Below are 72,089 nucleotides of genomic sequence, written 5' to 3'. Positions count from 1 at the left end.
AAGTGGAAAGGTTTTAAGCTTTCTTTAGTAACTTCAAATACTCCTTAACCTTCAATTTCTAGTGTCAGCCTTCCTTTTATATGCGGGTTTACTAATTGATTGCTGCTGCATGACATCGTACAGTCTGACACAGGGTAACTGTCTGTCTGTGATCAGTTTAATGAAAATCGACAGAAAAACCTGTAAAAACAGAGAGAACACAGTAGCTACAGTCATGTGAAAAAATTAGGACACCCATGCTAAAGTTGACTAAAAAGAGGAATAAAAAAAATCATCTTTTGGAAATTGATCTTAATGCCTTAATTAAAAAAATTAGGAAAAATCCAATCTTTAAGGACACCAATTTTCTTTGTGAATGAATAATGTATCATAAATAAATAAATGTTCTTCCTTAAAATACAGGGGGCATAAGTAAGTACACCGCTATGTTAAATTCCCATAGAGGCAGGCAGATTTTTGTTTTTAAAGGCCAGTTATTTGATGGATCCAGGATACTATGCATCCTGATAAAGTTCCCTTGGCCTTTGGAATTAAAATAGCCCCCCCCCACATCATCACATACCCTTCACCATACCTAGAGATTGGCATGGGGTACTTTCCATAAAAACATCTCTCAATGCAAATCAAACCAGCTATTAGACTAACTGAAATAAAACCAGCGTTAAATAGCGTTGTTGTTTTCTTATTATAGCTTGATATGTCGCTGGCACATAAGCACTATCACAACTTGTGGAATATTGATAATTTGTTGGTAGATGGCGCGATCCATTTTGTCGAGCAAAACTTTGTTCGCAAATGTTTGCTTGAATGTAAATGAATGGAAACACCTTAAAATGTCTAAAATCAATTCAATATACCAATTTGATCGCAAAACAGCATGTGACGTCATTATGCACAGGTTTTTATTCGCTTTAAAGCCGTTGGATGGATACACACTTTCACCAGCTTTATTCGCATGAGTTTTTTCACTGAACTTTAGATAATTCGATTGACAATTGGATGGAAACTTAGCTAGTGATGCAGACTGTTTTTCTATTATCAGTAGATTACAGTCCTATTAAACTACAGCTGCATCATCTTTTCTACATGCCAAATACACGCACACAATGCAATGTGATTGGGATGGGAGGTCTGTGGTGTGTTTTGGGGCTGTCTTTGGTAGAGCCTCATAGCTTTCAAAATCAATTCTGCATCCCATCCAGCTTCAAACACCACTGATTATGTGTTTTTATTTTGACGTTGGGACCTACATGTGAAGGTAGGAAAGATTATGTTTTAACATAGATTTATAGGACTCTAAAAGCTAAAAACTTCCAACTAAGGCTGTAAATGAACGACCAGATGGAGAATTGCTACTTTTGCCTTGTTGTCCTGAACAGTATATGGCATTACTAACTTTTACCAGACCCAGAGTGTGAATCTGGTCGCCAGCTTTTCCATTGTACTGCAACCTTTGGACATGTGCTTTTCATAACATTGTAAGCTCATATAAAAGCTAACAGAGTGTTAATGGATTGAGCAAGTGGCCATTGACCTGGTATTGTGCATGTGTGTTTGGATGCGTGTGTCTTGTTTGGGGTGAGGGGTGGTGCTCTGGGTCAGGGGAACAGGCATCATGGTCACAGGCTACAAGGCCCACCAGGACCCCTGTGCCCCCCCTAAGAGGGGACACATGGCCCGACACCCCCTGACAGACCCCAACACCATAGGCAGGCAGTTCACCCAGCAGCCAAGCAGCCTGACACCCAGATGGTGGATCCATCTTCTAGCGTGAGGCAGAAGAAATGAAATCACCTCATCTGTCATCAGTGTGTTGTTTGTTTTCTCTGAAGACTGAGTGATCCGCTGACCTCTGGAAATAATAAAAAATATGGCCAATTCTACTCTGCTCTACTCTATACTACTGGCCTCTTTAATCACACCACCCTCTCCCACTTTATACTTTATTACTGTGCTGTACTGTACTGTACTGTACTGTACCCTGCTCTACTTTATACTACTGTCATCTTTACTCACACCCACCCAGCCACAGTTTATTATTTACTACTGTACTGTCCTTATTCTACCCTACTCTACTCTACTCTACTTTACTTTAAAGCAACACTATGTAACTTTTAGCATGAGCTGTAGTTCCAATGAGACAACCTATAGGGGGACCGAAGCGGGAAAAGTTACATAGTGTTGCTTTAATGCCTTCTTGACTCACATCCACCCACCTAGTTTGTTCTTTACTACTGTACTGTACTGTAATTTACTCTATTCTACTCTACTCCACTTTACTGCCCTCTTTACTCACACCCACCCATCCAGTTTATTCTCTACTACTGTACTACTCCACACTACTCCTCTATTCTAGCCTACCTTACTCTACTCTACTTTTTGCACTCTACTGTACTCTTCTGTACTGCTACATGCTATACTGACTTTACTCTATAGCATTTACACTGCTAATTTCTGCCCTTAATCAACTGTGCTGTATTCTACCGTGCTTTACCCTAATCTGTTTTACTCAAATATAGTCTATGCTACTGTATTGTACACTACTCTACTCAGTTTTTGTTTAACTTCCCTTCCATGCAAACTTGTCAGTTTCAACAGAACTGTAACTGTGTAGCATGCAATGCATACTGTACTCTACACTGTCAGTTGTGAAATAGCACAATGTGCAACATACAAACTGGCACACAGACGCTGGTTAAAAAATACATATCCAATTATTCACTTAACAATAACCACAAAGCTAAACATCCTCTCTGTTTGATATCATTGTGGGCGGCTGACACAGTCACTACTGACCCCAGGGATAATATTACAGATGGGACAATTTGCTCACATGCATTTCTGTGCTGTTGCAGTGGAGTAAACAAGTTCCCTGTCTAGACTGACTGGGGGCTGTGATGGTCCAACACAGAGGACATCCAATGAAATACACATGGCACACATGCCACAACCACCACCACACAACGGCTGCAAGAGCATGATGAGGAGGAGGTTTAAAACTTTTAGAGCTATCACTACTAAACACAATTTCTGCACAGTCGCATTGTTGGTGCATGAAAAATGTGTAATTTACAAAAAGACCCAATGAAAAAATGCATAGTGTCTCAAATTTCATCTTAAAAACGTGTTTCTCTTATCTACAGGTTGAGGACTTTCTCCACTCTCTGTTTGCCTGCTTGTCATGCCGTGAATGAGTGAATTCCTTCTTTTTCCCTGAACGAGTTTCCCGAGTTTTCTCTCTGCACCCTGGTTAATGTTTACGCAGTGATTGATTTGGCTCTTCAGAGTAATGGTAGATAAACAACAACTGATCAGTACTATTAGCACATGAAGCCTCAGAACTGACCGCGCTCGGCTGAGAAAAGTTTGGCTCTGCGGTTGGAACGCAAAACAGAGAGCCCAAAGGTGTTGTGTTTTCACGGCATCTTTGATTTATGCCTTGTCTTCGGCTGAACCTAGGGTCATGTTCCCTTTTCTCTTTCTCTCCCTCTTTTCTCCCAGCCTCCCCTCCTGCCTCCTATTTCCATTTCATTCCTATTTCTCTACTTATTGGTATTCTTCCCTTTGCTCCTATTTTCCTCCATTTCCCTCCCTGGCTTTTTTGTCCACTTTTTAAGTACTTAAGGTCTCTCAGGGAAAGAAAATGCTCCTCAGACCTGAACAAAACCTCGAAGTAAGTGCTGCAATTGAGAAAGGGTGTGAAACTTAAACTGCCCCCCTCACACCACCTCTGTCTTTTTTCTATGCTTCGGGGTCAGAGGTCACCAGCCTACTATTCCTCAACCTATCAACCCATCTGACAGGTCCATATTGATTGTCAGCCTCATTGTGGCATTTGTAATAACAACAGCTTTATAGCTAAATATATGTTGTTTTGCTGCAGCAACGCAGCAGGTTATCATAATGTGGAAGGAAATATTAAAATGGCTTTTGAACAAATATGACATATGATGGGTTTATATACTATATATATGATGGGTTTATATACTATATAATATAATAGCCTCCCTTTTGGCCCTTTCCTTCTAGTCTTTCTACCCTATGCCCTCTTTCGCTTCTCTTTGTCCCCTCCTAAATGTCCCCATCTGCACCCTCACTTCTTCTCTCTCCAACTCTCCAACCCCCCCCCTCAGTTTTCTGAGAGAGATCATGGGTAGTGTGTAGCATGGCCAGTTGTTTGTTGTCACTGTGAATTACGGTGACATTCTAAAGGAGTGACAGCTCGTGCTGGGTAGCACAGGCAAGGGAGAGAGAGAGAGAGGCCGGGCCAGGGGTTGAGATGGCTGTTTGTGTGTGTTTGAAGTGGGGGAGCTTTCTCCTGCAGCTTTACCTTTGCTTAGCTGTGCAGCCAGGGGGAGAGACAGGGGAGTGGCGTTCAGTGTGAACTTCAGGATTCTCAGGGATCAGTTTACAAGGTGTGTCTCCGACTTTCACTGTGACAGTAATTACAAGCTGAGGTGTTCCCACACTGCCGAGCTGCACTGGTTGTACATTTAATTACAGCAAACACTCCGATTCCACTGGATGATAGATTATGTGTGTCTTTTCCAGGCTGACAAGGCATATCATCTTGTTACACAAATTCATCCATTCTACTACAGGTTGTTTATATTGACAGTTTACCTTAAAACATGCACTAGGTAATACCAAACAGTACATTGTAAATGTACAATATTATTTTGTTAAAACCCTTTATTTAGCTTTAAATCAACATGGTTAAACATGCTCTATGTGTAATATGTGTGCTATTAAAGGGACTACAACCCAAACTAAATGCTACTTCTTCTTAATGAAAAATACTTATTTACTTATTTATTTATTTACACTATGTTTTCTATATAGAATATTTACAAGTTGTAACTAATGGCGATTCGAATCCGACCTGCGGCCCTTTGCTGCGTGTCATCCCCCATCTCTCTCCCCCTTTCATGTCTATCCACTGTCTCTACACAATAAAGGGAAAAGCCCCAAAAAAATTATCTTTTAAAAAAAAAAAAAAAAAAAAAAAAATCAATAATAAGCCATTGCTAAGGATTTTTGTGTTGTCCTAAGTTGTATAAACTCTATTTGGCTGATGCATATCCTCTTCCTGCACAACTTTCTTTTGATTAGCGATATATACACAACTTTCTTTTGATTAGCGATATATACACAACTTTCTTTTGATTAGCGATATATACACAACTTTCTTTTGATTAGCGATATATACACAACTTTCTTTTTAAAGCTAGCTCTGTAAAGGTGCATTCATCTGCATACTTTCTAGAAAACATCTGCAATTTCATTCATGAACAATATAACTGCAGTACTGATGGCTTATTAGTAGGTGAGGTAGTCATTAATAAAGGGTTATTTTCAAATATATAGTCAACCATGTTAATTATTACTTCAGTTAGAAATTATAAGTATTTTCCAGAGGCCAAGTGGTTAATCGGTGGGATAATCCTCATTAATTAAAGCTAAAACATTATGATGAAAGAGGATATATTTTAGATTTGTTTTTCTTTCTTTGTTTTTTACAATCTGGTAACCCAAAAGTTTTTCCTTAAAATGGCCTATTACTAATCTATAATGCATTAACACATGTTTTATAAAAAGTCATTAGTTACCACTTAAACCTTATACCTCATTTGAAGGTGCATAAACCAAACTAAATCAAATCCTTTACTGAGAAACATTTTTGTTACATCTCAACACGCAGATGTATTTCTCTGCTGCTCTCTGTACTTCTCAACACAAACCACATTTACAATTCAATTCCATTCTTTGCTCAAATTCTGCCCTGTTGGAACAGTTCTGCACGTTGGCCTCGTCCCACTTTTCCAGAGTGATTTGATCATGATTGATGGAATATGCACTAACGGGGCACCCATAGTGCTTTGAAAGGAAGTGTAGCATTCAGCTTGATTAATTTATTTGTACGGTGCAGTTTTCCAACGAGTGAAGTGTACATTAGCTGAGACATGTTCAGGCATACACGTCTGTTTACATGAAGAGAGAATTGTAAAGACTTTTCCCGGCACGTCTCCAAGGTTGGTGTAGGTATAATCCTTTATATAAATGAATTAGTCAATAGGTCTTTTGTCTTGAGGGGCATTCAGTTCTACAGAGGAGTCTATCCAGGTGCCTTCATAAGTACTTGGTTGTTTTATAGGCCTAGTAGGAGTTTTTAATCTGTTATGCTTTGCACAGCTCAGGGTTTCTGCCATCGCCTTGGGCAAGAGGGCGGGAGAAATAGAAACGGGTAGATGCTGAGAGATGGGTTTTTCAAGGGATACCATTGCTCAACAGCATGATTAGGACTTGCAAGTGCAGAACAATGTGGAAGACAACAATGTAAATCTGTCAGTCTGCTGTGGAGGTGGGCATGCTGCAACCTGAAGCCTTGAGTCAAGCAAGCTCGCTCACAGCCCCTCCTCTGTTACTAAGACTGGGAAACTGTGTAAACAGCGGGGAAAAGAGTATGCACAAATGCACGCAGAGAAAAATGAGTGGAAATCTAAGTTTGTACATTTTAAACTTGTATTTTGACAGTTGTGGTGGTTCTGCGATGTGTGCACAAGAGTTGTTTGTCAGGATGCAGGGTGTAGAGATGTTTAATAAGACATAGATCTCTGTCATTTTCCTTCTCTTCCTCTATCTATCTCTCTGGATGTAGTGCAGAAGTAGCTTGAGGGGGTCACAGGTCAGGGCCCTGGTGAGGAGGTGACTCCTCAGGAGACCGCTCAGCTCAAATTAGGCCTCAGATTGGCGTTCACGGTCAAAATAGTTAACCTCAGCTCACCCCATCGTCTCTTAAGAAAACATATGCTTTGCCTCAATGCCGTAGTCTCATTTCAACAAACTCTGTCAACCACACAAGGGCAAACATGCTTTGTCATACAGGACCACCAACACTAATACTAAATACAGCATATTAGCACAGAGTAGAACAAGAATAATTAGGAATTAGGAGTTGTTATATGTTACTAACAGGACCAAATAAAACATGATGGAGCAATAATGTAGACTGGGTAAACCCAGCCCGATCTGCCGGCGATTTGATTTCTCCCTGCAGCTCCGGCTGGAAACCTGTACGTTTATCTATCCTGCTTCCGTTACAAATTTGCGGGAACCACAAACTGGCTTATCCACCTGGCGCGCTATTGGCGGGTTTAACACGATGACGATAGAGAGGCGACCAAGCAGCTTCTTGTTTACGTTCAACATGACGGCCACCGAAGCGCAGCAACCCATTGATGCAGCTGTCGCTGCTACGTCACCAGGATTGTTGGTCTGATTGGTTGAAGGACTATCCAATTGCGTACAGAGTCATTTGAACTATGCCCGTTGATCACGCCTCTTGTGCAGAGAAAATACAGAGCAGACTCCCCAGACTAATGTTCAATCTTAAAAGATTGAGCTTGGTCTGGTGATAGCCAGACAAGCAATATTGTTTACTGCGCTCATAACTTATTATTTCTTGTGCTCCTGCCACTGGACAGAATGGTAAGTAGGGACACAGAGAAACAATAAACAGAGTTAAATGTGGGAGCAGGGAATGGAAAACAGCACCAAGCCAAGGTCAAGTCTATAAGTGCCGCCCTGCAGAGTGATTTAGATGCTGTGACCAGAGGGCTTGTCCAATAGCAGCTCAGCAGTGTGAATTAGGGTGGGATGGTAGAGGTGTTGAGAGCCTTGGTGGTAATGACTTGCTGATGACATTGGGATATAGAGCAGTCTTTTCTCTGCCCCAGGGGTTAAAGGTCAGACAGCCCATTCACTGACCTCGTGATTTATTCCCTGGGCCTCCCTCAATCTATAATCACAATGAAAGCTATGTGTATGCTGGGAATGCATGACTCGCTTTGAGGGGGGCACTCCAGAAAGACCCTAAATACATTCGGTTTGTTTCTTCAGCCCTCTTTAGTCCTCACTTTATCACCGTCTGCGACAACAAACGCTCTCTAAAGATCAGCCAGATGACAGGCTGTGCTCATCTTCAAATGGCGTCAAGACTCTCAATAGAAAACACCTGCTTTCAAAATGCAGTGAAAGTCTTTCAGAAGCCCCACTGCCTTTAGAAGAGTGTCCATGAGGACATGCTCAAAGATAGCATCAGTTCTCTTCATGGCACCGGATAGTGCTGCTGGTAAGAGCAGTAGATTACAGGTTCTACAAATCACTAGTCCTGTCAGTTGTCACTCAGAGCGACTGCTAGTTCTGAAACAGTTCGGCTCTGTACACCATGTAATGTTTAACCTGACTTCCTGCTGCTCCGGGCAGAGGGACTGCAGGGATCACTACAGTCAGCGCTAATGTCTAACTCCCTCTATCAACAGGGAAGCAGGAACAGGTTGCAGATTATATATGCCTACATTTAAACAAGTAATCTAATCCAACACTGAGCATGTAAGTCTTATTTTTGATATACTGTAAAACGAGTAAAATTTCAATGGTGACAGTAAGCCTCATTTCTTTCTAACTTTTTCTAACACGTTCTTTGAGTTAATGAACTGCAGTTATTGTTGAATGTTTAATATGAAGCTAGCTTTAGAGGTGCAGCTAGACATATGTTATTACCCTTGGACAAAGCCAGGCTAGCTGTTTACATTTGTTTCCAGTCTTTATGCTAAGCTAAACTAACCGGCTGCTGGCTGTAGCTTCATACAGATACAAGAGTGGCATCAATCTTGTCATCTAATTCCCCAACAGGAAGCGAATAAGTGTATTTTCCAAAATTACGAACCTTTACTTAAAGCAAGATATGTAATGTTTAAAGAAGAAATAACATTTTCTTGCTTTTACAAATGAAAAGAAGGAATCATAAGCACTAAGACGTACCATTGTGCCAAGGTGTTGTTGCTACAGCTTTACCTGGTCTGGTGTGACCAGTAGCTTATGGTGGCTAATGTTAGCAAACTTCAGGTAGATTCTGTAGTTTCTGTAGAATGGATATTACTGATGTAGTTTACTGGCTTGATGGCTTGTTTTCTGTACTTGTGGAACTCTTATGCTAGGTTTTAGGATGTATCATTATTATGTAATTGCATTTCAACATTTCATGGATATTTTTATTTAAGAAAAGTAAATTCAAACAGCATTAGGAACAAAAAGGTTGCTATTTGTTCACTTTTTGTAATAAAAAACATTCAATATGTTTCACTACTTAAGACTTTCCATAGCGACGCAAGGACTAACTGAATATGTAAGCTCTTTACTACTGGTATCGTTGAGCCGTGAGTCACTGAACTAATGAATCCCTGGCTTTGCAATGATGTAAGCCTTACAACTCATGGTCAGGATGTGTACGCTCACTAAAGAGGAATATTGGGGTGTTGTACAGGACTGTTAGCTTGAGGAGAAAAACAAACCAAACTTCAACCGTGTCAGCATAGGCTGCGGTCCTGACTTGCAAAGTATGACTCATACCCAGAATGACTGAAGTGACCTGTTCTCTGAACCAAATGAGCTGTGTGATGTGTTTGTATGTGTGTGTGTGTGTGTGTGTGTGTGTGTGTGTGTGTGTGTGTGTGTGTGTGTGTGTGTGAGCATAATGCTTATGTGTTGTGTGACCATTGGACTGTGGAAAAAGCAAGAAAGGAATGGTGAAATAAAGCGAGAGAGAAACAGACAAAGAGAGAGTGAAGAAGTGAAAGAGAAATACTTGTCACTTTTAAAATGCCAGGAAAAAGCTCTATTCATTCTTCATTTTATATAGAGGTATAAAGTTGTCAGTTCTACTCAGCATTTCTCTGTGTTCCTCCCTGGAAAAAGTCCTGTGTTATTTTTATTAGGAGTTATGGTGCCAGGCAGGTGGGCGGGAAAGCAGACATTTTGATCAGGAGTTATACTGCAACACTGCAGCGGGCCCCATGTTTCTGCTTCTTGTGCTGCTGTTTGCTGTTTCCCATTGCAGCTTGAGGGAGTTGAAACTACCAAACTCACAGTTTCAAGCTGGAAACATCTTTCAAACACTCTGGAGTACTGAGGTGGAAACATGTGCGGAATCTGGATGATTGACCCTCCACTCCCCCTCCATCCACTCCCTCTGTCCCTGCTCTCCGTTACCTGCTGAGGGGGAGGAGAGGACAGCGGAGGCCTGGCTTTGTGGATGAGGTTATTACGGCGTATCAGTGACAGTGAGGAGGAAGACCCGCTGACTTATGGGTTGATGCCTCCTGAGCTTAAAGCAGAGGGACTTTGCTGTGTGAGATGGCTTATGTCGGGCAGACTGGGGGGTGGTTCAGCAGTAAGTGATGGCCTCCTAAATGGAGGAGATGCCCAGAGAGTCAACATCATTTGAATAAGAGATTTCTCTCAAAATACTTTGCCATTCTCAAACACACTTCTTGTACCGCTACTACTGATCCCCCACCCCCCCCTGCCCCCCCCTCTAACCAAACACCTAAACTTTCCTTCTGCCAGGGTCCTCTTACATTGCCACATGGCTGCAGAGAAGCTACAGTATGTGGTTCAAATTAGACCCTGAGGCGTGTGTCTACTTCTTACTTCTTTCTCCAATCTTCCCCATCCCCCACCACACACAACTCTGCGCATTTGTTTCATATGTTTGTACAGGATATGACTCACCCACGTTTGTTGTTTTAATGATATAGTGTCAGTGATATATCGGGAGAAAAAGGAGGGATCTCACTAAGATTTGGCACAGTGAACTTATAATAACATATCACTGCCATTCATGATTAACAGCAGCACACTAAAGGAAGACGAAAGAAGGATCCTCCAAAGGAGAACAAGTCTGTATTGTACTCAGTGATTCTCAACAGTGGATATCTCCGTTAGGCTTTAATAGCATTCAGGCCGCTCTGGCCCAGCTCTCTGTGAGGGAGTGGATTGTCTATGTGCCACTGCAGAAATAAAAAGCACTGTATAATGGTTGATTGCCTCCAATAGAGGCGTACACCACAACTATTGCTTGTGTTTTTACTAATATAGCACTGTTGAGATTTGAGAAGATGTGTTGTGATGAGTGTGGATGCTTAAAATAGACATGACTGAGACATGACCCTCAATAGAAAAGTAGCTGCTATAGAAAAGTTAGAAACGCCTTCATAACACCAGAATAAGGAACAGGAGTCTACATGCTCATAATGGCCCCTGTTTATTTTGGTCTGGACCAAAGTGGTTGGCATACTGACCAACAGACATTCCCATCCATTGAGCCAAGCCGCTAGTATGGCTGAAAAGGTAGGAGTTACTGGCACCACATAAAATAATATCACTATAAACTGAGTGATGAGGCTTACAAGTAAGGACTGGTTAAAGATTCCATCCAGAAAAGAAAAATAACCTGTTATTGGAATAATAATTTGTGCCTTTTTTCTTTCTTTTTTTAAATTACATTAAAAAATTTACAAAAATATTTTTACATTCAAAAGCTGGATGCATGGTTTCTCCTATATCTCTGAAAAAAAAAATTCTCAGTGTATTTTTTTCAAGTTTCCACATCACACTTGTATAAGTAGCATATTGGAGGACGATTGGCTTCCAAACTAGTTATGATGTCACAAAATCATATTTGTACGTTTGCGTCTTAAAGGTGAGCACAGAGAAACTTTCCCTCCTCAGCAAATGAATGTCAAATCAGCCTTCTGCTGTCAGACTCTGCACATACATCATTCTGCACGGTCAAACATCCATGTGAAGTTACAATGAGCAAAACACATTTTGTAGTGTAGGGGAACTTTAATGTGAACCAACCACGGCTAGTTGTTGATTAGCTCTCTTCAACAGCATCTTGAATTTGCATAGCAGCAGGAGGCATGCTTAATGACTGGTGAGTGGCTTCGCTTCAAACATCCCTCCCAGCTCCAATTGTCACAGCAGTAAGAAGTATTCCCACCATTAACACACGGCTATGGGAGAACCTTTGGCCTCCTGATGAGTTCTATCAACAATGAATCAATATGTTCATCTAAGATGCTGATGACAAGCTATTAGCTTGTCACTTTCTCCTCTCACTCTGCTACCTAATTCCTAACACTGTGGCTGCTGGCGCAGGAAGGATTAAGGAAGAAAGAGGACTGAAGAAAAGATTTGAGATGGAGAGGGACAATGACAGGTTGACGGATACCACAGCGCGAGGGCATTGAGTCCATCCAGTTCTCAGTCAAAAGGTCTGCTTGATGAGGTTTCTTTCAAATGTGGGATGCCCGAGCGGTGGAAAATAAATTAGGCGATTGTAAATAGACTTATGTTGTAGGAGGAAAGAGACACAGAGAGGGAGAAACGATGGGGGGTATTTTGTGCCACTCTTAAAAAATGAGTCAAACTCTCCTTCCTCACCTCTCGCGCCCTCTTTATTACTAGCCAACCTGTCAGCTCCACTGTTATCTGATGGCTTTACTTGTGGAGGCAGAGATGGGAGAGGAGAGAAAAACAGACGTAGAAGTCTCCATTCCCAGTCCAAACCTTTGCCTCAGAAAAAAAGCCTTGTTAGTGCCTCTTTTCAAAGTGAATGGTAGAGTTTCCCCTCCCTTGTTTAAAAAAAAGAGGGTTTCAGCAGTGGAAGTGAGACAAAAATAAAAAGAGTCTGCGGAGATTAGAGTCTTCTACCCCCCCTGTGTCTTTTTCAGAGCACTTGAACGCCTGAACCAATGCAGGAGACAGCTTGAAGCAGTGGGGGACGAGCTCCAGGGGGCCAGCCTTCTCTCTCTGGGTAGCTGTGGACAGATCTGTTCATCCGTAGAAAAGTTATGAACTTCAGTTATCCCTTCTGCAACAATGCACTGTATCATAGAAACCTTACTAACTTTTCCCTCCCCTCTTTGCTTTCATGTGATCACGTAATATATGAAAGTATCCTGCAGAGGACCTGTGACCTGTAAAAGAAAAGTAACGTCAAACGTAAACACTCAAGTAAATTACAAGTAACTTAATTTGGTTTACTTAAGCACAGTACTAAGCTACATTTCACTACTGTGTGTATGTCACTCTTTATCAAACTGTGTATAATTCAAAGGCATTATTCCACATAAATGACAAATAATCAAGATTGTGTTTGTGTTTTATTTCCATCGTGCTCCCAAAACCATGACATTAAACCAGATAGTTGACATCCAGATATGCTTCTGATGCTTTTCCACGTGCAGATGTTGCAGATTTCACTCACCATCTGCCCTTCCTGTAAAAGCGAGAAAGTTGACATTATTGAAGTAGTTAGCAAGCTTGCTGAAGTGTCCTTGAGCAAGACATAAGTCTGAGCTGCTGTAAGTGTGCTACACAACATGTCTGATTCTGATTGTATTGGTTGATGGCTCAACCTTCATGTAGCATCTCAGTTGTGGAAAGTAATAAAGTATTTACTTAAAGTGTGTACCTTAGAACAATTTGGATGGATTTGTACTTTTCTTGAGTATTTTCATTTTCTGCTTTCAGAGGGAAATATTGGATCTACTAATTACATGACTTTCAAACTGTTAGGCTTTATGTTATGTATTGGCTATTTTAATATTGTTGTATTACTACTGACGCCTTTAACTAGGACTTTGTTTTTTGGCTTTGCTAGATTGCTCCATAAATGTATCATATTTAGAAGCTGATGACATGCTTTCCATGCTATATCTTTAAGTTAATTTTGCTGATCATTTTTCAGTACTTTTACAGGATGTTTTCTTGAAATAAGTTATAATATACATCACATGTGTCAAACTCAAGGCCCGCGGGCCAAATCCGGCCCCTCGCAGATTTTGATCCGGCCCGCATGTCAATTAAGGGTCACAATAAATTTTGGCCCACCAAGTTCTTGTCACTTTTTCTATGATGGTTGAGGAACTTTTTTGGGACTTTATGTGGACCAAACTGTAAGTGATAAGACTGTGTGAGACATGCAATAATACATTCAAAGATGTTTGACTTTTTCGATAAATAAATAAAAGCATGTCAATAAACTCCACGTCTGGCCCCTGATGTGATTCTCATTATCCAGTGTGGCCCTTAGTGAAAATGAGTTTGACACCCCTGCTATACATTGTGGTATTTCTACTTTTACTTAAGAACATTATCTGAATACGTCTCCCACCACTGCATCATCTAAATATACTGAACTATACTGTATGGAATGGATGCTGTGTGTGTGTGTGTGTGTGTGTGTGTGTGTGTGTGTGTGGGGTGCTGTGCGTGCGTGCGTGCGTGTGTGTGTGTGTGTGTGTGTGTGTGTGTGTGCGTGCGTGCGTGCGTGCGTGCGTCTCCTCCCGCAGATGTCTTGCGTTGGCCACTGAGGGGCGTTGTTACTGCGGTCTGATAGCTCATGAGCGGAGCAGGGGCCCTCGCATCGGACCCAGTTTGAGCAAGTTGAGCGAAGGCAGGCAGGCAGCGCTGCAGTTTGATGGGCGGAGGAAGGCAGGGCCCAAAAGCATTGCGGCCAGGAAGCGGCTCGAATTACACTGGGGGTGCTTGGGGGGGAATGACACCCACTGGAGTGAAGGAGGAGGGCAGTGTGTGGAGACGTAAGGAGGAGAAAAAACCCTAGTAAACCTGACAAAGCGTCTGAGAAACAGTGCGAAGACTGTCGGCGGAAGAAGAGAAAGAGACGCGAAAGACGCTCTTTTCACCAGGGGGAAACGCACATTGATGGATTTTATGACATTTTGCATCGGACAACTATCATATTGTACCTTTTAAAACCGCGTTCCACCTCCTTAGTGGCTGCAAACTTAATTTTGAGTTGACAAGTGCGCTGCTCGGGAACACTGGGCATGTTTTGCGCCCTAGAAGAAACTTGGTGACGGGGAGGAAAGTTTCGGGGGGACAGCGGTATGGTTTTCCGAGCTGTTTGTGAAGGATAACTCGTGTAAACTCGGGATTTCCTTGCATGGCATTGGACTACGCTGCCAGTCGGGGTTGGAATATATCCTCTGATCTGATTTGATGCCGGCTGATTGTGGAATAGTAAACTGAAAGAAGGCAGCGCCTCGCAGTTTTGGTGCATTGTGGAGTTGGAGACATTCCTCTCTCTCTGGATTCAGCTCATGCTCTCTCCTCCCTTATCTGTGCATGCCAAAACAGAGATCTCCACGATTTTATTCCTCCCTGGTAAGTCTTTTCTGTTTACTTCTAAAGCGTCCTCACAATCTGATCTGTCAAGGTTTCGCCTGACATGACACATAGGCTACGTTGTTGATGCTTTGCGCTTTTGGGTCTGTACTATTTATTTTCTTACTGCTGCATGCGAAACTAGGAACGATTTTACTACTTATAGTTGAATTGAAAGAGTTTTCTAACCAAGAAATCATTTTGAGCCTTTTTTTGGGGGTAAAATATGCAGTTATCCATACAGTTTGTTATTTGAGAGTTTCTTAAATTCCCATCCAACAAAATAATACAATTTGTTTTAATGTATATGATAATTTCTACCATACTTTATTAAATTGAAATTGGTGAAATCTATCATTGTTTATTTTAGAAGGCGAGGACCTACTGCACCTTGCACCATCACTTTAGGGCTCATTAACAAGTGTCCTGGTTATTTATTACTTTGCTTAATTTTCTACATTGCATTTATGGTGCCAGTTATCCCATGACCGCAGTTGTTTTTTCACTGCTTGGTGCCGGAGCCCTAAATCACTGAACAGCTCCAAATGAGCCCCCATTGTGGAAAAAGCCAACTGATTTGAATTTCAATAGGAATTCAATCAGTGCCAAGACATTTCATTCAAAGCCGAGTTTGAATGAAGGCTGTGGTCATGTATGGAGCAAAGTCCCTCATGTGCCCAAATGTCATGTCGTCAGCAACATGCTAAATACGTTTTTCAATGAGGAGCACATATCAACTCTATAAACCTTTTTCGCTGTAGTTTAATGTTTTTTTTTCTTTTTACCCATTCCGTTCTTTAGGTGGGTTTATATCTGATAGCTGCAGAATAACAATCCTTTTTTTTTTTAATTATTGTGCTCTACACTTTTAAACAATTTCAAACAAATGGAAGGTTTTTGGGTAATTCTGGTCTCTATTCGTCCTGCTGAAGTTTTCAGACAGCGGTAAGCTCAATGGTTGATTGGTGCACTGATTGGTTTACAATCCATTAATAATGCATACGTCTGAGCTCTAACTATGCAGAATCATTCGCCTTAATTGCAAAATCAAACTGGTGCATTATAGCTCTAATAAAGTTAGGATGTCGGCTTACATTCATGGATTCACCCCGACACCATGTGCGCGTCCACCGTCCGTGTCGCCTGCAGTCCCCAAGGGGTGAATTAAACCTAAATCAGGTTGCACGTTTTCAGGTTGGCACTCTAAAAGTCAAACTACATGTGTCTTTGCGGGTAAAAACCGATCGATCCAGCTGGAGCAGCAGGAGCGCAGGGGAGCGTGACTTCAGCAAACCTCCAGAGACACACTTGGTTGAACCGCAGATGTCTGGCTAAACAGATTGGTGTGTGTGTCTACAATATTGGAATATTGCATTTCAATTAAAGCCTTACTGGTTCCATAATCAAGTCACGCAAATGCAATAGGAGCCTCTTACGAATACAATTAACACGGATGCAGCAGCGCGGGCTACAGGTTTGTCGCATCTGTTGCGCACGGGAATAAACGATGTCCAGCTAAACCAAATTGGTGCCACATTGGCTGATATGCTGTCCATCCTGCGTCCTCGTCATCAGTTAAGAATACATTCTATTATTAATACAGAAGCAGTGTGAAGGTAAAATAATACAGGAGAATAAACATTAGATTTGTGCGAAATCTCATTTTAATTAACTTAAAAAAAAGTCTTATCTTTGAGCTGTATTGCAGTAGTATGATTCAGGGAGACATTAAACTGGTTAGACTGTGGACACCGACCGAGCTCTTGGTTTTTCTAATACATATTTCAATGCATATAATTATAGATGAGACGTAGAAGTAGATGCAGGTTGGTTGTGTGTTGACTGCTGGTGCCTCACAGCTTCGGTATGTCTGGGGCATGGCTAGTTTGACAGCATTTTGAAACCCTCTCTGTCTTGGTCTCTCCTTTCCTTTTTCTGTTTCAATTTGTCAAAAATAATGTAAAGAAGGAAAAGGTTCAGAAACAAGTGCAACATGCAATTATTTTACACTAACAATTTTCTTTCTCCCCCCCTTCTCGCTGCCTTTCTGTTCATTCCTCTGTCTACCTCTTCAATCATCACTCTGCCACCACCTTCCCTTCCTCCTTCTCTCTCTCTCTCTCTCTCTCTCTCTCTCTCTCTCTCTCTCTCTCTCTCTCTCTCTTTCTCTCTCTCTCTCTCTCTCTCTCTCATTCACCTCTCAGCCCAGGTGATTGGGTGAATTCCAGTGAGTGACAGGCCGACCCTGCAGCAGTTGATGGTTGGGCGGACCCCCTCAGATGGGATCAGTGTCCAGGGGGAGGTGGAGAAGGGGGATATGGGGAGCACTTGCCCCCACTAACGGGATGGCCTCATGGGCCTGGCTGCTGGCCGCTGTCCTGCTGTCCCTGCTGACCGTCAGCGTGGCCCGGCCGCCCCTCACCGCAACCAAGGAGGAGGAGGCCACTCTGGAACCTGAAGGTAAGCAGCGGGGGGGAATGGGAAGGGACAGAAAAGAAGGGTGTGGGAGGTGGAGCAGGGGGGAATACCATTTGTTTGGTTTGTTTATAGAGAGCAGGTGTAGGTCTGTCAAGTTTGACTTCAGAGTTTTGATAAACGTCTCTAGCCTTTCCTGAGAATTCCTTATTCCTGAAATGCCAGTGGATGAAAATCCAAGATTTGCTTCCAGCAAAATTAGGGATATTTAGATTTCTACAGTTTCATCCATTTGAAGATAGAGCAGTAACAAAATAACATGGTTTCACTGTTTTCCACTGTCACCGTGTTTGAAAATTTCATTTTTTTGAGCCCTTCTTTTCTTTTCTTTCTGTTTAAACTACACTAAATATCTAACAAGTAGAAATAATGGAGTCCTTGTAAGATTTTAGCGGGATTCAAATAAATAAACCAAAGGAAAACAACTAACCTCAGCATGGCGAGCCTCACCATGAGGCGTGTGATTCACACTTTTTTGTTTTAATTCTCCTGCTGATGTCTGTGGTAGGTTAGGGTATACTCGAGTGTTAAAGGCAGGTTTGTGACCCCGTGTGGGAGGACAAGGGAGAGTTGTGAAGGAGGGTGGGACAGTGTTTATGCTGGTATTTCTCTTATGCCCTACTTGCCTGGAAAGAAGCACAAAGAGGGAGGGAAAGGGTTTGGGGCTTCTCAGGGTTTCTTTGAGTTCTTCGAGTTTGTTTGTGCGCTCCGTTGTCTGTAAAGATTGTGAATGCAAATATTTTAGAGTCATATGTTTTATTGGCAAAACAAATACTTTTATGAGAGCTTTTTGTTTTGTGGTCTTTCTTTTTCCTTTGAGGCTTCTCCATTTTCTGTCTCCGGTCTGGTCAGAGACGAGCTAATTAGAGTTGTTGTGATTGATGGTAACTCACATTCCAAAGCCTTTTGTTCCCGGGCTTTAATCAGCATGCTAATTGTAAGTTGGGCCAACAACAGAGCATCACTTATTTTTAAGCCTCCTTCCCCATCTCTCTCGGTCTTTCTCAACACACACATACACTCTTTGCCCTTTGCCCTAGAGGTCAGGTATCCTTCTTACCTAGCTTGATGCGAGACTGCCGGAGCTCTCCTCTCCTGTTGATGCTTTTGTTGTTCTGTCGTAGACTGTTTGGCTCTAAGCCGGTGGGTTCAGAGCCCCAATGGCATGCTACGCTACATGGCCACAGAGAGGACAGAGACAGTTTTCCACAGTTATACAATCTTCCAGGAAAGGGCCAAGAGGATTTGTGCATATTTGACTTCTCCTTTAGATGGAGAGATTACGGAGCGCTGGGCTGCGGTGAAGTCATGTGACTGGAGATTAAGTGGCTAGACCTGGGGGTCACATGATGAGAATCTGGCCTGCTTACCTGATCCCGAGTCAGTTTCCCTGCTGCACACAGCAAACATGGATTTTGTTTTAACCGCAGCCGTGTGTGATTGAATCAGTGCATCCACAGCCTCCTTCCGTTCACTGCTCCTGATGGGCTGCGCTGGTGTCACCTGCAGGGCATAGATCTTAGGGAGACAGATTGGCTAGTCCCACCTTCTACACCCCTACTCCACCCCTTTCTGCCCTGCAGCCTGGGTCACCCCACTGCTTGTGTGTGTGGGAGCATTAATTGTTGAAGATCATCAGATTGCATATCAATTGTTGTCTCTATAGAGCCCATGCCTGCACCCCTGGTGGCCCTGCTAGTTTGTTTACCTGTCACTGCTGTAACAGTAGAAGTAGAGCGAGCACACTGCTTAAAGCCTTCACAACAGACCTATTGTTGTCCATGTAACCACTTCAGTATCTATGGGAGTGTTTACCTTGTTCAGGCACTCTCTGCTTGCACAGTGATTAAAATACTCTGAGTGAGCTGAATAACAATGGTACCAAACACAGCGGGTGTGTGTCTTTAGCATTGGTATTTTCTTGCTCTCTGGTCTGTTCATGGCCCTCTTTGCATATAATGTGAAATACATGTGGCACCAGTTACATCAGAACGAAGGCCGAATGTGAGTACAGTTGACAAAAGTCTGCTCATGGTCTCGCTGTACCTTCGTGTACTCCCTGCCAAACTCTGGTTCTTCAGAAAATGCTCTGATCAGCATGGAGGCAAACACTTCAAAAGAGGCTACAACAGACACATTTTATATAATAAAGAGTTTCTGGGCACAGTAGGAACATAATTGCTCTCTTGGCACATCTCTGTATTTACGTATTTGCTGCATGATTTCAACTCTTAATCAAGTTTCCACCGGTATGCTGTACCTTATTTAATAAGATACAGCTTGTGTTAAACACGGTACAAATTGCCTTTATTTCATTAACAGCCAGGTTTATTATGGACTGCTAATCAAGATCATAGTTTTCAGTAGACTGTTGTAGTTGTATGTGAAGGTGGGAATGTGAAGGAATAACAGGCTTAATATCTATCTGTACACTGTGCTATCTACACAGTAGGAGTCCAGTGGTAAAAGTATAAGAGAGTCAGCTGGTCGGTTAAGGACACAGAGTGTGTGTGTGTGTGTGTGTGTGTGTGTGTGTGTGTGTGTGTGTGTGTGTGTGTGACTGTGGCGATGGCAATGGAACTGAACTCCAAACAAACGCAGTGTGTCTGCCGGTGGTGTGACCGTGGGGCAGTTGGGCTGAATTTACGGCCTTCGCACAATGACTTTTATTAGCCTGCCATTGGCTGGTGTTAATCTTGAAGGCTTGAGTGTGTTAGTGGTTGTGTGTGTGTGTGTGTGTGTGTGTGTGTGTGTGTGTGTGTGTGTGTGTGTGTGTGTGTGTGGACTGTTATTTGCCTTGGCAGATGTGCCAGAAAATACTTTGTCACTCCACCGCTCAATCTCACACCTGTCTGATAAGAGGCTGGGAAGAGCTGCTACCTGTGCCAGCTTGTGCCTCAGGTGTACGGCAGGAGGCAGAGGGGAATCTGAGCCAGCATTGATAGGGTGCAAGATGATGGAGGGAAAACACTGACTAAAACCACAGAATAAAATAAAATATATATAGATGAAGAAACTAGAAACTAGACTCAAAAGAAGCAAAATTAAAGCAATTACTTAAAAACAGTTTACGTAACAAAATAGTATTTTACCTAGATAATGTTCCACCGACTGTAGGCCTATGTGTTTTTTAGAGTATTTGTAGTGCTCAGGATAATAGATCTTCATTTTATGTGTTTTTGTACAAGTCACTGAGCCTCCCGCATGATCACTTTTCAGGAAAAAGTGTCTCTTATAATGTGTGTAAGTGCTGAAAAATAATCACGTGTTTTGATAATTAATTGATAATGATAATCTCATTCTTAAAGTATGAAATAGTGGGGGGAAAATGCTAACTAAACAATTTATTTACAGATGTTACTCTGGGAAGTTGTGACGGGGAAACATAGTTGTGAGATTCATGGATAATGAAAATAGATGACTCTAGAAGCCAGAGCAAAGTAGAGGGAAGCTCTACTCTAAGGGTCACTAGAACTCCAACCACAGAAGATTTTTGGAGATAAGCTGTAGCCAGTGAGTTAAAGGGGTCGGGTGGGGTTCAGGGAATGCCTTGATGAGGGGTGAAGGGGAGGCTGAACCGGAGGGGCTGTTGCCATGGACGCCAGCAGGAGCCAGTTCATGGAGCTGCTCCTTTGTCATAATAAAAAAGCTAAGGAGGGATTTGAATGTGAAAAGACACTGACATCAGAAAAGAGGGAGAGACAAAAAAAAGGGGAGAAAAGTCTGTGGATTTGACTATTTGAGGAGGATAAAGAGGGAAGAGTAGAGGAAAAAAGGAGGGATAGGAAGGGCAGTAGAGATAATGTAATTTGGCAATGCGTGTGTGTGTGTGTGTGTGTGCACGCGTGTGCGCGTTTGTATGTGTGTGTGTGTGTGTGTGTGTGTCTGCGTGCGTGTGTGAATGTGTGTGTGTGTGTGTGTGCCTGTTGGTCTGCATGCATGCTGTGTGTGCCTCCGAGACGGCAGTCATTACATTTAGTCCACCATCCCGTTGTGCAGAACGCAACAGGGAGGGGATGGGGGAATAGATTTGCAGCCGAATGTGCCTCCCTGCAGAAGGAAATTCATGAGATCGTATACGTAAAAAAATTGTTCGTAAACTCTGCCCTCGCCACTTTGCCAACATCTTGGCTCTTGCCTGCTTGACAGACAGACGGAAAGACAGATGGGCGAGCAGACGTCAAGGAGATGTTGGATGTGAATTGCTCTCTGCATTTTGCAGCAGACGCTCAGGCTGCGAGACTAATTATTGTCAGCCAAGATGGTGCGAATGAGGACGAAGAGATAGCGAGGAGTGGACAGCCTGAGTCTGTCACACCTGATAGACACTTGTAATAGCTTTCAGAGAAAGAGAGAGCGATGTGTTTTAAAACGGAGCTCTTCAGGAGAAGAGATGCAAAATGATAGTGATGATGGAGGGGAGAGGAGAAAGCTGTTTGAAAGAAATCGAGCAAAAGTTCGAGTGTGTGTATGAGATAGAGAGGCTTCCGCCCCCTTCCTGTGGTGCAGAGGGGGATGAAACTTTGCAGAGATGAAAAATTCTGCAGTGAAGTGCTTCAACTATTCAACTTAACATGCATCCCTGGACCCTTGTAAACTTTTTTTCAAGTGGAGCAAGGTGTGTGTGAGTGCGTGTCTAGGCCTGGATCTCCTGGTGTGCACGTGTCTGATGAATACATCTGTTAATATGCAAACTCTGTGTCATTATTTTCTCACTGTGTACATGGTTTCTTAAGGTTCGTGCTGCATTCAGTGTGTGTGTGTGTATGTGTGTGAGCTTACGTGACACAGGTTCCCATGAACAATTGTGCATGCTGGAGGTGTCAACAGGTTTGGGAAGGGTCAGGGTTAGGTCAGCAGGGTCAGCGCGTTGGGGCCGGGGGAGGGAGGGGAGGGGGGAGGGGGGGAGAGGACGTGTGGGAAGGGGGAAGGAGAGGGCAAAGCTGAAAGAGAAGGTGAAAGAGGGAAATGAAGAAGCAGCAGTAGGAGGAGGAGTTGATGGAGGGGGACAGATGGACGCAGCCAAGATAAGAAAATGATGAAGGCAGAACTAACACGTGCATGCTTTCTTTAGTCAGACGCACCATTTGGATAGATTCCTTGCCTTTCCTGTACTTATTTTCCCTCCTTCCATGTCTCCTTCTTCCTTAGACTTGTCCATGTAGTGTAACACACACACACACACACACACACACACACACACACACACACACACACACACACACACACACACACACACATATCCATGTGTCTGTATGAGTATTACTTTCTATGAAGCAGTGCCCTTTCTTTCTCTTCAATGTGCTGACAGACAGTGCAGCCTGTGTGTGTATATATATATGTATGTTCCAGGTGTTGCGTTGCTACATTAACCTCATTGCCGGTCCCACCATCTTGAAATTGTCCATACCTGTTCGCTTCCCAGCAGATAACTGCGCTGCTTTGTGTCCACGACATCTCTTAATCTCTAAAATCCCAAATGAAACAGCAAAGGAAAAGCTGAAGCCAGTTAATGTCAAAGCACAGGCAGTGGCCCTTGGTGTGGAAAAACATGTCATAAAAGGTAGCGAAGACAGCTACCATCAATCAGCGCAGGAGCTCCACCTCTTATAAGACCACACACTCAGTCCTGGGTGGGGAAGGAGGGGTTAATTATTTCCGGATCGAAGGAAAGAAGGAGTGAAAAAAAAGACAATACAGGAACTGTACCTGTGTGTGTCTACTTGCCCAGGGGGAACGTTTAGAGGCTTGTGGCGGAATGACTTTCCCTTCCTGTCGAGGCTAGAATGTGTGTGTGTCTACTTTACATTTAACACACACATAGGGCACATAAAGGGGGTGGAATGTTGTTGAAAAGGTGTATTAAGGTACAGGAAAGGCTGGGAGTGCCACTGGCTCTATAATTACACCTATCAGCCTTCAGTCAAACACTAAATATACCGTCATCACTGGCTTTTTCATAAGCTTTTCCATTGTTGCTACTTTCCCCACTCAAATATTTTTGAATCCCACTCTTTTTTTTGCCCCTTTCCTTCAGTTCTTATGGAAGAAAAAACACAAACACACAGTACTGCAATAAAAAGAACTTGGGGTTTCTTCCAGTTTTTTCTCATTGTGGATGGTTTCAACGGTATCCATGTTTGAGCTGAGTGAATGTACACATTTGTGCATGAATGTTTGTGTGTTAAAGTCTCAAGGTGACAGAAGTCAGGAAGTTTTTTTCTCTTCCTTTACCTCAACATTCAGTCACAGTCTCTAGAGTTAGCATGGATACGTATAAAGTCTGTCCTGATGTAGAATTGCTGTCTCAGCTATGGACCCTCAGAATTCCCTCCGATAAATTGGACATACCCCTCATTCTTCGTGCAGTTGTACAAGTCAGAGGACACAGTGTACACACATGCACTCACAGGCGGACTTGGATTTTGTCCCAGAAGTGAAGGTTTTATGCACTTTGGAGTCGACAGGAGTTTCTTGCTCTCTGCCTTGGCCGGCAGATCCTGTGCAGTGGTTGTAGATCCTCCATGGCCGTATTATAAAAGAGAATGAAGAAGTGAGAGATGAAAAACAGAAGAGTCAGGCTACAGCCAGTTCAAGGTTTTCTAAGTTTAGGCGCAGAGTCAAAACCAAAGGAACGCCAAAAAAAAAACAGCCCCCCCCTCCTCTTTTCCCTTTCCCTGCCTGACAAACGCTTCCGTCCCAGACCTTTCTGGCTGCTTTCTTTTGTGATGGGCAGACATGCTGGAGTTTTGTTACCTTTTTTTTTTTAAGGCTGCAGAGATCTGTCTGTACTGCTCCTACTTACCAACACACACTGGCTGCTTGGCACTTATGCTAAAAGGGATGGGTGGTGGTGGTGGGGCGAGGGCTATCGCTCAACACAGTGATGTCCAATTCTCACCTGCTCTCAAAGCATTGATTGTTTTTTTTCTCCACACATGCTGCTATGGCTGTAACTGCATGCTCTGAATCTATAAACGCCAATCACCCTGCGCACTTAATATATAACAGAACAGTGGTATTTTCTAAGGGCTCCATTTCAGATTACTGACTGGGAGTTTGTGGTAACAAAATGTTGGTGTGAAGGTTTAAAAAAATGGGCCTCCTCTTTTCTGTATTGCTCCTCCTGCACAGGTATAATTTGAATGCATCCATTGGGGGTTATGTGGTGATTTTGTTTCTTACACTTTGGCTTGTTTCTTCCTCTCCCATCTCTCTTTCCTCCTTCTTGTGCACCCTTTTCCTCCTCCAATCTGTTCTTTGCCCCCTTCAACCTCTCCCCCCCATTCGCTCTGCAGAGGCATCGAACAAATATCAAATTTCTAAGCCCATGGTGTGCTCAGTGCACCCGGGGGAGTTGCTGAAGCTGAACTGCCCTTTGCCGCCGACGGGGACCATCACCTGGACCAAAGATGGCAGCTCTCTGGGCACCAACAACCGCACGGTCATAGAGCAGGAGGTGCTGCAGATCCGTGATGCCACGGCCAAGGATTCTGGCCTGTATACCTGCACCAGCGTGGGCAAAGACACGGTCTGCTTCATAGTGAATGTCACAGGTGAGTCAGGGAAAAGACAGGTCAGGATAGGACAGGGAGTTTGGAGATTTAGGGTTGGACTGCAGAGCTTGGTTGAGTCCAGGAAGTGGCCATGGAGCAGATATCGTCAGGGATGAACAGCCTGAATTTTGTTTTTGCTTTAATGGCTCTGGGGTCTAGTGTGTGTGTGTGTGTGTGTGTGTGTGTGTATACAACTACAGAAGCATATTGAGAGATTTATCAAAAAAGGGCCCCAATCTAGCATTTTCTTTACACATTTGTGTCTGCATACTTGCGACAAATGGACTGCATGAACATTTCTGCATGCGGTACTGTACGTGTGCATGGGGGTTGCGAAAAGGTTGGCAGTAACCGTGGTTACTCTCTGCAGATGCCATCTCGTCAGGGGATGACGAGGATGATACGGAGCGATCGGAGGACACTGGGGCGGACGGAAAGCAGATAAGTAAGTATGGGAGGAACGAAAAGAGGGATGAAAGTGTTAATGATGCGCTACCCTTCCTCACCAACTAGTAGAAGCCAGTAGGTGCACTGATCTGACCCTGTTTTCTCTCCACAATTCTTTTCTCTGTCTGTGAAATGCTGTTTGTATCGTGAACTCAACCCTCACGTCCTAGCAGCTACTGCTATGGTTTCAGGACCTTTTGTGAGTAAAAATAGCAAATGCTTGCCCCTTATTCTAGTGAAAATAACCACATTTTATTTCCTACAGTAGCATTTGGGAAATATGGGAACAATTGACAAATGAAAGCAAAGAAATGTGCACAGTGTTAACTTTCCTGATTGTCTTCACTTTATATGGTCAGCATGTTGTTTTATGTATGATAATTCAATGATGCTACATCACAGTACACACAGTTTCTCATTGGTAAGATGTCAGTGAAACCAGCAGAAGATATCCCACTGAAGATGCACATTTTGGAAATGGCAAAAAAAAATGCCATTTAAACTCTTTAAAGTAGCATATCGCCCCATATCTAAAGCTTAAATGTTACATACCTCTGAAGACGTGTCCTGGTCTAAAACAATAATGAGAAGTCCCTAACAGCATGTCAAAACTTAAGTCTGGAATGCTGATTGTGATAGCCACAACACTTACAAAGACTTAATCCCTAAGTGAAATAATCTACTAGGTTTGTCAGTGTTTATTAGCACAGTTCAGATTGCTGAGTGTGTGTGTGTGTGTGTGTGTGTGTGTGTGTGTGTGTGTGTGTGTGTGTGTGTGTGTCTCCAGGGAATTCAGAGATTCCTGACATTCCTTTAGCTAGTGTCCCTCAGGTAGTCAGGCCTCATGGAGCCAGCCAGCCAGTCAGTCAGCTGGGCTCATCCATTATGAAAGACAACCCATCTGGACCCAGTTACCCACCTGATGGGCCTCTGTGTGCGTGTGTGTGTGTGTGTGTGTGTGTGTGTGTGTGTGTGTGTGTGTGTGTGTGTGTGTGTGTGTGTGTGTGTGTGTGTGTGTGTGTGTGTGTATCTGGGGGTGGTAATGTGGTTATGTAGCCACATGTACACATGCATGCGTTCACATACACATACAATCACTGAAGTAAAGATGAGGGCTTCCACATCTTGTTAAAATTCTCCACACGCATTGCGTCTCACCGTGAGTCCTCCTCCTCCTCCACTTTTGGGCTGACTGTGATTGCCTGAAATCCATTAAATATGGGGGAGAGAGAGGAATTTAGCAAGAGGGAAAAAAATGGGGGAGAGGGAAAAGATCCAGCCATTCTGGTGGTAATAAGCTGTTTGAAAACAAAGGGAAAGCTGTTCTGGTAGTACAGTGGCATTTTCTTCTTACTGTGTGTGTTTATGAAAATTCAAAACTGAGATCATTATTAAAAGAAAGGGGGAAGAAGAGGACAAGGAAAAGAGGCAGGGGGAGGAGATTTTTTTGGGGGTGTGGGGGGGGGGGGAGGTATGGGGTGTTTGTTGGATCAGTACCAGCTCTTCTCTGAGCATGGCGTGGAGCCTTGGCCGAGGCGCAGAGGACTGGAGCGAGGGAGGGAGGAGGGTGTAGGGTGTGTAGGCGTGGGAGGGAATGAGAGCGGAGAGTGCGGGGTGTAGCTTTATATTCGTGGCTTTTTCCCCCTTCTGGAGCACTCAGAATGAGTTGGGCATCAGGGCACTGCAAAAACAGAGCATTTTGCTTTGACTTTAGAAGATTGAACATAAGCCGGTCCAGAGTGTTTGTCCATCGTCAGCAGTGGGTGGTGTTATTGGAGGAGACATGGAAGAGCCTCTACAGTAAAGCTGTGTTTAGGGGAAGGGTGAGAGTTGGAAAGTCTCTGTCCTGGTGACGACTCGGCTCATTATTGTTAACATCTTCACTCATTGGGCCTCCCCTTTGGTTAAAGCTGCACGGCAGGATTTTCATGGAAGGACAGATCTATCTCAGCAGCATAATTAAAGTCAAGACTGAAACTTAAAACGTGAAGCTAGAGCGCTCGTGCACAGCCCAGAGATAACAGTTTTCATTAATGAATAAATATTAGATATTCACTGATGTCCTGTTATATGTTATTATGGGGGCTCAAGATGAAGAAAAAAACAGAATTTGAGGCCTCCAGTGTGCAACTTAAATGAAGTTTATAAAAAAAACATTGTATTGTGACGAGGAAGTCATAATGTCTAGAAAAAAGTGAGAGTTTTTGTTGTTTTGTTCTAAAGTTACCAAAAAAGGTTTTGACAAAAGCAATTTAAAGGTCCTAAAAAAACAATAATCAGCTTCTTACAATGGGTAAAGGTTTTTTTTAAAACTGTTTTAGCTATTTCACGACAGTGATTTCAGTATTTTTATTTTGTCTGAGCTCCCTCACTTGTTTCAAGTGGGTGGGACTCAATTGGAAAAGGTTGATATTACATATTTCTGTAAACCAATCAGGATTTAGCAATACTTAAGTTTGATTGTTAGAAAAAATTATTGTTTATCAATGGAGAAAATTCTCCTACCTCTTAAACTCTATAAAAGTATTTGGATTAGCAAAGAAAATGCATTGGAACAAATCTTAAAAAAGGGTTTTTCTTGTCATGAAAAGCTGGCATTTTGGAGATGCATGGTTTTCACAGGACCAATACTCTTGAAACTGTATCCTCGAACATTGTTTCCCCAACAGTGGCCCTAAGTTGTCTTGTCCAGCTTGCATAAATGCATAGTAAAGAGGAGGATATCACAGCTTAATGAGAACACATTTCAACGTTGAAATACTACTTTGGGTCACTGATGGATCTAGCTTTCCGGAGGAACTTAGAGGGAAAAAAAGTTGACTCATAGCACAGGAGTTCGATAACCTCAGCTCACCCCAGGCCAGCTTAGGATAAACAGCCGTGAGTGGGGATCCGGATGCACGGGGCTTTGGGGGAGGCGGGGGTTCCTGGAGTCCACAGCAGTTGGGCCAGTGAAAGTTTGGCTTCATCTGGAGAGAGGTCTGGGGGTCGTCTCGTTTGAAGTGCTGCCTCTCCGACGCAGAGCATGGGAAACAGCACCGCTCACCTTTCATGTTCCAACCTCATCCTCCGACCCGGCTGCCAGTTTGGGGTCAGAGGTCATTTCGGAGAGACAGCCTCGCAATGGGCCAGTCTTCACCTAATCTGTCTCTGTCTGAATGGACAGAGCTATGACAGGGAGAGTGAATGAAGAGAAATGGAAGGGGGACTTAGAGGTGAAGATGCTGGAAGAGAAGTACAGATAGTGAGAGCGAAGGAAGAAGAGGAAAGGGGAATGACTAATTATAGTTTGAGCACTTACTGTATCCATCCATTCAGGAAGGAAGAGCACTGTTTACTGACTTTACTATCCAAGTATGTGTGACTTGTCCGGTTGTGCGTTCCAGAGAAAATTATGTGAGGTGTCTGATAGTATGCAGATTGGACAGGCGGGAACGGGAGTGGAGGATATATTTTCCTGGGACGTAAACTGATGTTTGAGGGCCATACTAAAGTCAGTAGTGGTTTTATCTGTGGGTATTCCCTCTGTTGCTTGTACTCCTGCTATATGGAGAGGAAGTGATGGTGTGGAAGACCGTTTTGGTTGTTGTTTGACTTTTAGTTTTTCTTCCCCTCTGAGCCCCATCTGCTTAGGCAATCACACTTCCAGGTGCAGAGAAAAAGGGCGGGTGGGGGCTAGGAGGAAAATCCAGCTGACTGAGAGACAGAAATGGGGAGAAAATAGGGAACCAGAGAATGAACAAAACACAGGGAAGGTGACAGATTTCAGTTGGGGAAATGGTAACAGTTTGCTGTTGATAAACGTGTGCGTTGAGAACTCTGAAAGTGACATTCATTTTTTCCCCTGATGGCACATAATGATTTTCCAAGGGTGATAAGCATCCCTGGCCCTGCCGTCCATATCTAGCCAAGTGACAGGCAGATAAACAGGGGAGCTATGGTAATTGGAGGAAGTGGAGGGAGGGGGGGCTGGTAAGTGGAATGATATGAAATTGAATGTGATGGTCTAGTTACCCTCTTGGCAACGCCCAGGCACATTCTCCCCTCAGAGCTGATGTTTTCCCCCCTCTGCAACACCCCGCCGAGCCTACAGAGAAAGTGTGTTTTTATTTAACTGAGTTAGTGTGGAGCTCTGGGTTGTGTTATGCAGACAGGGGATCAGTCAATGTTGCCAGGGTGGATGGGAGGGGGTCTTTGGGAGTGTTAGAAATGGTTCAGGTTTGGCTCCTCTGCAGTCACGCTTCCCTGTATATCTGCCTTAGCCAGTTCAAGGCCTTGAAGCCAAACTGTTAATGCTGAGGACATGATTAGGAAATCTCACCCTGACTGAACACCAACTGTTCTCTGGTTGTAGGCGCTCCGTATTGGACCTCGTCAGCAAAGATGGAGAAGAAGCTACATGCGGTGCCAGCTGCCAACACAGTCAAGTTCCGCTGTGCTGCAGAAGGCCACCCCACACCTAAGCTGCGCTGGCTTAAAAACGGCCGGCCTTTCCGCCAAGAGGACCGCATGGGAGGGTATAAGGTAGGATAAACCTCATACTTTTTATTACAAATGTCAATTCACTGCCTTTTCTTGCTTTTTTACTGCTTTCTGTGCTGCAGTACTTCTGGCTGTGTGGTGAATTTATTTACATGGGACGTCAAGTTTCCTTCTTCCAATCATTCTCTGGCTGTCCTTTCAACCCTTTTCCACCCTTCACTGGAGAGATGGGAGGAGTGTAGACAGAGGAAACGAGGGCAGGGTTCCTGGTGTGAAATTGGAATTGCTCATCCGTGCGCCTCCTCTCACCAGGATACCTTGCAGAGCCTCTCACTGTATCTCGAAATGGTTCTTTACCCCCCAACAATTAGAAACTTAAGCCCGGGACTTGAGGGTTAAATGCCCCCAGACAGTAACGTATAGAGAAGGTAGGTAGCGTTAGGGTTGAACTGAGTTGAGAATGCTGAGGTAACTCAATCAGGGAGAACAGGTCCCACTGGCTTTGGTCGGAGACTAGTATGTGATTCTAGCATGTGATTCTATTGTTATGAAATGTGATTTACAAACACTATTGCTGAGCTGGTTAAAGTTTAAACTGAAGGGGTTTGAATTCTTGAATTCTTGGACCAGAACACTGTATGAATGATGTCAGTAGTCAGCATAAAAAACTTTCTATACTGTGGTTGAAATTGTCTCCCGCCCTTGTCCCGTTTTGGGAAATAAACAGTCTGAGTTGATTTATATGTGCTGGAAATACCTGCTTGTGTATGTGATGGGAAAGTAAAGCTAGTGTGGTTGTGTTTTATTTTCTCTTTGTAAAAAAAGAAGAAAAGTCTGAAATCAGCTACAACTAGTCTTAATGTGAAGAATTCCTCTCCTGTGATGAGTTGAAGTTTAGTTATTTGGCTCATAAATTCCTCTTGTTGCCTCTCTAAACAAATAGCATTTACTGTATATGCTAGAGCCGTACTGATAGAGTGGAATAACAGTTCAATCAGACAGTTTAGAAATTAATTTATGAGAAGATCCAATGATGCTGAACGAGTCTGAGGTTCCTGGTTAATGACTGATGGTTTATGAGGAAACACATTTCCCTGCCAGGAAAGTTGAGGAGCAGATTATGTTGATGTAGCTGCTAATGTCCCTTCCCTTTGGCTTTCAGCAGACTCATTATACAGCATAGACAAAAAAAACAGCCACAACGTGACGGAAATGATACAGTCAGGCTGTCAGATATACTGTGTGCAGCTCGTTTCTCACTTTTTGTCAACAAATGTTGGACAAAAGCGGTACCTGAGCCCAGCCCTGTGGCATAATCTCTCCATTGTGTGAAATGTAGGCCTGTACTAGCAGTAGCTACTGTCTGTCTTCAGTGTGCAGACGGAAACATGATTGTTAGCTCACACCTGTGGATTCCACACGGGTGAAACTATTTTTTTGCAAATAAATTATGAATAACTGTGTGTTTGCTGTTTAGACTTAAAGGGTGGGGTTCAGCCTGTCATCGGCCTCAATGTTGTTTTCCAGCTCTCGTCTTTCACTCTTCTTACCAAATCCCCTCTGTCGTTTTCTTTTTTCATCTTTCTCATTTAGCGCCAGCTCTTTATGTCTGTTAATGTCACCTGCATTTTTCTGTATGTGTGTGTTCATTGATGGTGTGTTTATCAATGACTGTGTCTGTGTAACAAGAAACCCCTCTGCCTCTCGCACCCAGGTGCGTACCCAGCACTGGACCCTGATCATGGAGAGCGTGGTGCCGTCGGACAAGGGCAACTACACCTGTCTGGTGGAGAACGAGTTTGGATCCATCAACCACACCTACACCCTGGACGTAGTGGGTCAGTACCTGTTGAGGTGTGGAGGAAGGGAAGACAAATGGAGAGAGTTCTCACAGTGAGAATAGTGTTTGTGTGTGTGTGTGTGTGTGTGTGTGTGTGTGTGTGTGTGTGTGTGTGTGTGTGTGTGTGTGTGTGTGTGTGTGTGTGTATGTGTGTGTGCGTGCGCTGTTTGATCACCCAGGTGTACTCTGGATGCAGGTGCAGGTCAAGGAGTGCTGCCAAGTGTGTGGATATTTAATTGGTTATTATATTATATTAAATATTATACATTTTATTAATTTAGCCAAATCCTACTTCAATGATGGTATTATTTGGTAATGATGACATTATAGTATATGTATAAGTATGTATAGTCTTATAACAAATTGTAGTTTTAATTATTTTAATCTATTTGAAGCATTTGTTTTGTCCATAATAATCACCCTCTAGGCAGGCTAAACTTACTCAAACATTTATTTCTAAAGGTTGATTTGAAGGGTCAGTTCACCCAAATCACACACAAAAAAAAAAACTGAAGAAATGTTTCCTCATAAAATTTCTCACAGTGAAGTCTGTGAGTAAGAGGAAAACAGTTCCTGGAAGAAAAAAAACACTTTGTTCAGTTTTTTAATGCAATTTTCCATTTTTTGAGCCCCCCAGCCTTGGCTAATAAAACAGAAACTATCTGCATGGCTTAAAACCAGATAGAAAGATATGTTTTTTTGTGTGATTTGGATGAACTGACCCTTTAAGGTGGGCTAAGGTATGTCATTGGGACTTGAACCGGTTGCGGGTGATCGTTTAGTGTCACTCTCTGAGGACACAGAGTTCTGGCCTCAGCACTATTACAGCGAATTCAGACCCAACTCAGTCACCCCTCACCATGACCTTTGGAGCTGAAAGCAAAGAGTGTTTTTCTGCTCAGTTTGCAGAATCGATAGGCAGCGGGAACAACAAGGAGAGTGGGATAAAGATAGTAGATCAATGTGTGCATGTGTGTTTGTGTGAGAGTGTACAGCAACTTTGCCCTTAATGTGAAACTCCTTTGGCCTCACTCGAACCACAATACGAGCAATCAGTACACATCAAAGTTTATCTGACACAGTTATTCTTCTAAAGGCAGGCCAATAATCCACAGATAACCTGTAGAGACATGCAGCTGCAGCAGTTTGATTCACAGAAGAGCATTTATGGTCCACTGGTCACTCCATGTCTGTGTCTGTATGTGGAGTACTTCTCCTACTGGCACCATTGTCCTGCGCAGACCTACTGTAATTACACACTTCTGTTTTCATTAGTGTCACCATGGTAATAAGGAGTATTATTTTCATTATATCAGTTGGAGATTGAATACCTGAGGGTTTTTTGCACAATGAGCGTATAGGCACATGCACACAAATGCATGAAGGTCCACACATACTCCCCAACTCAGGCCCCCTGCTCTGCTCCCCTCTGGAGTTAGCTAAAGCTCTCCTTCAGACTGCATATTTCTGTTTTTTGTTCTGTTTTATTGCAGAGCAGTAAACCCCCTCCACGTCTGGCTCCGCAGCCACTGCCCCCTGCAACCTCTTGCTTCATTTTCCTACATTATAGTGGGGTGGACAGAGGGAGGAGAGGGGGAGAAAGAGAAAAGGAGGGGGAAACAGAGACAGAAAAGGCTGTTTTTATCTGTTTTTTTTACCCAAATGACCTGCAGGATCAGCTTTTTAAACCAAGGAGGAACCAGCCCTTTCTGGTTCAAACTGGCCTCTGGAGAAAGGGCAGCAGCGGGATATCCACGAGCAGACACACATGACAAGTAGACAAAAATGAGGAGTCAAAACCGACGTCGGCTCTTTCAATCTGAAACAGAACTGTGGCACCTTGTGGCCATTCGGCACTTTCTTGATAGCCCCATGGCATCCTGTGCCATGTTGGGCTGTCTTCTTGTGCCCTTATCCCACCCTGACCCTTAGGGCCCTGTGTGCCAAGCCGCCAGGTTACCCAGAGTTCACCGGTCTCACATGGGACACCACGGAATTCCCCTGGTTCGCCCCCTTATGCTTCTTTCTGCCTCTATCCCACTGCCTCTGCCATCAAATTTCTCCACTAATGACTTAATTGATAAATGGATTCAGTTTTGAAACGGGTCACTACATATTGGTCACAGCAAAACATAAAAAAGCACCGCAGGGTCTGCTCTTTCATTCGATTTGATACGTGCAGTGGTGGAAGAAGTATTCACATTCTTTACTTAAGTAAAAGTACTAATACAACAATGTAAAAATACTGTTGTGTTATGTTGAGTCCTTCAAGTACAGAAGTATCATTTGCAAACTTACTTAAAGTATCAAAGTACAAGTACTTCTGCAGTAAAATGGCCTGTGACTGATGTAATGTTCTATATGAAATTATTAGTGTTAATGTTGATACATCAATGTGTAAGCAGCATTTTGTAGCTGCTCGAAGTGGAGCTAGTTTTAACTACTTTATAAACAGATAGCTAGTTTATTCTAGTGGTTCCCAACCTAAGGGAAACTAAATATATATGAGGGGTCGTGAGATGATTAATGGGAGAGGAAAGAAGAAAAAACTAAGTTTTGACACATAAATCTGTTCAGTTCTTGGAGTTTTCTCTTATATTTTCTTTTTGGTAAAAAATTGGATGATTTGACCTCTTTGAGCACTGAAGTTTTTGAAAACATCTGAGAAGATTAAAGGGGTCACAAACCAAAAAGGTTGGGAACCACTAGTTAAATAGATAAAATACATTGTTAAAAAACAAAACAATATTTTGTGTATTAACTAGTAATTCCAGCTGTCAGATAAAGTATAAAGTAGGAAGTAAAGTACAAGTACTTAAATATTGTACTAAAGTATGTTACTTGAGTACATTTACTTTGCTACATTCCACCTCTGGATACATCAGTAAACCAACTGTTCTGTTGCCATTCCCTAATTTCATGCTGCAGACAGAATCCTTCTTTTACTATTTCTTTCCCCGTCATCCTTCATACCTTTCCCTCCAAAAGTGCAGCTTTCTTGTGTGAGGTCGATGTGCTAAAAAGTAACTTCTCTGCCCACACACATGCACACACACACACACACACACACACACACACACACACACACACACACACACACACACACACACACACAATATCCCTTTATCTAATTTAATCTGAAATTGCTCCACAAACTTTTATTGTTTTGGGGTTTCGCCATAATCACGATGTGGCCTTTTTTATCGCACTACATGCCCATTCTGTCAGAGTTGTCGGCTGTGCAGCTCTAAATGCTCCAGCTCACATTTGGATCAGCTATAATGAAGGTTAGAATGAATGTCTCATGTCTACGCATCTCTTTCTGCATGACTGTTTTTAGTAAATGTATGTCGTGGCGGAAAGTATTCTGTTTGGCTGTCCATCACCTCTCTCTGTTCAGGAAAGATTGAGAGGGTGAGGAGGCCTGTGAAAGATGGAGGAGGAGAGAAAAGTGTGTGTTTGTGTGTGTGTGTGTGTGTGTGGGGGGATAGACAATAAACAAGGCGAGCCCTAGGAATGTGCAGGAAGGAGGAGGGAGATGGTGAGGCAGGCAGGGGTGGGAATCATCGGATCTGGCAGATTTCAGAAAGATGGAGCAGGAAGACAGGCAGGCAGGCAGGCAGGCAGGCAGGCAGGCAGACATATGGAAGACGTCTCTGCCTTCTACTTGCTGCACTCCCCATATGTTGATTCCTCTCCTTCTCTTCACTCACCCTGCCACTCACTCTCCCTTTTTTAGACCCAACCTCTACCCTTCATCACACAGCCTCACCCTCTGACCATCCCCCCCTGACCCACTCCCGACCCTATACACACACATGCACGCTCGCACAAACAAATTCACTGCACCTACCTTAAGGCTTTGTTTTGGAAAGGCAATGCAGCGCCCCAGGCTAAGTGATGTCATTTTGTGTGTGTGTGTGTGTGTGTGTGTGTGTCGCGGCAGCGGGTGGTTGCTGTCAGTGTGGGGGTTGGTGGGCTGGGTAGTGTTTGAAAGGAGGCATTGTTCAACAGGTCTCGCTCTGTTTGGATTCACAGGCCAAATGTTTGCTTGTAAAAGAATGCAGATAGCTGGAGATGTGATGGTGCTATGAAGGTGTTTCACTTTCCAAGACTGGCACATATAGTTTGGCTTAACCTCCCCACTCACAAGCGATATATATACACTCTTCTTTATGGAAGTCCTCCTCCACCTGAGTTCTTTATCTTTTACTGATAAATGCCTCCACCTCTTTGTTTTATGTGAAGCCTCTAAATGCTTCTGAGATAAGAAAGAGGCAGTGCAGTCATGATTTTACCTGCCATGGTTGCTGGGAAACATTCACACTCACAGTACATGAAGTTCTGCTTTTGCAAAGATAAACAACACTATATGATTCTTAAAGGGAAATAGCACGTTTTTGAGACACTTCCCTGTTGGTTGACATTAATCGACAGTAATGAACAAGCCTCCTAAAAGTAACATTTCCCTTCCTCTCAACAGAACGTTCCCCTCACCGGCCTATTCTCCAGGCTGGTCTACCAGCCAACACCACTGTACACGTTGGGGAGGACGCCCGCTTCGTCTGCAAGGTCTACAGCGACGCCCAACCTCACATCCAGTGGCTGAAACACATCACTCAGAACGGCAGTCGCTACGGCCCCGACGGACACCCCTACGTCCGAGTTTTAAAGGTACATTCCTGCACTTCCTCTTTTAGATTATATTCTCTTGATATTCTCTCCTTCCCTCTATTTTTTCTTGGTGTTTTGCCAGCGGCTGCAGGTGTTTCAGATGGATTTTAAAAGTCATATCAGGAACTAATTACTACATTTCATCCCTTAGGTATTAGATAGGTATTTTCCATGCTGGCTCTTGGTGGTGATTCCTGCTCTCTCCTGCAGATTCAAATACAGTAGATGTAGTCACAATGTTTGCATGTCTGTCTGATTAATTTGACTTATTTGTCTGATTATACATGTTCATGTCTAAGTATGTGTGTGTGTGGATTGCAGCGTTCAGGCATTAACAGCTCAGACGTGGAGATGCTCACCCTCACCAACGTGACGGAGGCTGATGCTGGAGAGTATACCTGTAAAGTCTCCAATTATATAGGCGAGGCGAGCCAGTCGGGTTGGTTGACTGTCATCCCAGGTAACCCTTGAGACCTGACCCCACCTACCCTCCCTCCCCCTCGGTGTGGTTTCCCGGGCTTCATCCCTGACCTGCTGTGCTGTGGTGGTCCTGCTGGTGGTCTCTTGGTGGTCCTAGTGTTCACAGACCTACTCTCCCCTAATGTTACACCCTTGTGTTTCAGCTGCTCCCTCCACTGCTGAGACTAGTGCAGCCATGGAAGCACTGGTTGGACCTGCAAACCAACACTGAAATTGTCACAGCTAGCATCTCACTTTGCCTTCTCTTACATTCTCTCCCTTTTTCTTCTCTTGCGAGCTGTGTCGAGATGGTGTATGGTGTTGCAGTGCAGTGCTCTCCATGCTCTCTGTGTTTGTGTTTGTGCATGTGTCCAGTCCAATGTGTGGATTAGACTGGCTTCTATTAGCAGGTTCTGTTGGTGACGGGACCCTTTTTGGGTTTTCATTTTTGGTGTATTGGTTCTATTTTCTCATGTTTTGGTGGCGTACTGGGCTCTATCTGTGTCTGTGTTTATGAAGCCTCCTGCTCCTCACCCATGAAAACTCCCAACGTCCTTTGCTCTAGATGGGACCTCAACGATGGACGCCATCCAGCTCCTCTTATTTCTTTCTTGGTGTTTTGGGTCTCATTTTTTCTTTTTTTCTCTCTGTTCTCCCCCTTCTATATCTCTCTCTTTCTGCTTTCCGTTTCCCCTCTGCTCTTATCTTCGTCCCTCTCTTTCTTCATCTCCTCCAACTCCCCCCCTTTCCTCTTCCTCCTCTTCTCCTTCTCCCCAGACGGCAGGTGTTAACACCACAGATAAGGAGATAGAAGTTCTCTACTTGCCCAATGTAACATTTGAAGATGCTGGGGAGTATACGTGCTTGGCGGGTAATTCTATTGGGATCTCCTTTCACACTGCTTCATTGACGGTGCTTCCAGGTATATACACTCGTATGCTTCCTCTTTTTTCTTTCTCTCAGCTTTTTCTAAAATGGTTGGATTATGTCATTTCAATGACCTCTGTGGAAGGCAAGCCCCCCCCACCCCGGAGTCTGAGGCACACAGCTAAAATATTAGATTACGGCGATGAACCATCACGGTCAACATCCAAGACAATGTAACATAAGAGCAGGGAGCATATATTCTATAATATTATTTGGATTGGCGAGCTGTTGAAAGCTCAGAGCAGATAACGGGGTAGTTTGCAGACGACTTATTATAACTCTGAGACGGAAGTGGAGCTCCCAGAGCAGCTCGAGTGTCTCCAGACTCCAAAAGGAGGGGAGGGTTTGTCGCCCACTTTCTCTTTTCTTTCTGTTACATCTCCCTTTTGCACCTTGGGAAAAGTCTTTCAGTGCCACATTTCTCTAAATGTTCTCCACCCCTTCTCTGGCTCTGATAATTGGCTTCTTTTAAGATCCTTATTTCTCCTTGAAATAAAGATCGAAAAGGTAAAGCTCAACACTCGCTTCAAGTTGGCTTGACTTTCTCAATTATCAGGGCCAAACCTCTCCGCTTCTACACAGTTAATGAGTTGTGCATGTGAATGTTTGTCCACGTGTGTGTTCTCATTTATCAACTGGTTTTATCCTATTTTTGTCCGCTGCTATATGTCTGGCCTGTAATTATGCATACCAAAGGATCAAATACATAAAACTTAGTGTACAAGTGCACAAGTTCACTCCAGGCTAAACAGACAAATGTTTCTGCTCAAGTTCTAGCCCGAAGTAGGGTGGGCATTAAATGAGATCGATGAGAGTAGTTGACTGTCTGCAGCCCGCAACAGACAACCAGTATAACCCCTCCCTTAATGTTGTCAGCAGACGATAGTTTTGTTTTGTCTGTAAACAATACAGTGTAATGATCACAGGCGAGCCATTTCCTCTGGGAGTAATATGTAATAGTTATTGCCCTGGATGTGCTCTATCTGCACTGATGGCGCCTTCGAGGCTGTGGCTTCTCTGTGTTTGCACTGTGGTTTTTGGACCAGCAGATACAAAGTAGCCAGGAGAAAGGTTCCTACATGTAGCTTCACCTCCAGCTGGCTGGTTGGTTAGCTGTGCTGCACAAGAGCCTTGTTTGTGGTCTGGAGGGTTATGCATTATGGAACAGTCCATTTCGATAGCACACACACACACACACACACACACTGACACACACAAACTCAGCCAATTTCCTCGACAGGAAGTTCAGGCCATATACAACCATGACGGACACCGCTCTCCCTTGTTTGCGATCTGAAGTGAAGCGCATATTGTTCCGTTGTCCGTGGGTGTGTGTTTGTGTTTGTGCTCGCGTGTCTCCAACATTAGGATACTACAAAATAATTTCTGTTTAGTTTGCTAGCCGATGATGATTACATTTACGCATGAGTCATCTCCAGAGCGTCTGTCTCTGTGTTTGCCTGTCTGATGCCCATGTGTGTCTATTCAAATGGAGAATGTGCCTGTCTGTCACCCATACGTGTGTGTGTGTGTATGTGTGTGTTTGTGTGTGTGTGTGTGAGAGCGAGAGAGAGAGTGATCAGTGAGAGTCTTACTCTAACTTTCTTCCCCTTACCTCTGTCTCTGCTCACCCTTCATTTTCCTCAGCCCTCGAGAAATCCCCAGGGCCCATTTCCCCAGACTATGTGGAGATTGCGATTTACTGCGCGGGCGTCTTCCTCATCGCCTGCATGGTGGGCATCGTGGTGGTGTGCCGCATGAGGAACACCGCAAAGAAACCCGACTTTGGGGGCCAGCCGGCGGTCCACAAACTGAGCAAGCAGATCCCTCTGCGCCGCCAGGTAACAGAAAGTAGATAAAGAGTTCTAAAGGCATTTAACACCCCTAGAGGAGAAAAACACACACTGCAGAAATACAATGTCAGACAACAAACTTTATATAAATAGATATATAGGAGGCTAATGCTGAAAAATATAAAAGTTGCATGGATGATACACTTTTTTAAATACTTAATTAATTAATAATTAATTAATAATTAATAGAACTCCACACTCCATACTATATACTGTTGTGGTATTTTAAACAATCTACCTCCAGCCTCATTTAGAAGGCATGCATTTCTGTGGTTAGCACCGCTGCCTGAAACTACAGCCAGAGTTTTTTTTTTCTCTGTGTGAGCCATGCTTTTCCCTCAAGGGAAACCAAAAGGTACAAAAAGTGTTGGATTACATTCTGCGGAGAGACTGATTCCTGTGTCAAGGTAAGGTTAAGGTGCAGCGAGGAGAGATGAGCCCCGGGGACAGTGGCGAGGCTGAATGATCCACACACATTCATCAAAATTACTGTTGTTGCTCACTTCTTAATGATCATTGAAATGTAATCTCTGGGCCATAGACAGACTCTACTGTAATGTTAAAGCATTAACCGTGGAAATTGAGAATATATTCATATTAATGTGTCATATTTACCAACATTCCTGCCCTTTTCAATAAAAGTACCACAGTCAATTACGCATATGCACATTTACTCCGACTCCTCTAGTGATGCCTTAGAGCTTTATCTGATCTATGAACCCAGACTCCGGTGATCAGCCAATCTTTCTCCTCCTGTAGGTGTCGGCAGACTCAAGCTCTTCCATGAACTCCAGTACGCCGCTGGTACGCATCACAACGCGGCGGAGCTCGGCGCACGATGATCCGATCCCTGAGTATGACCTTCCCCAGGATCCACGCTGGGAGTTTTCCCGAGACAGGTGAGGCTGTCTGTTTCTCATGCACCTGATCACTTGTTATTTTGCATCGAAAACAAGTGAAACTATATGGCAGATTTCTTTCTTTTTTTTAAAAGAAAATTCTAATTTGGGACTCTGCTGGTTTTATTAAAATTATTGTTTGGCATTGAAAACAGTAATTATGACCTAGTCCTAATTGCAATGTTTCACCATTTTACAAAATGCTAAATACATCATTATGTAAATCAGATTCAGCTGCTGCATAAAACATTAAAAAAACCTTCAGATCTGCTTTGCAGTGCCACTTTTATCCGAAAGGGGTATTCATAATAACACTCAGTAGGCCTGTATATGGTACCTGTTTGACAGTATGCATGAGAACCTTCAGCGCTACACCTTTTTGTGATTGTCCTCAATGCAAATACAACTATCTTTGGCTAACAGGACTCACTACAGTAGCCGATAACACCTACATAATGAGCATCTGTGTGATTGTATCTGGGCTGTTAAATGATCAGATTACTATTGTTCTAGGTAAAGAGTGACATTAACAATAATGACTAACTGCTGAATACTGGTTGTGGTGTCTGAGATAAATAGGTAGGCTACTGATTCATCTGTTGGTGCTGTAATAAAATGACCTGAACTTGGCGCCCTGCCCCATGCCTCTTCATTACAACTGCTGCTGCGTCACACTCTCACTCACACACACATGCTTCTGATGGTAAGGAATGAAGCGGTGCTAATTACTGGTTAGCACTCGCAGCTTTCATCTGCATGTCTGGGCTAAGAGTGTTTGCTCAGTTTCATACCAGAGGAATTAGCACCGCTGATGTTTGGATTTGTCACACAGTTGCTGCGACCGGTGATAAGCTTTCGGGTGGATTTAATAGGACAGCAAAGGATAGAGTAGTTTAATACCTACTTGAGACCTTTGGTTTTGAAATAAAAGAGGGAAAATCCCAAACCATGGACACGAAGGCCTGTCTTCTGTTAAAAAAAAGTTGCTTGATCATAAATTCTACTATCACATTAGTGAAAAAAACATTTCTGATGAAACCTAGACTGTCTTGTGTGCATGCAGAATGGCATTCTGGGGAAAAGTTAATTTGAAAAGTAGATTCGAATTGATGAACCCACCAAATGGCATGTTTTGTCTAGGCTGAATAAATCTCTGTGTGCCTCTCTATTTGGGTCTTTAGTCCTCGCCTGTCATCCCAGCGCCTGAGGGATCATGTTGGGATTGCAGAAAACTGAGGAATGCTAACGTTTGTGGTTTGCGTGAAGGAAAAATAACATTGATTATGTGTGGCTGGATGGACAGAATGGTTGCCATTGAGCGTGGTGAGTGTGTGGACAGATAGAGGATTGTGTTACTACGGCAGGGCGCTAGCCTCAGGCTCAGTGTGAGTGTTTACATAGCCAGGATACTGGGCCTTAGGGGTGGGGCTACAACTGTCAATCAAATGAAAAAGCACCAAGGTACACAGCTCGTTCAGGGGTCAGATAGATGCAGAGGCTCTGATGGATAGTTGTGAAAGAGCGTGTGTCTGTATGTCTCCTTCTCACTATATGAATCAGTGTAATATAGTTTGGACAGTTTAAAACACCATCGATTGTGACATGGCTTACAATTGAATAGTACTTACATTTCCATCTGGTATTGTAGTCAGGCCCACTAGCATTCCATCCGTCACAGGCTAATGTGTCAGAGCTAAGCTAAGCCTTGTGTAATGACTTGTAAAGAGTGTATATTGGAACATGCCAAGGCAGGGTAAACAGTTTAGAAATGAGTGCCTCTCCCTGGCTTTATCAGGTGATTATCGTTGCCATGTCTGCCTTCCTACCTACTGCCCTGGCACGGGCTTCAGTCACCACGCCAATAAAGCACTCACACAGACACAATCTGATTGAAACAGAGAGAGCGATCTAGTAAAAGAAAATTCAAAGGGTGAGGTTGAGGAACTGGCATGGTGCCTGGTTTCATTACCTCTCTCGCTCTAACTAACCTGTTTATTTCTGCACAGGGAGCGAATCGATGCCACTGTCAGGTCAAGTCGATGAGTTTCAGTTTGTGTTTCAGCAGCTAAATAGTTTTCTGTCTGTTTTTCTTGTTTCCCTTTTTGTGTCTGCTCTCTGGTGGCTGCAGGTTGACCCTGGGCAAGCCCTTAGGTGAAGGCTGCTTTGGTCAAGTTGTAATGGCAGAGGCCCTGGGCATCGATAAGGACAAACCCAAGGAGGCTGTAACTGTCGCAGTCAAGATGCTGAAAGGTAAGTGATAGTCTCCTGCCGCTGCACAATCACAGTGGGGTTGTAATGGTAAACGTCTGACTTAAATCAGACCACTGGGATAAGACGTACACTGCTTCATTATGTCTTGTGTGCAATCTGAGTGCATTTTATAGGTGATTTATGCTCCAGTGAGGGTTCAGCAAAGGTGCAAGGCGGAGCCTGGGGCTTTCGTTATTATTCGTTATTGGTGGTTGCTGAGTGACGGCTAGGGGGAGGCGGGTTGTTCAGGTAAGGGTTAGGGGCGGTCAATTACCTGACCCCAGAGCAGCAGCTGGCTGGAGCTCAGTCAGCACCTACACAAAGAGGCAAGTCACACTAGCATATGATTAATGAAAGCAGCAGTAGGGGGCACTGGGTTGGTTTGGGGTTAGGGGTGGCGGGTGGTTAGATTAGGTAAAGCAGCAGGCTATTGGACCAACAATGGGAATCTGCTGTTTAGAATGACTCCATGTAAGGTAATGGTGCAGAGGAATGCAGGCAATGTCATTCTGACTGTCTGGATACCTCTACTGGCTCAATCAGTCCCATGAAAACGGAGCCTGTGCAGCAGATAATGAATCCAGATTGAACGTCTTTAATTCCTCCTCCTCCCTCCCCCTTGCACTGAAAGGATGCCTCTGTAGTCTGTGTGAGGAGCTTCCCTCGCTGCAGTAACTTAAGCCCACATTGTCTGTCAGCCGCACTTAATCAGAAGCACCTACAAAACAAGGTGTTGTCTCACAGGGCAGCTACTGAGTCAAAGTGTTAAGGGGAAAGCGGGACTAGGGTATGTTTGTTTTGCTGAGTTTTCCCTGACAACCAACAATCCAACTTCTTCTGTTCTTAGATGACGCCACTGAGAAAGACCTGTCTGACCTGGTGTCAGAGATGGAAATGATGAAGATGATTGGCAAACATAAGAACATCATTAATCTTTTGGGGGCCTGTACACAAGACGGTGAGTAGGACAGGACACAACATCACATCATGAAGTATATTAGGAAAGGAATATACATACTTAGAATATTGTATCATTTAGTGATGCAGTATTCAGTGATCAGCCTTGTTAACTTTGTGTATAATGTACTAAAGGTTGCTGCACACTTCAAACAAAGTCATAACATGGTTCATCACACCACATCAGACAGGTAGTGTAGGAAAAGGTGGAGGTAGAAGCCATTTGTATGTCATGTTGGCTTTTAATTGGATTTGAAGATTGCATAAAGCTGAGCACTCTTAAGAATGTTTTTTTTCCTCTCAAATCAGTGGAGCCATGATTGTGGGGAAATTGAAAAGATATAATATTTTTTCACACCTAAGCACACATTTTCAATCCCTGCAGAAAATGATGGTGGATTAAATTTGAGTTTTAGAAATGTACATAAATGCTGGGATGCAGCACTGGACAGTCTGGCCATTTAGAAGGTGTTTTCCATACAGACTTCCTTGTGTTTTGGAACAGAATCCAGCATCAAATTTCAAGTCTTAACCTTCAAACTAAAGGTGCCTCTTTCCTTATGTACCGTATTCCATTAAATAATCTCTCTGAATTTTGTTCAGTGCCACTTTCTCTCAAAGGGAATAATTTATGGCCATGTTCAAGAGGTAATGTGGGTCTTTTCTCTCCGCTGCAGGCCCCCTCTATGTGATAGTGGAGTACGCCTCCAAAGGCAACCTCAGGGAGTACCTCCGAGCCCGCCGGCCGCCTGGCATGGAGTACTCCTATGACATCGCCCGTGTCTCAGACGAACAGCTTACTTTCAAAGATCTGGTCTCCTGCACTTATCAGGTGGCACGGGGCATGGAGTATCTAGCATCACAAAAGGTAAGGACACACACACACACACACACACACACACACACACACACACACACACACACACACACACACACACACACACACACAAAATGTCCTGTTATCACATCAGTCTCCTGCTGGCGGCCTTGATAGATCACTGTGTCAGTACACAGCATATGATGTTCTGTATCTATGTTCTGTAGGTTTTACGTAGGAAAGCTTGCTTGTGCGTCACTGTGGGAATATTGTCTCCTAAAAACACTTCTCTGACCCCCTGCCCAATCCCTGCATTGTCTCTCATACCATGACAAAAGCCCCTCTGTGGAGAAGAACTGCGAGGTTTTCACAATGGGGGTATGACCATGTTGGCCAAACGCAGCCTCACGCTCCCTCTCACTGTTGGAATGTGACAGAGCTTACTGTCTCTCTCACGCACATACACACACACACACACACACACACACACACACACACACACACACACACACACACACACACATGTACATGCTTGCACATGCACGCTGATGCACAGAAACGACTTAGACCATATATGTGCTAAAGTATGTGAGGAATCCTTACTTATCCAGACATGCTCATGTTGGTGCAGTCATTGTGGCGTCATGTTATGCAGTCAAGTGCTACCTCTGTGCAGGAGATTTCTGGATGATTACATGCACCACAAACATCTTAACACCATTCCAAATTAAGTATATACCAGTTTGAAAGTTGATTTATTTTTGGCATGAGGTAACTGTCTTATTCTTCTCTTCCCCTCACTTTTTCCACTCTGACCCCCTCTCTTTTCCCTTCTTCTTTTCTCCCTCCCCTCTCATTTCTAACTCTCTCCATCCCAGTGTATACACAGAGACCTGGCAGCCAGGAACGTCCTGGTCACAGAAAGCAACTTCATGAAGATCGCTGACTTCGGCCTGGCCAGGGACGTCCATAACATCGACTACTATAAAAAGACGACCAATGTGAGTCCTCAACCTGCGCGGCACACATTGAGGGAGTGAAATATTTTTGAGAGTCGCAGTGCGAGATCAGTCCACTCGTCCCTCTCTTTTTTCTGATTCCCTTCCCTTCCCTCATCTTTCTATTCCACTCTTTCCCTCGGCTGGTGTCTTGGCAGAAGCTGCAGGTTCCCAGGCAGCCAATGAATGTAGTGCTTCTGGAGACTCTGCCTTGTTTATCCCTCAGTCTCTTGTTCCTTTAGTTCCAAAGACAGTTATACAATTAGCCAGAAAGAGAGACAAAGTGAGAGGGGAGCGGCTTAAACATAATTGACATTTCCATAGTGGCCCAGTGGTGTCTTTTCTTTCCCACCACAGAGCAGCATTGCCTGCACATCCTCATTTAGTATGCATGGATGGCTTTTCATCGCATGCACAATCATGCTGAGAACTAGCTGACAACAACAACAAAAACAATATGCAATAATGATTAGGACAATGACAGCACGACAATGATGAGCACTTACGTCAAACTAATCTAGACAGAGCCATCATTGTAGAGACACATTTGTTTTATTTTTTCTTCAATATGATTGGTGCGGAACATTTTTACAGTGGCCTTATTATTGTTTAATATCCGTCATATTATCCTGTTAAAATGTATTGTAGATGCACACAAAGAGTCTTTATGTAATAAAGGAACACCTACAATACACTGTTTTACAAACATATATTATGTTTCTTACCATTTTCCTTGCATATTACTGATGTTGGTAGTAGTAAGCTTGTCCCCATTAGTATTTAAGGATGCTGAAAAATCTGTTTTATAAGGACTTATTTAGGTGTTCTCCCTCCATTTAGTAATTCAAAGTGTCTGATGAGATTATTCTTGCCATTAGCCCGCCACACTGATATTGACCAAGGCCGCCTTGTCAGCTATGCTTAGCAGAACAGTGTTTTAATGGCACAAGGAGATAAACTCTCTCCTTCATCTGTGACCCTGTTTATCAGCTCTATTGCTTTAACAATGTAAACGTTCCTCTGGGAAATCCTCCTCCCAGACAGTCGCTCTAGTGCCTTATTCCCCAGGCTGCTTTCACGTATCGGTCTTTTTCAGGAGTAATTAGATCTCCCAGCAGTGAATTAATTCAAACATGCTTATCAGGCCAAAAATTAAGGGTTGTGTGTAGATTTAGTTTGACCTCTTACCTGTTTGTGTCCCCCAGGGTCGCCTCCCGGTAAAATGGATGGCTCCAGAGGCTCTGTTTGACCGGGTCTACACACACCAGAGTGATGTGTAAGTATATGACTAACTGTTTATGTGTCCCACAACCACAATTACATTTACAAAAAAAAATCCATTTACACACATCAGCGATGCAATTAAACCTTCTCATACAGTAAAACACACATCACACATCACTGCTGTTTTTAAGATTTATAAGCTGTTTGCTTGTAGCCTGCAGTCAGATTCAGAGAGTTGTTTTTCAGGGAGTGGGTGAGGTGTTTTGGTGCAGCGCTGGTGATTGTTAGGTGGGGGGTGGCTGCCTATAGGGGGCCAGCACTGGCCAGTCTGTGGCAAAAGTGAGGATTTCACGCTAGACTTGTAGCCAATGCCGTGTTACTAATCTGACCGGCTTCAAAGGGCCCTGGAACAAGCCCATGGCCCACCAGCGCCTCCTCCCCCACCGACTCACCCCTCGCTCCTCCAGCTCGGCTCGGAAGTCTCCCCTCCTTTTGGGCCTCCACTCATGTCTAAACGCAACAATACTGCAGCCCTCCAGTGCGGGCCTCATCCTCCTACACCCTCCTCCTTTAACCCCCTGCCACCCCCCTCTTCACTCTCCTCTTCTCATTCAGCAACACTTTGAACATGTGGCTCATCGTTTTAGAGCTGTTCCATGATCAAAATAATCCCCCCTCTCCTCCTCCTTTCACTGTTCTTATTTTTATTCATCTGGTATGTGAATTCCTGACCCGTCTCTGTCTCTCGCTCTCTTTTTAAGTTCAAGAGTACGCATTCTAAAAACAGAACAAAGGAAGAGCGTCCCTCTCTTTTTGGTGTTTGAGTCTTATGCGTTCTGACAACCTTGTTTGAAGTTTCTGCTCCAGACACTGGCGGCAGAAAGTGTATGTGGCAATTAGATAAATGCCTCGCATGCTGACCCCTGGGAAAGGAGATTTTGTGTGTGTGTGTGTGTGTGTGTGTGTGTGTGTGTGTGTGTGTGTGTGTGTGTATGAGTCATACACCAGTAGCACACTTAACATAGCGCTCATCCAGTTAAGCACTTGGATAGAGGATCCCTCTACTGTCCATGTTTGTGTGTGTGTGTGTGTGTGTGTGTGTGTGTGTGTGTGTGTGTGTGTGTGTGTGTAAATAAAATGTGTACATACACATTATGCCCTTCATGTTCCATGGCGCAGCACCAATCAATAACCTGGGGGAGTACAGGGGACTAAATGTGGGGGTGCAGGCATGAAGTGGCTACTGTAGTCCTTTCTCTCAGCTCACTGCTAATTATGTTTCATCACTCACATTTAGTAATTGGCTTTTTCACATACACGCATGAAGGGAGAAGGAAGATGAGGAGAGGCGTTGGGGAGGTGGAGGGCAGTGGGCTCACACTCAAACATCACCAGAAGCGTACGGCGATCCATACATGACATCAGATTAAATGAATACATGAATTCCAATGAAACTCACCACTTGCTGTTTTGACAAATGGGCCCAGGGGACTCAACTCTGGCTGGCTTAGGTAGAGTTGTGGTTCAAGCTCAGAAAGATGATATCATTGGTGGAGGCAAATTGTGGGCGGCCGGATCATTTAGCTCCAGTTCCTATACAATGTTTCAGAGTCTTGAATCTTCATATTTGGATCAGATCCACTGAAGTATGTAAATGTATTGACTGGTTTTCTGACATTTGTATTCATGTTGCTTTCAGTCGATACTGAGAACGTACAACCTAACTGCTTGAGATATGAATGTAATGAGATTTGAAGAATATTGAATACAGAATATGAACCATTCTAATACAGAGTCCCTTTTATACTGATCAGTAGTTTATGCAGTTGGCTGGAATACATAATTGCACTATAAGGCCGGATGCCAGGTCAGTTAAAGTGACCCGAAGCATGTTGGTTTGTTTATTTGGTTAGTCAAGGTTGGTTGCAGGTGGACTGAGAGACGGTTACAAAGTAGCACAGAAAGGGGATGAGTGTGTCAACAAGTGGAGAGATACAACGCAGTGATAGAGGAGAGAACAAACCCAGGGCTGGTTGTGTAAACAGATGGAGGAGCTGATTAACGCCCCAACCTGCCTGTCCATGCCTTTTTGCCTGGTTGGACCACTAACATGGCCTGTGGCTGCCCAATGCGTACGCACAGATTAGTGTTTGTAAGCGTGCCTGCATGTTATAATACAGCCTTTGTGTGGACATGAATCAAGCATGCTGTCAGTGCAAGAATGATTCATTTGAGACACTGTGGATCCATACTCTCACATATAAACATGCAGCGTGACAGTGACGGAAATCAGCAGCGTGGAATCACTGATATTTAATGAGTAAGGATGAGGAAGTAGTTAATAGTTAATAGTCACTAGCCATCTCTGGGCCTCTAGCCCCTCTTTTGTCTGCTGTGGGTGGTCCACTGTTTGTTTTGGTGTGGTGTGACTGGACAATGCCAGCCTGTGTGACCGGCACAAAAGCCATCATTGAGATCAGTGCCAGAGTGGCACTGGGAGCAAGTTCGCGCCACAAGCCACCGGATGGCAGAAAGAGGGCATTGACACCACTGCGGTCACACTGTTGAAGTTGTTTCCAAACTTTATCCAAGTAACTCTATGTAAATTATCTGTAGGTTAAAAGAAAGTGGCACTCAATGGGCCTAATGTTATTTAAAATATATATCTGTGTTTTTGTTATTTTTGTCTTACCAGCTGGTCATTTGGGGTGCTGATGTGGGAGATCTTCACCCTAGGGGGCTCCCCCTACCCTGGCATCCCTGTTGAAGAGCTCTTCAAGTTGCTCAAAGAGGGACATCGCATGGACAAGCCTGGCAACTGCACCAATGAGCTGTAAGAGTCTTAGTTTAGCTTTTTTTCCTTCCAAATTTACATCCCAAATACACACTAGCTCTTACACCCAACTCTTAATGCCATCCCAGTCTTTATCAGATCCATGACTCCGGGGCTCTGTGTCCACTCTGTCGGGCTTTTGCACAGCTGTGACTGGCTGCTATCAGTGTCCTCATTCACAATTACTCCTCTGCAGTCAGCGGACAATGGAACAGCTCTGCTAGGGTGCCACACAGAGAGGGTTGATAGTGAACAAAGCAGAGATAGACACAATGGCAGTGCATGACACACACACACATTATAGTATTTAAAAAATGCAAAACACTGTGAGGCATGTTTGTGATCAGCAGCAGGCCATCAAAAGTGTCTCTGTTATGGATGGCAGACCAAAATAACTTTCGAAATGAGATGGTGTCCGAGAACACCTGTTGTTTTGATTTATTCCTCGACATGGAGACCTGAGTCCAGAGGCATAAATCATTCAGCTGGCACATTTTGAAACTTGAATACAAGGTAGATGAGGAGTGGCACAGCTTGAGTTTAGACTAAATAATGCCTGCAACACTTCCCTGAATTACTCTGTTCTCTCTCCCTTAATCCACTCTTCTCTCTGAGTAAACAGGTACTGTTTTTTTCTCTCTTAGGTACATGATGATGAAAGACTGCTGGCATGCCATCTCATCCCACAGACCTACCTTCAAGCAGCTAGTAGAGGATCTGGATCGCATCCTCACCCTCAACACCAACGAGGTGAGTGCAGCTCTGCTTTTTCTTCACACACATACTTATTCCATACAGTTCACTAGAGAGTAGAGGGTGGACAGAAATTGTACAGAAACCCTAACATTTCTTGGCAAGTAGGAGTCCGGCATTTCATAACATTAAAATAAAATAATATGATACATTCCTACACATAGTACCATGTTTTTCAGTCCAAACTAAATCATGCTCTTGCCAGTGCACACAGGTTTCAGCATAATGTTGCTGAAAGCTTTAGGAGCATTAGCAGCCACGTTGCTGACACAAGGCCTAAATGGTGAACGAAAAAATGGCCGGATGATTTGATCCAGGCCCAACATGGCCGCTACGGCCCAGTGAAGTTGCCCAATCATCACATTCATGCCTTGCTCCCTCCAATGGCCTGCATTTCTTTCCATTCCCCTTCCTGTCTTACGTGATATCCGAGTGCCGACCTGAAAAGAGGCCGCCGATGGAAAGCTGTCAAGACTTGTCTGCTCTTGGAGCTGGAACTTCATGAATTTATGCCAAAAAAGCCCAATTTTAAGTTTGAACTTTTGAAATGTAATAAAGCGCCTTTTTCTTGCCTTCTTTCCCCCTCCTCCTTTCCCTCTGCCCCAAACCGCTGGCAGATGTGGAGGTCTTTAGTAATGTGAGCCTTCTCGTGTTGAGCTGGGAAAATGGAAGCCAGCACTCATTTTCTAGAAAACCCCAAGAACTCTTCCTCCTCACAACCAGTCCCAATAACAGCCATGAAAGACAAGCAGGAGGGGGGAAAAGACCAAAACAACTTCCCAACACTGGGCTGAGGCAAAATTAATAACAGGATTTCTTGGGGTTTGCATTTTCCTTCATCTTCATTTTTTTTTTGGGGGGGAGGGGGAGGGGTTGAGCATTGTGTGCCAGTTTCTTGATTTTTTTCTAGCCATTTTACAGTGTTTATATTGGGTGTTTCAGATGTCCGATTAGTTTGGACTGAACTAATGTGAAGGGATGCTGTGCAGGCTGGAATTAAACATCTCTGCCCCAGTTCTCTGGTCTAAACGTATCCTCTTTTCCCCAACATCCCAACCACATTAAACCATTTTGTAGTGGACCAAAACCGCAACTAGGCCGACCCTGCTATCTTCAAGCTCCGCTGGATCAGCCAGCAGTCCAACATTCAATTTACTACGTATTATTCCTGCAAATTTATTCATACAGTATCCAGTTTAAGATGATCTTTTCTGTTCTGTTTCATAAATCATCCCAGGGTGATTTGGTATAGTTTAGATAAATATTACAATGAAGTTAATACTCTTCTTCTCCACCTCTCTCCCCCTCCTCTGGAAAGCCCCCTTGTCTTGTTGACTGGGTTTCAGCACTATATTTATGTTCTCTTGTTTGCTCTAGGTCTAGTGTCTTTCCCCTTTGTAACATATGAGCATGTGTCTGAGTGTAAATTATCTCACCTAACCCTCTTTTCCCTGTGTCTGTGTCTACAGGAGTATCTGGACCTGTGCGCCCCAGCAGAGCAGTATTCCCCCAGCTTCCCGGACACTCGCAGCTCCTGCTCCTCCGGTGACGACTCTGTGTTTTCCCATGATCCCTTACCGGACGAGCCCTGCCTCCCCAAGTACCAGCACATCAATGGAAATGTCAAAACATGAGCCCCCCACCCAGCCTGTCTTCCCCAGCTTGACCTGCCCCAGTCTTACCCCTCAACGTAACAAAACACACGTAGCACAGCCCGAAATCCTCCTATCCTCCTGCCCCCCCATCACCCCTCTGGTTCCCAGTGGACTAATGGACCCAGATGGGACTGGGCTGGTGGCAGCGCTGCTGTCACACACTCATACTGCCATGCACACACACTACATGAGGTCTTAAAGAAGAGGACAAGGACCCTAGAAGCAGTTTTTTTGAGACTTTTCCTTCTCCCGCTTCAGATAAACAAACAGACTCTTCAGTTTGGTTCTCATGTTTGTACCCGGATTATTATTATTATTTTTTGTTTTTTTATACAATCAACTACGTTACTTGTTTGGTGATCCCATTCCAGTGGCTGACATTCCAAGACTGTAATTTGCTCCTGGAGGAATGTATGGACTGATTTGAACTTAAAAAACAAGGGACTAGAAGAGGATGACGAATAGGAAAAGGACTGAGAGACACAGCTTCAACTAACAAAACAGAGGAATAGAAGGAGAGCACATATAGAAACTGCTCTCCTGTTTATTTTGTAATATTGATGCATTTCTTTTTCAGTTCTCTTGATAAACCTTCCCAATTATTCTGGAGAGTGAAAAATACACAGTATAATGTATAGTGCTGGGTATATTTGTAAATATATTCAAAAATGTATAAATATATATTATATATTTACAATGAATTATTTTTTGTATGGACTCCGAAATAACCCCAACCATCCCCACCCTACTTTGAATTTGAGGCAGGTATTCTAACAGGTTATGTGTCCTATATTTCTCTTCACACACACACACACACACACACACACACACACACACACACACACACACACACACACACACACACACACACACACACACACACACACTCAAACTCACACATACAGACATGGAGACACACTTTAATATACACAAACACCTGTTTTACTTTCACTCAGTAACACAGTTGAGTATTGGCTTTCAGGGACTGAGGTAGCATGTTAATTTATTGACTTGTGTTTTTTTGAAATGAATCAAAAAAGTCTGTAAAAAAGAACAAAAACAATATGGCAGAGATGATTACATTAATGATGCTGATAATACATAAATAATCCATTAAATGTATGGTAATTTAAAATGATCTTTCAGCAGTAACAGAAAAGAAAGCTATTTTTAGTTTGTTTGAAAGATCCAGGTTTTGTAAGTTTTATATACAAATGTGAATATTAAGTTAAATTTAAAAAAAACTGTACATTTTATAGTCAGCTAATCCCTTTCTTGTGTAGATGTTGATGCAATTTCTATCCGGTCATTTTACTCTTTCTTAGCTTTGCTTTAGGAAACGAGATTGATTTCTGGATATTTATATATGATTGACAGAAAAAGATTTTGGAAATACCTACGAGCAATCCACTCCCTCACTTAGACAACGTATAGACTCCAAATTTACTTGACAGAATTGAAAGCTGAAAAACAAAGTATTAAATCATTCAAGTGTTTTTTGTCTTTTTCTACTGGACCAACTTTAAGATGTTCTTTTGCAAGTGTTCATGCCACATTTGCGAAATAAAAGATGAAAAAAATATATTCTTGTCCTTATCTCTGACTTAGTTGGGTGTTAAGTATGAACTTGTTTTATTTTTCTAAGTTGGATAAACGTGTTATCATTAAACTGCACATTCCTCGGCACTAAATAATCTTTCTTACTGTATAGGGGCAGAGAGGATTAGCTGGCATTACAAAGTGCTCAGTGCATTTTAGAAGAAATCATTTTTCTTGTATGCTTTAAATCTTTACTTATGTGAGGAGAGGGATTTTCCACCATATCTGCAATTAATTCAGAGAGACTGGACGACTCTGGGCTCGGTAAGTGGATAGATGACAATATTTTCTGTATTTCAGAAGGTTTATTCCAGACTGCTCTCATTCCCAGGTCGTTAAATGCTAAAGCTCTGTCACAGCCAAGCTTATTTTTTATTGTGATGTGAGCCAAATAAACAAGTAAAATGTGAGTATTTTGTCCTCCACTTGGAAATTTAAGATGTGCTACTTTTGAAATTTTTTTTGGAACGTGCTCATTGGATTTGGGCTTTTTCACAGTACTGATGCACAAGGCATCTCTTTCAGGACCCAGCGTCCCTATTTGATGAGTTGGGAATCAAAACGATTTATTTATTCTTATAGGAGCTGTAATTTTACATAAAAACTCACCTACTTCAGTTGACCTGAGATAGACCAGTACTTCATGCAACACTGCTAAGCTCAGCAAAAACACAGAATAAATGTGATCAAGTTAGATACCGAATTCATGCTACTGGCCAAAGCAATTTTGTTAATGAACAGGGATCTCATCCTTGTCATGATAGTGTGGCTCTGTGTCTCTATCTGTCTGACTTTGATCAGACAAAGGGTCTTTGTTAGCCTCCTGGCAGACTAATAGGTGCTCTGATTAGCTGATTGATTTCTCCTTTTTTCTCTTATCAGAACAGATTCAATTCAACATAGTGGGTATTTGATTTATCTGATTTGATGTAAGTAAATTAAAGTTAATCTATGAGCGAGTGTGATTGATAGTGGCAGCCGTAGATGTGGTCGTATGTAGTAATGGTGGTTGCTTATCAATCATGTAGTAAGAATTTTCTCACAACATAGACAAAAGAGCCAATAGGTCATGGCATTAGGGAAAACTTTGGAAGCCACAGTTGTATGGATATAATTCACATCACTATGTATTATAAGTATTATTGTTGCAGGTACATGTAACAAGAGGTATAGAGTTAACAAGTCTACAGTCATGCTAGCAGCTCTGTGAGGCTGCACTTAGGCAGTGGTGGCTTTAAACGAAATGCTAATGTCAGCATTCTAAAATGCTCACAGTAAAAAATGCTAACATGCTAATGTTCAGCAGGAGTAATGATTACCACGTTCACCATCTTAGTTTAATGTGTTAGCATGGTACCATCTTTTATTTGGTACCAAACACAAGTATATTTAAGTTGTGGCTGCTGTAATATGTTTTATTTATTCTTTGTTTTATGCAAAGCAGAGTATGTTGTGTGTGGACTTTGGACCGGAAGCTGTTGAATTAGTTACTGTTGAATTGGTGTCGTGTAATTCAGTGTGAGATGGGCCACTTAGTAGCATGACATGTATCATCATCATCAAATCATCACATAGGGGTTGATGGGAATGTCATTCATCTTGAAGGTAATTGAACAAAAACAAAAGTTCTGCACAAATTAAAAATATCAAAGTGAGTAGTATCAAAAAAAATTATCACCGTTTTTTTCATTTAATTTAATTTAATGTTTATTTGAATAAGGGGCGGGTGCTACGACAGATATTTGTGCAACAGATCTCCAATATACAGCATCACAGCATTCATAGCTATTGCTATTGCAATTCATCCTGTGGGGAACATGGAAGCCAACAAATTTCATAGCAATCCATCCAAACAGTACTGTGCTGATCTTAATCAAAAGCACACTTGTCTAGGGGAAAAGTCAGGGGTTCACCAATTTTTTTTTTTTTTTAGAATACATTATCAGGGAACCATGAAAGTCTGTACAAAATGTTGTTGCAGTCTATCTAGTAAATGTTGAGATATTTTACTAGATTCGTAAGAAGTTTGACCTGACTTCCCCACTGACTTGGGATCACCCCAAGTCAGTGGGGTTCATGCTCTGGGCACCATGAATGTCTGTACAATCCATCCAATAGTTGTTAGATATTTATAGATATTTAAGCATGGACCAAAGTGGTGGATAAACCGATAGAAGGATACATTGAAGGTTAGAACATGCTGTGAAATAATTGTTGAGTGGATAGTAGCAAATAATCTGGAAATCAAACGTCTATGCTTTAGAAAATGCACTCAAACCAGCGAAAATGAGAGCAACAATAGTTCTTGGCAAGGTGAGTATTAAGTTAAAAAAGGAGTCCTTTAACATATTTCTTGATCCCTTCTATTACCAGGTTTGAACTTGTTCTGAATAAACATATATACACACACACACACACACACACACACACACACACACACACACACACACACACACACACACACACACACACACACACACACACACACACACACACACACACACACACACACACACCAGTTACAAGTCTTCCTTCAATAGACGTGTCCTCTCATGTCTCCGGAACTTGAAAAGGTACTGGAGGGAAAAGTCAGTCAGAAAACATTCCTCTTTTTCCATAGAATAAGGGGGAGAAAGCAGCTACAGCCCTGGAGGATTGTAGGAGGACTGTAAAAAAGAGTGGCAGGATAAACCACAGCACCATACATGCTCATTAAATGGTGGGGGGGGGCTATTGCACACTTTTATCAGAATGACTGCCTATTGTGCTGTAGGCTGATGGCACACACAGGCAGGCAGCAGGGAGGGGTAAACTCCAGGGGGACCAAATTTAGAGAATTAGTTTCCTCCATCTTGACAAAATGCCCTCTGAGCTGCCATTGCATTTATGTTAGACAAATACACTTTATCAATGGGCCCTAACAAAGCTAGCTCTTTTAAGAGTCTCATTATCAGTTCTGTTTACGTATTGATAATGATGTAGGGGCAAATAAATAGCTGGGTTACCTGTGAAGTCAGTCATCAGTAAGTGACAATGTAAAGGCAAACTGAATTACAACTCTCTGTACAGCCTTCATTATTGGTGTTTTTCCTCCAGCATGAATTTAGATTTTAAAGATTAAAATGAGCCTATAAAGGTGATTATACTGTATTGCACAATCCATGAATCCTCTTTATATGCTGCATAGTTGCCTAATCGATTGATATTAACATTTAAAATGTATGATGACACATGTGATTGCATAGTTTTGCATAACTTCCAGGGGCCAAAATAAAAACTAATACTGTTAGTTTGCAGTACAGGTTTCCTGTCATGAATTTACTGCAATGGGAATGTATTCTGATGTTGTTTCCCCCCCTACACAAATGCCCCAAGGACTCATGGAGCAGTGACACTTTCTTGCCCTCCTCCGATAAACAGTACCCTCCACGCTCAGCCAAAGCCCTAAATGAGTTTTTCATTTGGAGGGATTGTTGCTCCATGGTTTTCTAATGCCCTCAGGATTAACCCAGTGACCCTCAAATATTAGCTTTGACTGACTTTAGGGAGACGGGGCAGTAGCTGGAGGACACAAAGAGAACACCTTTTCGTCACTAGAGCATTAAAACCAATGTGACAGACAAATATCAGCTCAATAAATGTTTGACAGATTTGTCAGAGGATAGAAGGACATCTGGCAGTGTGACAGACCGAGATGAATTGCTAGGGTAGCATGACATTTTGTGGTAAAAGCAATTTTCTTTCTGCTCCTTCTGTTTCTTCCTGTCCTTCCTCGTCCTCCTCTGCGTCCTTGGTCCTAGCCCTGTCCTCCCTCGCCTAGCCATCTGGTGGGGCCTGGTGTGTTTGCATAAGGCTTGGTCCTCTGGAATGTCAACATGAGGCTTTGTGTGAAGCCAGAGTAGCCCACATCAACTGGAGATAAGACCCCACCAACCCCAGGGGAAGAGGAGGGGTCAGGGGTGGTGGGCGTAGTTAGTGGGTGACTTAAAGTTTAACAAAGCTGCCAAGTGACCGCTATACCCACGGCTTAATCCTTAATATAACTCTCTCCCCTCACCAAACATGTAATGAATTAGTGAGGCTGTTACAAGGATACCAAAATCTCATTTCTGGGTTTTTCATTTGTGCCTACCCAACCTCCCACCCCACATGTTAATCTTATTATTTTATTTCCTGCATTTCAAGCAGATATTTTCTTTTTTCCATTGACCAATGGGTCAGAGTATGCATCTGTCAAGGCAGCGCTCCTCAACCTACCAGTTGCATTGAGAAGCAGATAATGAACGGTTCAGCACTAGGTCAGTGCTCATGAGAGGGAGGGGTCTACTTGTGTTTGATTAAGGGCTTGCAAGGCACCGTGTCTGGTTTTGCATGGAAGGATAAACAAGTCGAGTGTGTGTTTGTGTGCGGGACTGTTGTGCATGTGCGAGTGACGATGTGTGTGGTTTGTTTCCCCGTGGGATCTTCTAAACATTCACTAATGGCGCAATTGTGTCTGAGCAATTGTAATTCACTGATTCCACTTGCAGTTAGTTTATATGCTGACTTTGCTATGTCTGAAGGTCTGAGGTAACAGCTCTTGGAGTGTAATCAGTGGAAAAAAGAAGAGCTGAAACCAAACTGTTTAGAGGAAGATAACAGGGTAGAATTGCCAGACATCAAGAACTAACATATTTGAGTTTAGAGTTTAGATTGCTTTTGTTTATCGAACCACGGAGACAGGGGATAATGTGTCCCATTTAATTGTGTTTAGTCAGATTTAAGTAGGTTAAATATTGCACACTCAAACTAATGTTGATCTATGCATACATCATTTTTAAGTTGCAAAATTATGTTGCACTTTAAACTGGTGAGGTTTGTTACATTGGGCTAATGTTTTACAGCTCTGGGTGTGTTTTATAAATGAGTTTAGTCATTATGTTCCCTGCCCAGTTATGCCAATCACAACACTCACCCCATCGGTCAGCCCTATTCCCCCAAGTCTTGTCTTGCAGTGATGATGTCACTGGTGACATCAAAAGCCCTAAACCCTGACGCATGCGAATGATGTCCTGCCAATGTGTCAAACATGGGTTTTCCAATGGCAAGATTTTTTTATTCTCTGCACAAACAAAATGCCTCATGTAGTAAAGATTTATTTGGGCTTATGACTGAGCGTGGGACTGAGGCAAAGTTGTTTTTTATACGAAACTGAGCTTAAAAGAGGAATTTAGTATTGTGTTTTCATGGAGACAGATTGAAAAAGAGGTTAACGTTAATGCAGCCGACGTCGTTAAACTCCCAAAACACAGGCTCCCACATTTCCTAAAATGCAACTCAATAGCGTCTCTGCCTGGTAAACGCCAATGACTTTAAATCCTCCACACTTTGTAACACAGGCTTTACATAAAAAATTACAGTCTCCACAAGCCCTAAACGAGACACCCAGGTGATGTCACTTGAGTGCATTTCTCAGACTTTAGAAAGCTCCCTCGAAGCCACAGAACACATTATACAGCATAAATTAATTTTGACATGTTCAATTGGTGGAGTGTCCTTAAAATAGTGAAGTAAAAGTAAAGTAAGTAAATGTATTTACGCCTTAAAGATAGTGGTTTATTCTATGACACCATTTATATTCACATACAGTGGGCTTTATTTGATGATGAAAGTTATTTATTGATTGTGTTTTATCTGTTCTTCTCTCATGCTTCGCTGGCAGCTGTGTTTGCAGGGACACCTGTCCAAGCCAGAGTCACAGCAGAGAGTCTCTGCAGTTTATTTACAGTATAATGTTCTGTGGAGAACAAAATCAGAGGCCAAGTTTAGAGACAAACTGCACTTCTTCCCTCACACAAGTTCAATTGAACTTGAAGTATATTACTGACAGGAGGACAGACAGGTGGCTGTTAGTGCATTGTAGACACTAAAGAGTCTGTTGCCTCCTCTGGCCTCCGTCAGGAGACAGACTGGATGGAGATATATGGCAATGTACACGCAGGACAGTTAACCACTCCAGCACTGTTACTGTCATGAGTAAACATAGGCCCAGGCAAATAAAAAACGCTCGTAAAAAAAAAAGGAGTGCCCATAAAATATGTTTAATTGAAATTGTGCAGGAGTGCAGTTCGTCAGAGCTATGGCTCCCAGCAGTCCACACAGATACACAGTGGTGCTGGAGCAGGAGGAGGAAGAGCAGGAAGTGGTAGAAGGCAGGTTAGGATTGATTGAAAAGGGAGGTTAGGAGTGTTTTGATCTCCAAAAGTGAAAGCAGAGGAGAGCATTGTCAAATGCATGATTCAGGGCCAAAACGGCTTCCTTAAGAGGCATTCATATTTTAATATTTAACTTCCAGTCATTCTGAATAAGATGGATGATTTCCTGGTTACATACCATAACGAGATGTTCTCCCAACATTTCTAGGTCTTAACATCGTTATATGCACTGAATAAAATTTCCCACCAGAGTTCAGGAGTGAAGTTTATGCATACTCAGCTGCAAATGTTGGCGCCTACCTTTGTCAGGTGGACTGTTTTCAAAATCTAAGTGACAAATGATCACCATGACAATGCCATGGTGACAGACAAGGGATATAAAACACATGGGAAATAAATCACCCCAAGACCCTCCTCCCCCTTTTTCACCTGCATCACTCTTTCCAACTAACAAGAAGTCCACTGTTTCTCTGAATGCCAACACAGCTCATTTCCCTTCACCCCCCTCTACTCAATTTGTCAATTTCAAATATGCTTTCAACGTTTTGTTGGTTCTTTCTCTGCCTATGTTTGCTTCTCCCTACTTTTCCCCGCTCACTCTTTTTTTTCCTAGTCAATAACACACACCCCTCACCCCTCTCTGACTTGAATGGTTCAAGTGATTGTGTGCTGCTGAAAGTTTGGGGGCAGGTAAAAGGAAACTTTTCTCTGTCTTTATCATTCTGTACAGTAAGGAGGTCATTAAATAAAAGTGTGCAGTGAGTGACATGCCTCTATACCTGCCTGCCTGCAGAAACAACAAGAGCCAGCTCTGTCCTGCCTGGGCAAGAAGGGATAATTATAGCTCCTGACTTAATCACTTACCTCAAAGCCTTTTAGTTCTACAGCTTCTTGCCTCTTTGCCTCTCTTTCTCTTTTCAGGTTTTCCGCCACCTGCCAATAGTAAAGTATTGCAACATTATGGATTGTTAGGTTTTTCATTCAGAGACAATGAAGGGTGTGGGCAGAGTGTTGCGGTTGAGGTAGTTCATACATGCACACAGAAGGGCAAACAGTTCAATGTGTGCTGCAGGCTTAAACTCAGACACACTGGGAATTTTGGGTTCACTTGCAGGTTAGCATCCATCTCTTCTAGGCTCGACACATTTGTCCATTTCTCACTTTTCCCAGGAACGAGTTTGTCTTCCTGAGTGAGTTAGAGCTGCTGCAGTTAGCCTCACTCTGTGTCCTTAATCAATAGGATGCTGATCAATAATACATTGCTGCTGTGCTTCTACCCCCTGTGCACACTAATCTTGTCTATGTTATGTATACAGGGTCTAGAATCTGTTTAAAGTCTGTCAGGTCTTCCCTGTCTGTCCCAGTTGGGAACATATGAATCCGTAGGTTGAACCTCAGCCCATTTCTGCTGTGAATACACTCCCTCCCAGGCTCCATGATGTGGCTGGACCCTGGCTGATCAGTGAGAGGGGTGGGGGAGCAAAGGAGAGAGGGCCCCTGAAAAGGTGCTTTGTGCTGGTTTAGAAGGGCCCGAGGCTTTAGCCTGTCAGAGGTTGTGGTTCTAGGCCAGCAGCCAGGCCTTCAGACCCTCTCGCTGGCAGGGACTGAACTACCATCTGGTGTGACGGGCCCTTCCTGAACTGCTCCGTGAGCTGCACAGAGCCAGGCTGGGCTGAGCTGGTTCGGCTAGGCTGAGACACACCTCAGAGGGCTGCAAAAATAAACCACTGGTACTTTGCTGAAATTCCTTGGCTCCGGAGCCTTAACTCTGAAGATTATTCCCATGGGAGAGTAGCAGAGTGGCCTCACACTGAGCAGCAGAGTACAGGACAAACCTACTTTACTTGTAACCTTTTCTGGATACCTTAAAAATCTCTGGATAAAACAAATCCATGAATGCGATCTGGCTTGTTGATGATTTTATGGGATGATTATGATGATGATAATGGCGTTTGAATTGCACTCAGAAACATGCTCAGGTTGCATTTGGCTGCCCGTGCAGAATTCCTTGACAATTGATGAAAAGAAAGAAATGAAAACAAGAATGAATGGTGCAAGATGAGTCATTATCATCAAAAGTGATTTATTATGTTTTTAGGGAGTCTGTGCCCTGGCTGTCATCAGCAGAGGCAAGTGGGAATGATCAGCGCACTATGTGGTGCTGCAAACACAATTAGGTAAAGAGGCAGAGACAGGCGGACTCCTGACTCACCCAGTTCTTTCATGGGGTTTGTTTACATTTCGGATCCAGACTTATATGGTGCAGGAGAAGTATGTCTGAAGACGGAGTGAAAAGTGTGTCAGAGTGAGTGGCCTGGCAGTTAGACTCATGTAGACTCAGATTTGGTCTGTGGAGTGCATATACTGTAGAGCTTAATGCTGCATTTCAGTCACACTGCTACACATGAGATGAAATCAAAGTTTTCCCCTTCAACTGGAAAGCGAGATAATTCATGGTACATTTAGTATGAGGGAGAAAAATGTGAACCATATTGTGTCGGGTGTGTTAGTGGGGCAAGTTTCTGTTCTTCCCCATCCCCCACCTCCTGCAACAGAATAAAATTCCTCTGCCTTTCTGGAGCTGGCCCAAGCCAAGCAAATTATGGACCAAAATCTTATTATATGAACCTCTGTCACGCAAAAAAAACATCACTAAGCCCCATCTCTAGCTCTCCTTCTCCTGGAACAGGCCCTGTTTTATCCCATTCCTCCGAGCGAGGCCGGTACGTTGAATCCTTGAGGCATCCCTAATCGAAAGGGAGAGAACACAAACAAAAGAGCAGTAACCCAGGGTCTGCAGAGACAGATGCAGAAGAAGAAGAAAAATTTGATTTGATGCAGAACAACAACAAAAGCAAGTCACATCGATAGGCAATCTGGATAATATAGCCCAATGATTGATCAATATATCAAAAAACTCATCATCTCCTCTCTGAGGCTTTGGAGTAGAGTCACAAACCTTGCAGCAATCACAGCTGGAACCATCATGGGGTCCAAAAAAATGTCCATTCTTATCCTTTGGAGGGTCATACAAACCATTAATAAAGGACAATTACATTTCCTTTCATAACTTTTATATTGTTATTGTAGTTATGGCCATCGTTACTATAAATATGAACGATACTGTATTCTCTAAGTTAATTACTGAGCAAGAAACACGAGCAGTCAGACGATCAGATGGGTTTTAGACGAACCCTGTAGTTAGCCAAGCGTATTTGAAAGAGAAAATGAGAGTGAACAGAAAAATGATACTCAAACTGTACATTGTAAATATACATCACAGTTTGGAAGAATCTCTAATAACCGCCACAACTTGCAAGGTGAGGAATGAGATTCAGGAGCTGCTAGAACTGACCGTCCATACTAACAGTAGTTTTGCGATGCGGTTGAGGTACTCACCTGTGGTTTCACCTCCAAATAAAGTGGTTTACGAACCACATTTCAGCAATTGCAATATTATCTGCACTTAGATACGAAAAATAAGACACAAGATGTAATAAACTGCAATAACCCTTTAAAGGATACTCCTGTTCAACACCACGGTAATCTTCATACGACCACCACAGGCCCATATGCATTCAGATTTTGTCCCCCAGCTTTTACCGCCAAAGTTCAGCCTGGTGTGAACCACTCAAATGGCACTGTTGTTTACAGTAGTGTTAAGTGCGTGCCCCTCCAGGATTAGTCAGAGCCATAATCCCCTCTTCATTCCCACTGAGGCCCAGAGTATGTGTAAGTGGACATGGGTGATGGCAGACAAGGAACGGCTCACCAGCCCACCCATTCAAGCTGCCCACGCAGCTTCAAACACACACACTCACACACACACACACACACACACACACACACACACACACACACACACACACACACACACACACACACACACACACATACACAGAACAATACACATGTGAACACACAAATTCAGACGCATACACGCACGCACAAACGAGAGAACACAAGTGCAACAGAGAAAGAATGAGAGCAAATGAGAAAGGTTTTTGTCTTTTTTCCCAAGATATTCCCCCCTTCTTTCTCTGTTCTCCCTGAGTTTTTATGTCATCTCACCTTGTAAAAAGGCTTTATGGTCTTCCTAGGCCTCATGGCTATGAGTGTGGTGAGGTGGATTGTGGGAGCTTTTGAACTCCTCCAGGAACAGCACTTAGTGCGAGTGACAAGAGAGCATCTCCAGAGAGCTTTAGCTTGCAAACTGGGAAACTCTTTAATCAGACTTCCTCTCCTATTCCTGATCTTTTTTTACTTCTTTTTTTCCCCTTTCTACTAAGTCTTACAGAAAGTCAAAAAACTTTAGTGGCTGTTTATCAAAAATTCAAAGTAGAGCTACTGGAGCATACAGTCCAGAAAGATACATTATGCACTTAATATTTTGTATTTAACTGACATTAAATTTGATAATAAATACATTCATTTTTTACCTTTACCATCAACGTCCAAATGAAACTGACCAGTGACTTCCCAAAAATGCATGACTACCTTGAGGTTTTTGTCTCAGTTGTACACTTGCCAAGCCAGACCAGAAGGAAGGAAACTTATCTGTCTTGTCTTATCTGGTTGTCACCATTAAATGGATTTCAGTGAACTCACCTGTGGCTCTCAATTGGTTTCCACTTGCCCTGCAGGTCACACAACACAGGACAGCATGTGCTGCTGCAGCCATTTATATGACGTGCAATATAATATAACTGTTAAAAGAAATCGACATGAGGGACTAAATGGGAAATCCACATGACAGAAAGGAGAAAAAAAGAAAGGAGGGGCTTTGGTCGTATGTTAATCTAATCAGGCACCTATTAGCACTGAGGTCTCATATCAGCAACTGTAACTTCTTCATACCCCCACCTTCATCTCTCCCCCTCTCACACTTTCTATCTTCCAGTCCCTGCGCAGGTCTGCCTGTATAATGTCCACACAAAGCCGATGTGGGGCCTCTCCGAGGTGTTCAACAGCTATGCTCTAAATCATGCAATTAGTGCTCAGCCGAGGATTTATACTTTCTGGCAACAGCACTTCTTTAGATTATGTACGGCCGTGGGGAGACGGCCCTATAACAGGAATGCAACAATAAAAACAATCTGAAAATGAGATTGATTCATATTCACATACAGTACATTGCTTAAATAATTTAGTATATATATATATTATATATATATTATATATATATATATATATTATATATATATATATATTATATATATATATATATATATATATATATATTATGTATAGTATAATGTACATTGTAGTTGCTAAATGAAACCCTTTTAGGTCCTATTTTAGTCATTTTTATGTTTAAACTTCTGAAGGATACCATGCATCTCTTTACCTTTACCTTACTCTTTCAAAAAGCTACAGGATAATCTTAAAATTGCAGGCAATCTTAAAACAAGGCTGTTTTTTGAGTTCCTGAACGTTTTTTACGCAACAGCAGTAATATGGGAATATGTGCTTTAGTATACTGTACTTTATGTATAGTTCTGTGTTTTGTTTTTGACCCTCTCAGTTGAACCCAAAGATTTTCTTTTATCTACCCCCCTCTCTGTGTCTCAGGCGTCAGTCTAACCAGTTTTATGTCTTTTCTCTGGATAAATAAACAAGCTAAAATGAACATAATGAACAGCAAGCAATGACACTGCCTTTCCCGACATGAATGTCGTCACAAAAGCAAATAGTGTGTTGCTTGTCTTTGGACGGAAATCTTATTTTTTTCCCTTACCCCTTGTATTTGCCTTGGTGTGAGAAAGCACCGAAAACTTGCATGTGTACCAAAGGAGCTTACCACAAATTCCTGACAGTGTCCAGTTGTCAGCCGCTGCCTCGAGTCCAAAACCAAAAGCATGAAACATACTAGACCACAGAAAATGCAGCAAAGGAGTCCATTTCCTGAATGGCAAACACACAACACACATGATACTGCACACATATACACACTCCAATAACAACTAATAACTCCCTTTTTTGTCTGCACCAACACATACAGATATGTGAATTAATTCCCAGTGCAGAGCCGCAGAGGGAGAGACAGAGACCCTTTGTGAAGACAAAGATGGCTGTCATACGAACACATTTAGACCTAATTTAATCATCCTAATGATCTTCATCAATCACAGTTGAGGTAAATATGAGTTTGTGTTGGGAATGAATCACATCTGATAAATTGAATCCATTTAATTGGGCAGGCGTCCTGAAGATGAGCAATGAGCTAAAGACATTGCGCAGATTTGATTTCCCATTAGCCTGGTGAAGTGAAGAGGGGCGGTCACAAACCACGCCATCCACTGTGATTGATACAAAGTTTATTTATACGAGGGGTGATGGGCTAAAATGCTGTTATGGAAAAAAAGGTAATCAATTGAGTTTGTTTTAAAAAATACGTTCATGATGGGAATCCTTTCATTTGAGTAGGTGTTAGTTAAAAAGTAAATATTCTCTGCTGAAATGAAAATCATTTGTGCTTAAGATATATGATGCTCTCTCTCCCCTCATTTTCCATCACACCCTCTCTATGTGTGTGTGTGTGTGTGTGTGTGTGTGTGTGTGTGTGTGTGTGTGTGTGTGTGTGTGTGTGTGTGTGTGTGTGTGTGTGTGTGTGTGTATAGTTTCCTGTGTGGCATACTCTCCAGGTTATGCTCTTGGAGAAAATTTATGATGGAGGATGTTTGGTCTTCCTCTGGCTCTAGGGCAGGAAAAGTTTTGAAATATGTGTAAGCAATAAAAGAGACCAGCATGTTGTGTTTACACAGTGCAAATAGTAACATAGGCACGCACTGTAATGCGTACAGACACACAAACACACACACATGCATGCCTGTACGATTCTCAATGGTAAAACACAAAGTCGAGGACAAAGACTGATTGACTGATGAGGGAGAGAGTGGATACTGCACAGAAAGGTTAGAGAGACAAAGAGGTATAGGGAGATTGAGTCTGTGTAATTCTTGGCGCTATTCACACCCTGTTACATTCCTTCCATGTAAGAATGCAGAGTATAACAGCCATTAACTGTAGAGGTTGTCTAACAACAGCCTAGCCCATTTACTATGGTTTAATTTACTGCCTTGTTAATTATCTGGCTGCATTAAAATACACCATTCTGACCAATATTGGGACTGGTGTGCTTAAGTGTGGTTTTTGCAATGTCTGAAAGAGTTATTGTGCAAGCTAGCTTGCTTTCCATTGGTCAGATACAAATTCCTCTTAAAGGCATCAGGTTGTGGGTTATTTAACTTGCCATCTGCCAGATTGAGGAATAGTTGGAGAAATAAACTAAGTAACATTGACAAGATACGGCGGAATGGCATTGTTATCACTGCGTGTGTGTGTATTTCAGTATAGATTGGTTTAATGTGGCCTGATGTGTGAAAGTGTGAAAAGTATACATGTGTGCAAACATTTATCACCCTGCTGCCCAAACGTTGACGAGGTAATGATTACACACTGGACACACTGTTTCTCCCAGTAATGAGCCAACTGGACGGGCTCCAGTGAAAATAGTATGAAGGACGAGATGGTAATCTATTTACCCATTTTCACATTCTTGAAGCGGTTAGGGCTCACCTCAGTGGGGGAAGCCATTAAGCACTTTCTGATGGAAAAACCATACTTTCAATTTACGAATTGCAGTTGTTGGGGTGCTGCTTTCTAGAAGCTATTGATCTAAAACCGCTGATTGTATTGAGGAATGCTGACTTGCACTAAAACAAAACATTTGTGGGTGAGTGATGTGAGCCCAAGAATGCTGCTGAAATCCTTTAATGGGACTTTTGGAAACCCCTGTTCACCCCAACTCCCTCTCCCCACATGGCCGATATCGCCACACTGTGGCATACAGTAAAATGATGGCCTAATTAAGTCGGGGGGTGAGAGGAGGGGGTGCTGGTGGTTAGGTTTCAGGGTCTAACTGCTGCTCTTGGCGCGATGCTATCTGCTCAGACTCAGGGGAGCACAGGGAACCAACATTTGGCCTTCACCCCCCACACTCTTAGAAGCTATGGGTGCAGACAGTTTGGTGCCACGAGGTCCGGAACCAGTAATGGACCGAGTGTTGGCTAATGAGCCCTCTAATGCACAAATGGGAGCATGTGGTGTGGGCCACATCCCCCTGCCTCTTCTGCAGAGCTCACTGAAGATCAGTCTGGGATCATTTTCACATGTTGCAGGAATTGGTGCTTGAAGTTGTCAAGACGCACAATCCCTTTTTATATATTTAACCAGTAATATTTGTTGCTACATTGTAATTTCTACAGTATTTTGCACTGCACTAAATGAAGATTATCTATCAAACACTGGGCAAGTGCTGTGACATCTTCTTCCTTGGGATTTCGCCTCCTCTTTTCTTGTTATTGCTGCACAAACAAAATAAATCACTTCCTATTCACCAGATGAAGTTCTAAGAATCAAAACGGACAATGTCAAACTTTAATGAAGAGTATAGCTTGAACCACAGCTGTGTTATATGCTACATTGGTCAAACAGTTGCCAAATTGACATTTATTTATACAGTATAAAAATGTTGCACATCATTAGAAGAGAGAAAGAATTTGCTTGCCAAATGCAAAGAAAAAAAATCCCCAATCCCCTGCTCCATCAGACCATCCACACGCTGCGAATCGAAGGAGGGTCTGACTACTCCACATAGCATTCCGGGATGGGAGAAAAACGTGCTCTGGTTTACTGGCATTTCTTTAAACCAATCACAATTGTCATGGGCGGTAAACTATTTTCCAGCAGCTCCGCAAAGAGCCACTGCAAAATAGTTGTGCGAGAGAAAACTCAGATTGGACAAATAGTCTAGCTAGCTGTCTCAATTTACCATGCAGAGATCTGAGGAGCAGTCAACAATAGTCCTCATAAATCCAGCGAATTTAAAATTCCAAAACAAAGAAAGTGGAAGGAAACGGAAAATACATGCATCCGGCGGAATTTCCTGCGGTACCGGAGCAATCCCGGAAGTGGAACGTCAATGATATAGACTAGGGCTGACATAGACCTAGTTATAAAGGGAGGTGGACGTCATTTTAGCGTGTGTGAGCCATTTGTTGTATCACTGACACCCACAACATACCAATTGCTTCATCATCTCCCCTCTTCATTGGATGCTTTCCTCAACCACAAACACATCAGTTCATTTCTGACAAAGTCATGACAAATTACAAACCGTTCCTGTGTTTGGGGTTTAGTGGGACGCCTTGGTGGGAGAGATGAGAGCCAAGCTGTTGTCAGAAACATACTGCACACACAACTAACAATGCAGCTCTGGGAACCACCATTGACCATATGGTGGCACTTAGTTGAACTCTTTAATTTCATATATGCCTGCTTAAGAAAGAAAGAAATATGTTTATGTTTATTCCGCTAATGGAATTTGGATTTGTGCAATGGATAAATATTTACAGTCCAGATGAAAAGTCATTCATCAGGTTTATGATGGCTTTGTTGGATCGAAATAGTTGGTGGGATTTCTTAAACATGATAGTTTATGAAATGGAGTTTATCTAGAAGAAGTTGTCATTGTTTCAACATCTCTGTTTATTTTCAGGTGACATCATTTTGTCTTCATAGCTTTGGTGGGATGATCACCCAAAGTGCTGCCATGTAGCCTATTGCTACACTTCTGAACTCAGGACATGCATCACTGCAACTCAAATGAAATACAACATCACATTTTATTTTCAGTTGAACCCGATCCACCAACAAGAGCACACCATCAAGCGGAGGTCTAGTGAACATGAAGCAGCAATATATGAGGTTAGTTTTAGGTTACCAAGTGGATGATGGTCCCCTCAAATAACAGAGAGTTGATTTATTGAAAGGGTAAAAGGTGATCATGGTCCATTGCATCAGATAAGCACCTGGCTGGGTGGTTAGATGGATCCCATCTCAGGAACTGAAGGTAAACATTTCAGTCCTAGAGTCACCTAAATGCACCTGAAAATGAAGGGACAATCAGAGCTTTTCAGAGAAGGCAGCAAGGTGAGTGGGCAGATTGGTCAGGGTTGAGGAGGGCGGCCAAGGCAATAAAGGCTCTGTGATTAACATGAAAATAACTTGGTTGATGGATTTTGTGACAGTAATCAAGTCAATGTGTGTGTTCTGTGTATGTGCAGTAGTATTGAGAGGTTTGCATTACAAGGGAAAAGACAGACACTGTTTGGCGTTATCATTGATCGTAGATGTGGTAATGGATAGAAGCTGGGTTACAGATTGAACTCCAGATAGAGAATGAGAGGGACGAAGGATGAGGAGTGTGGAAGAAAGACACCATCTTCACTACTCAGCGATGTAATGTCTCCCTCTCAAGCTATGATCTCACACGCGTGAGCAGTATCACATGTTCAGAGCTGGCTGTTTCTGTGGCATATTGATATGTAGCTGCAGATAGAGACGAGCAAGAATAGTTGTACCAAACATCTGCTAAGCTGGATGCTGCTGAACAATAAAGCTCATTGAAGTAAAGTAAAGAATGGAATCGATTAAACACATGAATGTGACTGAGCTGACAAGGCAAGTTGAGAGCGTGCGATACAATTAATTCAACATTTTTGGTTCATATAGTAAACTGAGATCAAGAGAAAGGGGGAGAAAAAAGATCATTCCTCCATATTAAAGGCATACTAAAACTCTGTCTTTTGAGTATCAAATACTCACCACTTTTAAGCTTAAAAGGTGGCTCTAAAAGGTTTGCTGCTCTTGGGGCATCCTAATAACCACATGGGTTGCAAGCTGGGGACCTGTGTTGCACGTCATTCCTCTTTCGTTTCTTATAGTCCCATCCGACAAAGAAAAAAAGTTTGGTTTGTTTATGCGATGGACAAGAGCTTGTAGTTAGCTTGGATTTACATTGCTAACATGATATAGTGATAAAATGAGATGTGTTTTGATATAGTTCACAGTCTTAGTTTAGCATGTTAGCATGCAAACTTTTGCTTATGTTTGCATGCCATTAGTTTTGCAGGTATTTGGTCACAAACCAAAGTATTGGACAAATTCAAGTTTTGAGCTGATGATCTCAATGGAAACTCAATGGTGGCACAAGAGGAAAAGTCAGAGAATCACCAAAGTCAGTACGATTTATTCTCAGTTAATGCTAGAATGGATGGTCCATATGGACAACGAAGGCATGACCCACCTCTGATTGGTTGATCGGTTGGTTAGGTTTAGGTATGAGGAGTGAGATTGGTTAAGGTTTGGGTAAGAATATCAGGGTAAGCCAATCAGAGGCACAGTAGGGCGGGTTATGTCTTTGCCGTCCCTCCAGGCCATCCATTCTAGCATCAACCTTTATCCTCTGAGGATAAAAAAAAATATTGGTACAGAATTTCTAAAATGCTAAAATTTCATTTCACAACGTATCGAAACAGCCAAGGAAACATCTCAAAATACTCCTAGTATGTTCCAGAAAATCATTGCTATCAATAAATCCTTAAATATAAATCAATAAATCCCTAAATATGCCACTTCAGTGGTGTAATGAGGAGGTCATAGCACAACTTAAAAGCAGTTGAGATCGTTTTACATTTATTTATATGAGTTCATGTGTGCAAAGAAATCTATCCTATCTGTGCAATGTTTGCATTGGTATTCCTGTCTTTGTATACAGACCTGTAGTGAAGTCTGTATAGTTTTTATAGTTATTCACCTACTCCACTTTTTGTTTTCGACTTACACACGTCACACAAACACAGTATTTAAAGTCTGCCGCTAAAATGCTAATACCTACACTTTAGCCACTGCCACCCGTCTACTGTGTGAAACTATGTAACTCTCCCTTGTCTTGTGCATGATACAAAAAATCATGCCTAGTTCCTCATGCGTTTGGATCGGCCAAGAGCTCTGTCACCAGTTTCACTGCAAGGTGTTGGCAGGGTGTTTGTGTGCACACCACCCTGGGCTGGCCAGAAGACAGTAGTGCTTGTCATGGTGTAACCTCACTTTGCATTCATTTGTATTATGTCCTTTCAGGCCTAAGGCAAACATCTCTATGCTTAGTGACACACAAAAGCACAATAACACATCTCAAAGTGTCCCAGCTTGTGTTTTCAAGTGAACTTGAAATTGTGTGCCCTCATGTGAGAATAAAAATTACAGAATCTAGGCTGTCGGCCATGTAGGAGGGGTCAGAGGAGGAGGAAGTTCTTGGG

General features: G+C 42.9%; 1 protein-coding gene across 8 annotated transcripts; it reads left to right on the top strand.

The window, feature by feature from the left end:
* Nucleotides 1-14,927: 14,927 nt before the first annotated feature.
* fgfr2 (fibroblast growth factor receptor 2) lies at nucleotides 14,928-53,717 on the top strand. 8 transcript variants are annotated; one of them, XM_078272362.1, is made up of 18 exons: nucleotides 14,928-15,036; nucleotides 17,241-17,496; nucleotides 24,810-25,067; nucleotides 25,438-25,512; nucleotides 29,869-30,038; nucleotides 31,711-31,834; nucleotides 36,320-36,510; nucleotides 37,747-37,891; nucleotides 39,544-39,737; nucleotides 40,509-40,648; nucleotides 42,777-42,898; nucleotides 43,746-43,856; nucleotides 44,533-44,723; nucleotides 45,551-45,673; nucleotides 46,876-46,946; nucleotides 49,590-49,727; nucleotides 50,372-50,477; nucleotides 51,950-53,717. In XM_078272362.1, exons 2-18 carry the CDS (start codon nucleotides 17,316-17,318, stop codon nucleotides 52,112-52,114), a joined length of 2,505 nt encoding a protein of 834 aa, XP_078128488.1. In that variant the 5' UTR covers nucleotides 14,928-15,036; nucleotides 17,241-17,315; the 3' UTR covers nucleotides 52,115-53,717. The 8 variants fall into 8 exon arrangements, with proteins under 8 accessions (XP_078128488.1, XP_078128484.1, XP_078128489.1 ...); XM_078272358.1 differs by having other exon boundaries at nucleotides 39,544-39,744; nucleotides 40,510-40,648; XM_078272363.1 differs by lacking the exon at nucleotides 37,747-37,891 and adding an exon at nucleotides 36,832-36,970.
* Nucleotides 53,718-72,089: the final 18,372 nt, after the last annotated feature.

This window comes from Sander vitreus, chromosome 17 (assembly GCF_031162955.1).
Source record: "Sander vitreus isolate 19-12246 chromosome 17, sanVit1, whole genome shotgun sequence".
NCBI lineage: Eukaryota > Metazoa > Chordata > Actinopteri > Perciformes > Percidae > Sander > Sander vitreus.
Note: the sequence above shows the minus strand (reverse complement) of the source record. Positions and strands in the feature narration are given on the sequence as shown.

Excerpts from the sequence above, each read along its gene's own strand:
- fgfr2 (XM_078272358.1), top strand. The coding sequence starts at position 17,316 with ATGGGATCAGTGTCCAGGGGGAGGTGGAGAAGGGGGATATGGGGAGCA. Across the intron at positions 31,835-36,319 it reads CTACACCCTGGACGTAGTGG|AACGTTCCCCTCACCGGCCT; the intron begins GTCAGTACCTGT and ends TCCTCTCAACAG. Across the intron at positions 40,649-42,776 it reads TGGGAGTTTTCCCGAGACAG|GTTGACCCTGGGCAAGCCCT; the intron begins GTGAGGCTGTCT and ends TGGTGGCTGCAG.